This window comes from Biomphalaria glabrata, chromosome 2, assembly GCF_947242115.1.
Source record: "Biomphalaria glabrata chromosome 2, xgBioGlab47.1, whole genome shotgun sequence".
Lineage (NCBI taxonomy): Eukaryota > Metazoa > Mollusca > Gastropoda > Planorbidae > Biomphalaria > Biomphalaria glabrata.
In genome coordinates, this window is record NC_074712.1 from 48,466,397 (window position 1) to 48,518,557 (window position 52,161).

Genomic DNA, 52,161 nt, shown 5'->3' on the forward strand with positions numbered 1-52,161 from the left:
CACTGTTTAAAAAAACACAAAGTAGCCCGGTAATAGGTCTGCGGTACGTGTTTTATAAGATTTTAATAAACATAAAAATCTAAAATTCTCGTTGAGATGCAAAATGAAAGGATATTCTACTATGTGATAGAAAATTTTGCATGGCATGCAGATAGAGAATCGCTCTCAAATAGGTAGGCACGCCTAATGCTAGCATCAATGAAAAGAGAAATTAAAATACTCATATTTCTACTGATGTGCAACACTGCTTAACACTGTATGAAGATAGTCAGATCATGTCATGGAGATCATTTTTATTGACATTATATCACAACTTCTATCAATAAATGAAGTAACATTCAATACACAAATAGTTTTTTTGTTTTAACAATAATATGAACAAAAAAAAAAAGTTCAACTTTATTAATAAAAAGTAAAAAAGTTCCCGTTCAGACCTTGCGATCTATGGGGCAGATGATGTAAAGGTCATCTATTTCTGTGCTGGCCACGTGACACCCTCGTTGACCGTGGACCATAGGAAGAGAAACTTTATTAATACCGGGTACCTTAATTTTTTTTTACAATTAATCTAAGAGAACGTTTATTCTTCATTTATTCTGCAACCTTTGACATTTAAACATGGACACTTTTGAAAACAGGCTTTAGTTCAAAAGGCTAAAATGTCACATGGAAAACATTTTGTATAAAAACCTGTTATTCAATAGGCTTAATTGACTGGTATTTACTTTTTAGGAATTTATTAGATTTGTATGCAAACAGTAATGATACAGTGTAATTTAAATTAACATTTAAAGAATACGCTAATGAACTTTTTTTATTGCTATACACAACAAGCTAAGTAAATTTAACATGAAAAAAAAAATCCACTCTGTTATAAGCAATGCTCATCAACTAAATTGTAATAAGAAATATCAAAAATAAAAGAAGTAAAAATCATTAAAAAACGTGTGGAAATACATACAAATAAAAAATAATTATAAAATTAATTAGCAATTTAATTATGACAATACATTACTTAACAATGCATTGTTGAATTCTCATTTTCTTTAATTTTGATACTGGTCTGTATATCATTCTGCTTAACATATTTTAAAATTATTTTTCTTATTCTTATTTTAATAAATGTTTTCAGGCAACTTTATTTCAATGGCATATAAGAATAGGCTAATTATAAGTAATTAATAACACTATGATAGTTTCTTTTGCTAAAGATGTTTGGATGTTGAGTCTTCAAAACAGGGCTTGCGTTCTTGATGAATTTCATTATGTCAGACAACTCAAAGCACAGTGATAGATCTATAATTAGTGCTGTTAACAGATCTGCAAGGGAACAAACAAGTTGTGTTCATGAATAAGAAGAGTACTAGATCTAGTAGTTTTATAAGAAATGTATCATTTAAAGCTCAGATCTATGCTAATACCCCAATATTTGGAATTTACATTATATATATGTGTGAGTGTGTGTAAATAACTGTACAACACAATGAACAATATATGTGTAATGAGGGAAGACATATTAGAACTGTTTATAAAATAAACAGAAGCGGTGTTGCGCTGAAGTCTGCAAAATGTACATAAATACCAGTATGTTACATTTCTTTAATTCATAACATCAATTTATCAGAATAAGTAACAAACTAGTCAGAGATTAAAATCAATACAGTTAATCGCACACCAAGTATCGAGGGTTTGTTCACTACTCTGCCTGAGTGTCTTTCGTTAGGTGCTGTGGTCCAAAGATGATGAAAAATGTAGTGTGACGGTTCTACAACATCAAGCGCAGTTTAAAATCTTCAATTCAAGATTCTGTGGTTCTGGCTGTTCAGAGATACCATCTGGAAAGTCGTAAGTATTGTCAAATCTGTTTGCTTTCTCAGAAGACACACTGGTGTGTTTTCTGTTTCTTATGTAGAACTTGCCCTGGATGTGGCAAAATATGCAGGTCACAGCTGGGGCTGCGCAGCCACGGGAAATAATGTATTCCTCACTAATTTTCGTACTCGAAGACAAGCCTTATTATTATTATTATTATTATTATGTAGAACTGACTTCCGTTTCTGATTTTAAATGATCTTGGCTTTGTGTTTCAAAAGTGCTTTTACTGATTTTCACTTTAGGTTTCCAACTAAGTAGCATTCTGACTGCTAGTAGTTGATGATAGTTCTTAACTCCTTTCCTCTTGTCCTAATAGTGTTTCTGAGACTTTTTCTCTGGGTCAAAGTGTTTTTTCACCACCTTAAGATCTGGAATCTTAGGCGTGAGAATCTCTTCGTTCGATGCTAGTAGGTTTATATTTCTGGGTCGGCGTCCCAATAGCAGTTGTGCTGACGAAAAAATTAATATTAGTCAGTGGAGTTGTTCTGTTGTCTAATAGCGCTAGAAATCTTTCTTCGCTTTTCCTTTACAGTTTCTTTAGCTCTTTCAGACTCGCCATTTTGAGCTCTGAAAACGAGGACTCGACGTTTCATGCTCTATTTTATATGGCTTACAGAAATTTATGAATTCTCTAGAAGAGAATTGTGGCCCACTATCTGACCCTTTTCTTCTATTTATTTTATGTCATGCGAATGTACACTTCATTGCTTCGATGGTTTTCGGTGTAGTTTCATGTGACAGTTCTCACTTCCCTGTTGGGGCACCAAAGTTCTACATCAATAAACTTTGAGAAGTAGTCAACTTGAAGCACATACTTTTTTCTTCAAAGTTGAACAGATCACATTAAATAATGATTTATGGAAGGTCTGGCTCTTGGTATGTAATTAGCGGTTCTGACACTTGTTGGTTCTGATGTCCAGCACACCTGCTACAATACTTAATTATCACTTTAATGTCTGCATTCATGCCTGACCAAAACATTATGTAGCTCTCTTCTTGCACTTCACTATTCCTAAGTGAGACTTGTGTATCGGCTTTAGCGTGTATGAATGTAAGCTTGGCGGCATGACTATTCTCAGACCTTTGTATATAATTCCATTTGAAGTTGATAACTGGTCTCTTGAATCCCAATATGACCTGACTTCAATAGGAGTTATTTGTTTGTATAGTCTTAAATTTCGCTGCATTTCGAATCACTTACAGAAATAGTTTGCACAGAATTATCTATAAATTTACATTTCTGCGTATCTGGTAAATGTGCATAATAAAATTTATCAGAGATAAACATTTCCTTCATGCCCTTTCTGTAACAAACTTTCAGATCATACCCCTGTTCTCTTATTAGCATCTTCTGTATCCTCATTGGTGCTGACAATAAAGGTTTCTTGAAGATTTGTTCCAGATCATTATAAGCTGCTATTTCTTCACCAAATATGTAGCAGTGAAATTTGCTTGTATTATACACAATTGAAAGCATTTCCTTCTCAATTTGAGCATATCTCGTTTCCACGTCTGTGGGAGCTCTTGATGCGTATCCAATTACACGACCTTCCTGGAGTAATACTGCTCCCAGTCCATCTTTACTTGCATGACATTCTATCTCTTTTTGACATCATAATACTCTAAAACTGTTGGGTTTGTATAAACATGTATCAATTCTTGGAAACTTTTTCTGTTCATGTTTCCATTGAACTTCTACATCATCTGTAAGACGTAGTGGATGAATAGCTCCTTTAAGACGTAGTGGATGAATAGCTCCTTTAAGACGTAGTGGATGAATAGCTCCTTTAAGACGTAGTGGATGAATAGCTCCTTTAAGACGTAGTGGATGAATAGCTCCTTTAAGACGTAGTGGATGAATAGCTCCTTTAAGACGTAGTGGATGAATAGCTCCTTTAATACGTAGTGGATGAATAGCTCCTTTAAGACGTAGTGGATGAATAGCTCCTTTAAGACGTAGTGGATGAATAGCTCCTTTAAGATTTTCCTCCAACTGAATCTTGTATTCTCCTGTTCCAGTTGTTTTTAGCATTTCAGAAAGTTATCTTAGTAACTATGCCTCAAAATGTTTTATTGATTAATGTTTACATTCTCAAAGTTTGCTTTCCCCTCTTGGGTATTACTTTTCAATGGTAGCACCACTACTCCTAAAAACTTAATCGCATGATTGATTTTCCCAAATAAGGAAGTTTTACTTTGTCTTTGAGCTTTTCAAACTCAGACATCAAAAGAATGTTGCACCTTGTACTAGTATCAACTCAAAAAGTAAAAAAGTAACTGTCTTGACAGTCGCTTGTCTTCAAAGACCTTGATGTTCTCAATTTGACCCTAACTGCAGTGCTAATTGGTACATCACTGCGTGTTTATCTTCTTCTACCAGGCTCATGTTGCATCTTTTTCTGCACATTTGAAACTAGTGGTTCCTCTTTTTGCAGAAATAACTCATGGTTCCTATTGAATTTTCTTCTTTCTTTGTTCTTACCGCACTCACTAATAACTTATCTGATTTGATTTGATGTTGTCAGACCTCGTAATAATGTCAAGGTTACCTGTTTCTATGGCCGAGGGTTAATGAGGGTGTCATGTGGCCAGCAAAACGCCCAACCGCATTTCCTTTACCCAACTTACGTCAGGTAGCCATAAGAGTTGGGTGGACTCGGGGACATCTAAAAAAAATCCCGGAATTAAAAATGCCAGTCTTCACTGAGATTTGAACCCAGAACTCTTAATTTGGAAGCAAAGCACTTTACTACTCAGCCATTGTATTGTTGTTTATACTTCTTATAAAATCTATTATTAAGATTATCTACTGCAACATTGGGACATGCAATTAATTCAGGGATATTCATAGAGTTCATGCCCTTGTTGAGGCTTGCTTTTTATTTTGTTGAATTTGATTCACCATTTTCATTCATTGAAAATAATGTATTCTAATTACTCTCATTATATCTATAACATGTGCATATAGAGAGAATGAAATGAAACTACTTTTTTTTTCTCAGACAAAAATGACATAAAATAATATTGCACTACTAGTAACAAGAACATTACTAAATAGACACACACACACACAAAAGACAAATATACATTTTTGTTTACCTCATAATATTTTGATTTATAATTGAATTGCAAGGCGTGGATTTAGGTCCAGGGGGAGGTACAAAAGTCTTTCCAAATTTGTTCACAACATTCACAGGTCGTTTGTACTTGATGCCGTATGGGTCTGCAGAGTGTGAGGGGTAAGGGTCAAATGTGCCAGCTTTCATTCCAGCCAACTGTTCATGAATAAAAATAAATGTTGATAATATATTGCTCATTTCCTTTAACCAGCTGAGTAGGTTTCAAAACAATATTTTTTAACAAAGTTATTTCATTCCACTTGGCCAACAACATGTAAGGAGCTTAGGAGAGAGTTGGAAAGAAATGATAAATGAGCATGCATCACTATAAGAACCATAATCTCCAAATACAAAACAATAAATCTAATAAAATACTCATAAAGACACAAAGATAAAGGCACATTCCTCGTTCCATGATGCTAGGACAAATACTCCTTCTTCCCTAGTGCTATTAGAGCATGGAATGGTTTGCCTGAGCCAGCCAGGAAAACCAATGACTTGGCAGAATTAAAGTCATTGGTTAACAATAGTTAACATGTATGACTAGATGCATGATGCATAGGATGTAATTTTTTTTTTTTTTTTTTTTTGTAGTAACATCTGTATTTTATAAGATAAGAAGATAAGAATATATTATTTCAGTATTTGAAATGAACGCTTAGAGAAAACATACATGCTTTCCAGGATTACTTGGGCGAAATGGAGTTGTTATTGGTTTGGCAGGCAAATCACCTGCCCATTTTCTTGCTGCAGGGGCAGCCACATCTGATCTGTATGGATTACCATTAAAATAATCTGAGGGATGCATATTCAGTCTAAATGCACCTGCTTTTAGTGCAGCTTTGTGTTTTTGAAGTTCTTGCTAGATCATGAAAAAAAAGGCAAATAAAAAATGAAATGTGGCAACCATTTTATGTTAGAAATGTATAAAAATAATAATTAAATAAAAACATAAATAACACTTAGTTGAAAACATGGATTAACTCAGTACAGAAAAAATATAGATAAATTGTATTACTATTTTTTTTGGCTATTAATAATAAACTATCTTTATTTATTCATTTGTTTTTTAATAGAAGAAAAAAGTTATTAACATTAATCTTATGATTAAGCAATTTTATTAAACTATGAAACAAATAATGGGATTCCTTAAAAAATTATCTCCAAATGAAAATTTAATTTAAATATTAACATTAACATACATGCATCTTTTGGGGAAGGACATCTTTTGTAAAAGAGATTATCTCCAGCTTTTTGTGAATATCGTGTGACCTTCATCCAAAAGCATTTAATATAGAAATGGCAAAAACAGGGTAACATTTTTAAAAAGGTTCATTGTCATTGGGTGTCACAGCCTCATTTGAGACTCACTGTCCACTGTCCATGGGGTCATTTTGAATCACCTATCATAAGCGTGCCATTGGCACGGGGAAAAAATCGGGCTGAGCTCACTGGCGGATCCAGGGGGGGGGGGGGCGGTAGGGGCGATCGACCCCCCCACTCGGCCGACCCCCCCCCCCCCGAAGGGGGGGGGGGCGGACGAATTATAGTATAGAATTCACACAATTTGTATGCGAATTTATTACTTATGTTAATAATATATACTAATTATTTATATTTCAACCTATTTTTAGATTATTTCGCCCCCCCCTTCTAGTATTTTGGCCGATTTGGTAGGGTCTGGAGGGGCGATGGCATCAATCCGCCCCCCCCCACCATAAACTTTCGAGTGGGGGGGGGCGGTCCTATTCATTTATAGAAATCGCAGCTTGCTAACAGAATCAATTAAATATGATTAAAACTTGTTATTGGTATTTTAACCGGTCTTTATATAATTTCGTTCACCTGTTGGCCGATTGGAAGGGGAAGAGCGAATACCTCCACCGCCCTTCCTATCTAAACCCTTTGAGTGGGGGGGGGGGGGTGGGCGGTGCTGCTTTTATGGAGAAATCATAGTATGTGAACAAAATTAGTCGAATATCGGACAAATCAATACTTTTTCTTTTTGTATTATAGTAAGAAATTACAAAATTAAAAAATCTGTCACTAATATAATTTATATATGCTATAAAGTAAATTCTTCTATCGAGTCGCCCAACCCCTATTCTTTAATGCAAAATGCTATCAATAGCAGAAATTATAAAAAGGAGCGAGAATTAATAGTTTTCATTTTACCGCCCTTGCCCTTTCCAGACAGAGTTTGTGTAATTTGACATGAATTTATCATAACAATTTTAAGAAAGACTTTGCTTTGGAAAAGTTATAATTCAAACGAAATTTTTCAATATAACAGTCACGGTTGAGATGAGTTCAAAAGCCAGATAATCTTTTCGTAGTCGACTTTTTCCAACCTTTACTCTATCTCATATTTTTCTAGTTAAATAAATTTAGGACTATAACTCATAATGTATGCTAGAATTTTATTGAATATTATTAATCGAATTTTTTTTTTTCGGCCGCGATCCTCAAAACCTTAATCTAAATATGTGGGGTATCTAATCTTTTCAAAGAACAAATCGGTTTTATTTGCAATGTATTAAGGGACTATAAATTCATATTAGAATATTTTTTATCATTATTCAAAAGGCACTTTATAATAGAATGAATAATGAGCTGTAGGGCACGAGAATGCGTTACTGCAGTGAAGAATGCCAGAAAACGCTTTTAGCGTCGAGGCTTCGCCCCGAACCTCACTGATGAATAATAAGCTGTAGATGTCAGGAGAATGCGTTTCTGCAGTGAGAAATGCAAGAAAACGCTTTTGGCGTGGGGGCTTCGCCCCGAACACCACTAATAAGTAATGAGCTGTAGATGTCAGGAGAATGTGTTTCAACCGTGAAAAATTCAAGAAAACGCTTTTGGCGTCGGGGCTTAGCCCCGAACCCCACTGATTAATAATGAGCTGTAGATGTCAGGAGAAGGCGTTTCAGTCGTGAAAAATGCAAGAAAACGCTTTTGGGCGTCGGGGCTTCGCCCCGAACACCACTAATAAGTAATGAGCTGTAGATGTCAGGAGAATGCGTTTCAGCCGTGAAAAATTCAAGAAAACGCTTTTGGCGTCGGGGCTTTGCCCCGAACCCCACTGATAAATAATGAGCTGTACATGTCAGAAGAATGCGTTTCTGCAGTGAAAAATGCAAGAAAACGCTTTTGGCGTCGGGGCTTCGCCCCGAACACCACTAATAAGTAATGAGCTGTAGATGTCAGGAGAATGCGTTTCAGCCGTGAAAAATTCAAGAAAACGCTTTTGGCGTCGGGGCTTCGCCCCGAACCCCACTGATAAATAATGAGCTGTAGATGTCAGAAGAATGCGTTTCTGCAGAGAAAAATGCAAGAAAACGCTTTTGAAAAAGTTTACATTGCTCTCCCAAACCCCCAAGCTTGCAAGAGAAAGACTGTTTTTTTTCTGTTTTTTTCGCCGAAGATTGAGAAACAGTCTTATTTTATTCTCATATATCGAATATATATATATATACTGTACGCACGTTTATGCATAGGGTTAGGGTTTACTGGGCGTTAGGGTTAGGGTTTGGAAAAAAATCGCCCCCCCCCACTCCAAAGTTCTGGATCCGCCAGTGGCTGAGCTGAAACCATGAGGTAGAACGGCAGTTATAACTTGGTCCTCGGAGAGGAAGGACATATATATCATAGTCAAGTTATTTGTTGTAAGGAGTAAATGATTATAAATAAATATCATTGTAAAGTGTACTCAGATGTTGTTCTTGAAGCTATTATTCAATCAAACATTACGCCTTTAAGGCTGAATTACTTGTCAACTATTATCTTTATTCGATAAATTTATTTTCTGCTATTAATTGTGTTACTTAATTAATATCTTTTGTGCTACTCAAGTCAAAAGCTCTACACAGAACCACGACACTCACGTTAGCAAAAAGTAATGTAATGCAGAGAGAGAGAGAGAGAGAGTCTAAGCATTAACATTATAAACGTTTCATTGGGTCGTCAAGTCTCTTTATGTGATTCACAATTTATAAAGATCTAAAGCAAACATAACAAGCACAATGACAAGTTATCTAGGCTACATCCTTAAAAAAAAAATGTGGGCAATTTTAGGATATCTTGAATTTAAAAAAGCTATGGACCTCAAAACTTTCTGATCTACAGATGCAAGCTACACAAATAAACTATGTCCTTTCTGATCTACAGATACAAGCTCTACAAATCAACTATGTCCTTTCTGATCTACAGATAGGCTACAAGCTCTACAAATAAAATATGTCCTTTCTGATCTACAGATACAAGCTCTACAAATAAACTATGTCCTTTCTGATCTACAGATACAAGCTACACAAATAAACTCTGTCCTTTCTGATCTACAGATACAAGCTACACAAATAAACTATGTCCTTTCTGATCTACAGATACAAGCTCTACAAATAAACTATGTCCTTTCTGATCTACAGATACAAGCTCTACAAATAAACTATGCCCCAATAATGTAATAAACATAGTGCATGTAGTAATGTAGGTCCCACTTTCGATGGGCGGGACATGTAGTCCCAGACAATCGCCTTCCCAAACGACTTCTGTACGGGGAGTTGTGTGCAGGAAAGCGCTCCCAGGGAGGTCAATTCAAGCGCTATAAAGACTCTCAAGAGCTCCTTCAAGGAATGCAATTTCGACATTCACAGCTGGGAAGCACTAGCTCTTGATCGCTTCTCATCGTGTGAAGCTGTGAGTCTCGGAGTCTTGAGATTTGAAGCAAGAAGAGTGGCCATGGTGAAAGAGCGCCGAACCAACAAAAGCTGAGAGAAGAAGCAACTGACCAAATCTACCCATGACACGTATGCGGCCGGCTTTTTAAAGCGCGTATTGGACTTTACAGTTATCTTCGAGTCTATAGAAAATGAGAAATGTGCTCATCTTCGATCACGAAGGAGGAGCTATAGTAATGATATAACATCTTTCTGGTCACAGCTAAAATATACACTTATAGGACAGATAATTATAAATACAGATCAAGTAACACTTGAATACCTATGTTGACTGAACTGTTTAATTAGAACAAGCCATATCATGTTTGATGACCTACTCTGCTCAATTATCACAAAAACTTTTTTTTCTACACCAACGTTTAATGTCTAATAGAAATTAAAATTGTCATTGGTGCTTCTGTGTGTGTTGGGTGCTTTGTGGAAATGAGTGGGGTGGGGGGTCCTCTACCTGATGAAGAAAGGCAATGATATTTTATCCTTAAGAGCTTTTACTGAAATGTCTATGTGTTTAAATGGCTATACAAAGGTAATAGTTCTTTACACTGGATAAGTTTAGGAAGACTTTGTTCAGATAAACTAGCAGAAAGGGGTGTCTATCTTAGTCTGTTTCTTAAGAGGATACAGATATTTTGTTCTTAATGACTAGACAAGAATGAATGTATAAGGGGAGAAGGTTAAAGAATTGCACAGTAGTTTAGAGCTCTTATCCTTGAAGCCTGTGGGAGTCAATTTAAGTTAAGGTAGCCATTCTTTTAGGTAACAGATGTATGTTCTGCACTCTATAAGAGTTCACCAGATGTCTCTTTCAAAAGCTGAAAAGTGCATTTTTCTATGCCAATAAGATTATACAGACAGGTAGAAAAAGGCAATTATCCCTTTCAGACCTTGCAATCTATAGGGCAGATGATGTCAAGTTTGTATGTCTGATGGTTATATATAACGATGGTGTCATGTGGCCAGCACAATGACTAACAGCCATTACATTATTCAATTAATGTCAGTTGGACGGACTCAGGGGCATCTTAACAATCCCAAAATTTAACAGACCAGTTTTCACCAAGATTTGAACCCAATAACTTTGATTCAGAAGCCAAGCACTTTACCACTCAGTCACCAAACCCTAGACATGTAAGCTGGGTTTTAAAGAGTTTCTTATTAGTGCACCTCAATTTCACTATCATTCTTTAAGATCAGTGAAACATTATTTCCATTTGTCTATAGTCAACCCCTTGTACAGAACAGGAGTACCAGTGCATTATCAAAGTTATCTACATTAATAGTCATCTAAAGTTAACGTTTTTGACATCTTATTTTATTTTATTAATCATATATTTACTCTACATTTGTTATAGAAAAGCTCCTGTGTTAATTTGGGAAGTTTAAATATTGTAAAATGTACAGCTTGAACTAACCTTGTACATTGAAATGCCTTTGTTATAATCATCTTCACTGTGTGGCGGATATGGATTCAAACAAATATTTGCATAGCTTAACACAAAAGCAAAAAAAAAAAAATATTAAGCCAAAAAAAAAAACACCACACTACAAGAAACAAATATTAGTTTTACTTCAAGCAGTGCCACAAAGAGAATAAAAAAGATGGTGAATTTCATTGCTAATGTATTTCAGGACAATCTGTATTTGTGACTCGAAGCGACTAACACAATTGTGAGAAATAGTTTCATCAATACTAAGACAGAGAAAAAATGGTAGGAAAAGGAAATTGTAAAAAATTTGTATAGCCAATATTTTGATGAAATAAAAATAGGACTAATTTTGTCTAATTTTCAATTTTGGTTCTATAGATGCATAAAGTTAATTGAATCAGACTAAAAGATAGTTATTCTTATCATACCTAGTAATTACAATATAGTCTAGATTGTATTGCATCATGCTTACAATAGTGCTTCACAAGACTTACATAACTGCTAGCTGATATTGTAAGGCTACCTTTTTTTCTTTGCAAATTTTATTATAAAGAAAGTATATTAAACTCCAAATAATAACATGTAAGTAAGTAAGTAAGTAAAGTTCCCTTTCAGACCTTGCAATCTTTGGGGCAGATGATGTAAAGGTCATCTGTTCCTGTTGCCCATGATAATGAGGGTGTCATGTGGCCAGCACAATGACCAACCGTTTTTCTTCCCCAACTAATGTAAAGTACTAATTAATATGTAAGTACACACAATTTTTTTGATTAATATTATTCAATAGCAAAATAGATAAATAAATGCATTCTATACCCATAAATTTTTCAATCAAATCTAGGTGTGTTATTACAAAGCTTATATCAACTCTGTTGATCAATCTGTTTGTTTATCTGTCTGTCTGGTAAAAAGTGTGCACTTGTTATTTCTCCCACACCCATTCCCATATCAAGTTGAAACTTCGCACAATTCATTCTCCGACCAATTTGAAACTTTAAACAATTATTTATTGTACCTAACAAAACATGAATCAATTAAAAAATACCCAATTACTTAATTAATGAATGGTAATTAACTATTTGTTTGATATTGAATAAGGGAAATAGCTTAAATTTTTTGCTTGTTTGATTTAGTGAGAATAGACCCTTGCGCAACAAAGGTTTGTTTAATCCTAATATTCTAAATCAAATTGACACCAAGCACTTGTCACTCTGTGGTTATATATAAATTGCCATTTAAAATTTGATGGTAAACAAAACTATTACATATTTTTTTCATAAGTTTCAAAGCTAAAAGAATATAATTTTATAAACATCAACCTGACTTTTGTGCACTGCAGCAAGAGTTACTAAACATTACATTTAATGCAAAAGATTGCTAAAGGGTTTAGTAACATAAAGGTATGAAAAGAGACAGTGCCACACTATAAATGAAAACACTCCTAATTTTACACAAACACAAACCAAGTATTTTTCTTTATCACTATTAAATGGATCTGGTAAACTATTTGGATATTTTCCCAAAGTAACAGAGACATATCTGAAAATTTACAAGGTATTTCTATAGATAATTCAAACAGGTAAATTTTCAACCACATGTTTACTTAATTTATTAAGTGTTACAACTTAACAATACAAAATGTAATGTAGAAAAAACAAAATGTAAACAATATTTTTTTCAACAAAAATAATTTTTATGATTTATTTCAATTTCAGAGCCATTCCTTCAGAATTGAAGAGTATTACATCCCAGCCAAAACTCCTACAATGTAGTAGTAGATAATGGTGGGCAGGGTTTGAACTCTGTATGATCATAATAATAGTCTCAAATGCATACTAGGCTTAAATGTCTGATGGCCAACAAGATTTATGTTTCTGTTTATTAAATAGTTTAAAAAATTGCTATAGGTTAGCCAGCACAATGACCAATAAGCTTTTTTACAGTGACTTTGAGAATGTTGATCAAGTCAAGGTAAAGTATTTTTCATTCAGAAACCTAGTATTTTTATCTAAGTAATTGATAAAATCTACATATGAAAAACCATGCAATCATTCTGTTGACAATAATAGAACAAAGATTATTTAAAGTTTAAAAATGCATTCATATAACTATTTATAAAAAATTTCTTACCCATATCCGGTTCCTTTTTTTCCTGGGTTGGTCAATATATTTTTTAAAGGCTCTCTTTTACTACCACCACCTGATGTTGCTGGACTTAATGCTGGGACTACTCCACCTAGTGTGCCATAGAATGTTCCAAGCCCATTCCTATTAGAACATATACAATCTTTCACTAGACTTCTCTAAAGTAAAATATCTTAGGAGACAAATAATACTTAGATATTTCTAGTTCACAACACCATAGAACATGTAGAGAACAATCTGTATAAACAAAGTGTTTCTAAATCTAAATTATTTTATACATTCAGATGTTCCTTTAAAAATGAAGATTATTATGTCCTAGCCCAAACCCTTTGAAGGATGGTAGGGGATAGTAGCAGGCAGAATTTAGACTAACATTTTGGAAGCCTGTAGCACAAAATCAAACAACCAAATGTATGCCAACAACAGTGAACTTATATTGAATCAGTGTCAGAACTGTTGTAGAAATGATGAAAAATAATTGTAAGTACAATTTCATTTAATGCAGTCAGCAAGGTATGAATAGGGTAGGGTTCAATCAAAACAATAGAGCTTACAAATTGGCAAAAGAAAAAAATGAATTTCATATGCAAACATTGTGATAATTATTACAATGTTCATTCTTTTTTTGTTTTTTTACTAAAGAAATTGTGTTTGTGCAAAATTTCATGTACTGAAACTGTTTTGTAAACTCTGCTTGAAAAGGCTTATTATATCAATTAAGACTCACATTGTTCTATAACCATTAGTTGGCACAAATGCCTTTGACAAATTTTTTTTGCTTTCAGACATTCTATGTTGTCTTCTTAATTTTACTGGATCAGAATATGACTCCCCTTCAAAAACACGTCCAAAATCTGCAAAATAGCCATCACTCTTAGCAGATTTTTCTTTGGTTCCTCCAGGGATCATCTGTTTGCCTTTGCCAGCTGGCTCATTAAAAACTCCTGCAATTTAAAACAACTGTAAAAACCTCAAAATCTGTGTAAAAAACAACAACTTCAATTTAATACTTAATTAATGATTATTAAAATGTTGATATATTTATGTAGCTGTTTTGAATACTGTATTCTGAAATATATAACTCTAATTAACAGATAATTTTGTGCTGTAATATATTCCATAAGCCATCAAGACTGACCATATGAAAAGCCCTGGTTAGATCAACAAAATCAGTGGTGGTGGGTGGAACCTGGACATTGATCTCGAAAATGGCTCAAAAATTTTCCTAGAAATTTAACAGTTGATGTTATCACTGAGAAAAGAATAACTAGTTCATTGACCATACTGGGAAAACTCGAGTTTGACTTTTATAGTATTTCAAACTAAAAAGAAAATGAAATAAATTTAAATTTGGCAAGAGAATGAGAAAATATTTATCTTGAACAGACTATATGTTTTCAGGTTCAATTGTTTTTTACTCTGACATTCATTAATTATTAAGAGAAAAACAATCACTCGTTAAGTTGTTTAAAGGTGGTATTTTTCCATTTAAAAAAAGTATTTTTAATGTTTTTCTTGTTCTTGTAATTGTTGCAAAACAAACATCATGTCAAATGTACTTCTATCATCTCCAAAGCCACATTGGCTCTCAGATAGCACCTAGTCCACTATAATAGAGTTGGTCAGTTGATCAAGCAGGACCCATGCAAAGATCTTTTCTGCTACTGACAGAAGTATTATGCCTCAATAGTTGAAATGGTTTGATAAAGTTGGGCCATAGGCACATTGAAGCAATAGTTAAAGCAGTCAGACTTGTTACCATTTCTGTATAGGGATTTAAAACAGAAGCTCAAAGGTTAGGTAGAAAAACTCACTTTTCCCATCATAGAGCATAGAATGAACAATTTAAGTCTGTTAGTCTTTCTGTTGTGTCATCATATCCCATTTAAAGATTTATTCCAGAAGGCCATCAAAGCCAGGTGTTTTTTTTTTTAGTTTATTAATTATAATTTTAACTTCCTTAAATGTTGGTGAGTCATTGAGCTCCTCTCTCACAAATAATGGTACAATGGTCTGCTAAAGTTGGGCCATAGGCACATTGAAGCAACTGGTAGAAAGAACTTGTCTCATCAGCCTCAGCATAATCCGGCATGTTTACAGATAGTTAAGTCACCATTTATGTTTTAGAGAGTGTGATACAAAGAATGATCTAGTTGCAGTATCAGTAGGGTTTGCAAGAACAGTGCGAGAGCAGTTGTGCTTTTGCTTTAGTAGCTCTTGAATTACTGCATGGCTCTCATCAAACCAGTCTCACTTGGGTTTACTGCAATAGCCCATGACTTTGGCTTTCACATCCATTTTAGCTGGTTTCAGTTACTTACTGGATCATATTGTATACGAATAGGGTAATTAGACTAAAAAGAAATACTTTTAAAATGTTGTCTGTGCTAGCAGCTTAAAAAATAGAACAAATTAGTACATTATAATACAGATCTACATTGGCTATATATAGACTCTATTACCTACCCTGCCCTGGTGTTTTATAAGGATCTCCAACTGTCACATAATCCATTTCTTTAAACAATCCCACCCTCTCCATGTCAGATTTTCCACCTTTTTCTCCCATTTTCTACTTTATTTTGAATCTTTCAGAAGTTTTGCTTTAAGTAGACAATAGCCTTAAAGCTGAAAGACAAATTATAAATTAATTATTGAATAAAATCAAACATTTCAACAGTAAATAGGCCTACAAACAACACAAACAAAATGTTATCACTGTACAGGTTAAGAGAGCTGCCTGATTATAAATATGCTCTCCAGACTGTCAACTCAATGGTCCTATGCTCAAATCCTGCCTACTGCTATATCCTCTTGCTTCCTGCAGTAGGTTTGGGATGCAATGTATAAATCTGAAGGAAGTTGTGAAACAAGTCTTACAAGTCAGCAGTAAAAAGACTGATCACTAGATTATAAATCTAGAATTCTCACTCACAAGTGGGGTTTGGGGACTATTGTCTATATTAATTAAATTTAGTATTAATAAGCTTCAAGTATTCTGGATCTACGTCATACTGGAACTTATACATTATTACATGACTGTTGCAGCAGTATTATAATACACTTTTTATTCTTGTTAAGTCATAAATGACATAAATATCTTATCTAGATGAGAGAAATAAAGTTTTAATTTTAATTTCATGGTTTAAAAAAGTGAACAAATAAACACTATATAGATCTAGATCTAGCTGTTTGGCTTTCTCAGACTTTCTGTTATCACTGTTATGTTTCTTAGTTCTAGAGTCTAGAAAAGACTAGATCTATCTAGATTCTAGACTAGAGTTAGTTTATAGAGTCTCTAGAGTCTAGAGTTATCTAAGAGTAAGAGTATCAAGTGAAACGTTGGCTTTGCTGAAAATGTGTAACTTTTTATTCTTAAGTCATAAATATCTTATCTAGATGAGAGAAATAAAGTTTTAATTTTAATTACATGGTTTTAAAAAAGTGAACAATTAAAGACTATATAGTATATAGCTGTTTTGTCTTTCTGTTATGTTTTTGAATCAAGAAGCAATGGTGTCTGACATTTTGTTTAAATAATCTCTATGACGATAAAACAAAAATTCGGAGTGGGTTCCGTGGTTTTTACAAAATGTTAACAGGAAAACAACAAGATTCGAATCATTGTAGAATGTAAGCTCGACGATTAACATTTATCTCTTATATATATTTATGGTATACTTATTATATAGAGATCTACATTATTATAAATATAGATATAGAGATAGATCTAAGTAAGACGTCTTGAGTCTTTTCTGTTATTAGATCTTGATCTAGGGCTTTCGAGGCATGGATTATATTCTAGATATCTACTAATCTAGACCTAGAGAGTAGATTTGACTAGATCCAGTGTAATCACTAGATCAGATCTATCTAGTTAGTTAAGTTAGTCACTACAATCAGAGTCTAGTACAATAAATTAAAATCTTGATTCTTGATCTAGTCTACTCAAGACACTCAAGTCTACTGTTTTCCTAGAGTAGAGGCCTAGTGACCAGTCACTTTTACTTTAATCTTTAGTTTTGGAACACTTCATGACTTTGACTTTAGTGATGTAAAGTTAAAGGAAAGGAAATTCAAATAGATTCTAGCTAGAATAGTTTGGCCTGCATCTCTTGCCCCCCCCCCTCCAGTGACACCACTGGTTGCAACCTCAACCTGCATATTTATAGACAAATTGTTGTCCTCTAAGGTTGTCTTTATTATTAAGTTTTATTTTGGTTGTCTGTACCTGTTTTTGGCATAGGCTTCTCTTTGGGCCTAAGTAAGAACTCTCCAGCTTTCTGTTTTAGAGGCCATCTGCTTTCCTCAATGTCATTGAGGTCAAGAATGGACTTGCGTTGATCATAATCCCATAATGCTATGGGTCCTCCTTGAAGCTTTCCAAAAAAAGATTGTATTTGACTTGTTGACATCCTAGCTCATAATGGAGAATCAACGCAGCTTTCAAATGGTAGAACTAGATCTAGGTTGAATAGAAATGGTTTACTCAATTTTTTTATTTTTTAGGATCAGCCTTTTTTCCCATCATTGAGCTAGAAGATCTAGATCCTACTGTAGATCTAGATGGCGACAGAACAGTAATTTTCATCTAGCTAGATCTAAGTCAAATTATGCAATTTTATGTTTGTATTTAACTTTATTCTAACTATCTTAAACATTTAATGTTGTACTTCTAGCTGAAATGTACTGCCCTACCTCTTACAAGATTTGTGTGCATACAAGTAGTTGACGGTGAAAATGGCAACATCAGAGCTCCAAAATACGTTTAAAATATTGATAGCTTCTGACATCCATCTAGGATATATGGAAAGTGACCCAATTAGAGGTAATGATTCCCTAAACACATTCGAAGAGATTCTTCAGATTGCTAGAGAAAAAAATGTTGACTTCATTTTACATGGTGGAGATCTATTTCATGAAAACAAACCATCCAGACCCACTCTCCACGGATGCTTAGCTCTGCTTCGTGAATACTGCATGGGGGATAAACCTGTGAACTTTGAATATTTGAGTGATCAGTCAGTAGACTTCAAACATTGTAAGTTTCCTAATGTTAACTATGAAGAGCCCAACTTCAATATTTCAATACCTATGTTTTCAATACATGGCAACCATGATGATCCAACTGGGCCAGGAAATTTGTGTTCTCTAGATCTGCTTCATACCGCAGGCTTTGTGAACTATTTCGGCAAAGCAACGTCATTAGATAAAATACAAATATCTCCATTGCTTCTGCAGAAGGGAGAGACAAAACTTGCACTGTACGGTCTTGGTTCTGTCAGAGATGAACGTTTACACAGAATGTTTGTTAAAAAGGTAAGCTTTATATTTATGTGTATGTATATATGTATATAAATTCTCCAACATGAAAAAAAAAAATTGTTGTTAAAGTTTGCATTGTTTCATTATCTGTCAGACTTTATTGTTAACAAAAAACTATTAGGAATCAGAAATGTAATCTTTTGAAATTTTAAGTCAGATTACTGAATTAAAGATTTTAAAATATTTATCATTTTTATTTAATACTTCATTAAAGCTCAGGCTATTGTAAAAAAAAAACAACAGGTCTATGTTATAGTTATAGCTTAGAATATTGGTAAGCTTATATTTTTTTAAAATGCATTGAAAAAAAAAAAAAGAAAAAAAAATGTGTTTTTATCATAATCAAGGTAAATTTTGAACAATTGATTCTTGAATGTTTTAATTCATGTGGTTTATCTCAGTTGTATTGGTACTGAATTCCTTGTGGTGCACCCTAGAATACACTTTCCAAAAGGGAATTGTTAAAATGCAGGCAGTTTTATTGGAAGTGCAAAAAAAAAAAAAAAAGAAGGGGGTGTGGTTAAGCTTAAATATTATATGAGCATTATAATTTGCAGCTTGTAATAAGAAGATGATCCCAGGCCAAAAAATATCTTAGATTCTATTATATATAAAAAAAGAACTAAAAAGCAAGAGTAAATAAGATTATTTATTAGGTGGAGAAAAATATACTCAAATTTATGGGCCAATTCAATTTATTGTAACAGGTAACAGAATTTGCTGGAGACATTTTATTTTACTATTGTTAGAAATAAGAACAAAATAAGGTGGCCTCTGTGGCAAAACAAATAATATGTTAATATAGCCTTAGAACAAATCAATGGGCCAGTGGGTCAAACTAGTTAATAATTTAAGAGACCTGAGTCTCTGGGTTTTTCTAAAATAAAAATGTTTTCTCTATAAACTGTTGAAAACAACAGAACATAATGTCTTATTTTAAACATCAATGTGGGTAAAGTATTCTATTAAATGTTGTATACATTTCATCCCCACCCTTGGCATTATAAAATATATCATATTCTTGTAAAAGAAAATTTCATGTCTCTTTTGTTTTTTTTTAAGGATGTATCTATGCTGAGGCCTAAAGAGCATCCAGACGGATGGTTTAATGTGTTTGTGTTACATCAAAATCGAGCCAAACATTCTGCCACTAGTTACATCCCGGAACAATTCCTTGAAGATTTTCTTGATCTTGTGGTCTGGGGTCATGAGCATGAGTGCCGTTTAAATGTGAGTGGGGAGAAAGTGGAATGGAATCCAACACAACAGTTTTATGTGTGTCAACCAGGCAGCAGCATTGCTACATCTTTGAGTGAAGGTAATTTTTTTTTTTAATTCAAATTTTTTAAAGAGGTTTACAAGATGTTTTTAGTTTTTGGTAAATTAACCTGTCATTAAATAATAAGTGTGAAGTTTTTTTAAAAATTGTATTAAACAATAAACATTATTGGCTCATCAGAACTCTGCCCTCAAAACTATATCTATCAATAATGTACATGTTATTTTCCTTTTCATCAAACAAAATAATTAATTACCAATAATTAGTTGACTGAGTATTTTTGTTTATTAATTCATGTTTTGTTAGGTACAATAAATAATTGTTTAAAGTATCAACTTGTTCAGAGAATTTGTGAGGAAGAAATAGCGTTAACACTCATTTAAGGGGACTAAACCCAACAAATTTAACCATATCTGTGAATACTGAAGTATTAGTTTAGCTTGTTGGTATCTAACAAAATAATTTATTGCCAGTAATTGATCGTCTAATTGGAGAAATAATGTGTACACTTTTTTTTACCAGACAGACAGAGTGAGTTGATATAAGCTTTGTAAATATACAAAGATGCTTTTGTAACATTACTCTTTAATTAATGCCTAAGTTACACAAAGAGGACATGAGCTAGAGATTTTTCTGAGTTTAACTGATTCAACTGTGGCAGTCTTTTACTGTTTCAAGTTTAATAAGCTTACTCCTTTAGTTTTTCTAAACCTATGCAGTTCTGATCATTTTAGTCTTCAGTTTTCTTAGAAAGCTTAATTGTAAATCTTTCTCTGCAATGTCTGTAATTGATCAAACATCTGCATGTTCTAATGTTCTTGTTAACAACAAAGAATGGCTGTAAAAAGTTGTTTTTTTTTTTCCACTACTTGTTTATTTGTTTGTTTGTTTTTTAAACCAGGGGAAACAGTTTCAAAACATGTCGGTATCTTAGAGATCAACGGAAAAAACTTTCGCATGAATTCTGTTCAGCTCAAGTCAGTAAGACAGTTCTACATGGAAGATGTGGTGCTTGGGAAACATCTTAAGTCTACTGAACCCAATGCACAAAAAAAAGCTGAGGTATTTTGTCTACAGAAAATTGAAGACATGATTTCAAAAGCAGGTAAAGAGAGTTTATAACTGTATTTTTTTATTTTGTAACCAATAAAAAAGAGAGGCACAAAAGTAAAAATCAAAATTAAAAAAAAGTACTTAAAAAACAAGAAAACATTAAAAAATACTTTTTTTAAATAAGCAAAGCTTATATTAAGTGTAATTGTATCAATTAGTTTGGATCAGTCATGACTTATGACTGACGTATACATAATAAATCTGTGCAATTTTTGTTTGTTTAGCTTTTAGCTTTCAAATTGTGGTATGATCCTATCACTTGCCTGGACCAGTTGGTAAAGGGCAGGGGGAAGAAAGTGGTATACTTTTTTTAAATAAGCAAAGCTTATATTAAGTGTAATTGTATCAATTAGTTTTGAATCAGTCATGACTTATGACTGACGTATACATAATAAATCTGTGCAATTTTTGTTTGTTTAACTTTTAGCTTTCAAATTGTGGTATGATCCTATCACTTGCCTGGACCAGTTGGTAAAGGGCAGGGGGAAGAAAGTGGTATACTTTTTTTAAATAAGCAAAGCTTATATTAAGTGTAATTGTATCAATTAGTTTGGATCAGTCATGACTTATGACTGACGTATACATAATAAATCTGTGCAATTTTTGTTTGTTTAGCTTTTAGCTTTCAAATTGTGGTATGATCCTATCACTTGCCTGGACCAGTTGGTAAAGGGCAGGGGGAAGAAAGTGGTATCTTAGTGAATATTTACATGATTGTTTTTTAAATGCATACAAAAATGGTCACTAAGTGTTCAAGAGTCCTCAAGTGGACTAATTTAACTTATATCACCACATCTGTCAAGTACATTTCTTTCCTTTTGTTTAAGATACCAAACAAAATAATTAAAAACCAAAAGTTAATTAACTAATTGGTAATTTAAAAAAATGGATTCTTGTGTTGTCTGGTAAAATAAATAATTGTGCACAATTTCAGCTTAATCCGAGATTAGGTGTGGGAGAAGTAATGTCTAGTAACTTTTGACCAGACAGACAGAGTGAGTTGATATAAGCTTTTTAAAAAAAAAGCTTACATGAGGGAAAGTCATATCTGTCAATATTATAATATTTATTTATTTCCTTTTTTCTATATCAAACAAAATTAATTAATCATTGCTAATTAATTAATTAACTGGTACATTTTTAGATTGATTCATATTTTCTAGGGAGAATAAATAATTGTGCAAAGTTTCAACTTGATCTGAGATTGGGAAGTGGACAAAATAATGTACCTGAAGGACAGTCTGACAGAATGACTTGATATGAGCTTTGTTAAAAAAAAAAAAAAAAAAAATGGAAAATTTATTACACAATTTTTTTTTTTTTATTTATGTAGAAGAAGAGCATACTGGTAGTGCTAAGCAACCCAAGCAACCACTAGTGCGATTGAGAGTTGATTACAGTGGGTTCGATCCTTTCAGTTCACAAAGGTAAAAGAAATTCAATTTTTTCTTGTTTTCTGAAGTGAGATCAATGCAAACTAGCAACATAAAGACTGAATGTTTACTCCAGTGAATGATACTATATTGAAAACAGTCTTTTCTTTTAAACTTTTACATAAGTTATATAATGGGGTTCCCAAGTAACCTAATAGCATTTTAATAAATGGTCTTACGTTTCTCTTAAGGATTAAATTATTTAAATCTTAATGATAGTTGTTAGGATTAAATTATCTAACTCTTAGTGATGGTTATTAGGATTAAATTATTTAAATCTTAATGATAGTTATTTCTTGCATTTATTTCCAACATTTAATTTGAAGGTTTGGACAGAAGTTTGTTGATCGAGTAGCAAATCCAAAGAGTATGATTCATTTTCACAGACAAAGAATTGAAAGATCAACATTTAAAGATGGTAGGCATTACACAATTATCTATGCATCAAGATTCTCCAGACATGTGAAGTAGATTTTAGATTAAGTTACTGGATTAAGTTAAATTTACTTCTTAAGACACAATTTTAAATAAAATTTGTTTGACTTATAATTATTTTCAAAAGTGAAAATCTACCGAGCTAAGATTTTTCTGTCTAAATTTTATGTTTATTGTACTATTTGTAGTGCATACAAGTATTTTAGTCACTTAAAAGAACTGAAAGAATTTACTAATGAAAAATTGAAAGGACAAAGAAACTGATTATTGAGTAAAAAAACAACAACTCATATATTTAAAGTTGATTCTAATTTCTGGAGGTGTGGTGGTTGAGCTTCTGAACCTGGGTCCCGGTGTGAAGAATGGAATTTTTAATTTCATGATCTTTGGGCACCTCTTGAGTTCATCCAGCTCTAATAGATACCTGACATTAGTTGGAGAAAGTAAAGGTGGTTGGTAGTTGTGCTGGCCACGTGACACCTCCTTAACAGTTGGCCACAGAAACAGATGACCTTTACATCATCTGCCCTATAGATCGCAAGGTCTAAAAGGGGAACTTTATTTTTTTTTTCAGTGTCCTTTTATTTTAAAATCATAATTATTTTTTTTAGTATTTTAATTCAAGATAATTGTATTTTTCTTATTGATTTGATAGAATGGGTAATTTTTTTTAGAATGCATCTTCAAAATATTAATTTATTAGAACTCCTCTAAGTGTGTGGAGTTTTAGGAAAAGACTGCCATTTTAAATGGACACTTGACTCTAATAGCATACAATTAGAATGAGCACTTGATCCTAAGACCTAACTTTAAAGAGTAACATATGGCATGGTAATTCTATTTAAGATGATTGATCAGAATTTTATATTCTAGATATAAATTAGGTAATGGTATGACTAGTACTTATCACTGATTTCTTGTTAACATTCATATTAATTATAAGCTAAGAAAAAAGAATCTCTTTTCTAAAGATCCTGATGTGGTTGCAAGACTCAAGACAATTCCTCTTGACAGTACACGTGTAGAAGACATGGTGTCTAAAATTGTTTCAGAGGATAGGGTCAGTTGACAGCTAATTTATGAATTCTTTGAAGATCAATAAATGTTATTAGTTACTATGTTTTGTTTAATGTCACATTTATGATTTCCGCTTAGAAAGTTGAATCATAGTTCTGTTTTCTTGCTCCACAATACTCAGCTATATTAGTTTTATCAGGGGTGGGTCAACTACTGTCCAAAGGTCATGTGCAGCTGCCAAAGTATATTATATGTCTTGCCAACATATGCAAGTTTCAGCTTTATTTGTTAATTTGTATTTATCAGCATTTTTGTTATTTTATTGCAATTTTATGATTTAAAATCATGGTTGCTACATGTCATTGTCATGCAAGTTTTCAATTTGAATCATCATAGGGTTTTAGGGGGATAAGTATTAGCTGTTTTTTTAAATAAATAAAACTTGGCAATATTGTTTGAAACCTTACACTCAACTGAATAGACATTGATTTGAAGATTTTTTTATGTTTAATAAAACATTATCAAGCAAAAACAGTGGCAAGGTGTGTCTCTTTACAATAGGCCTGTTAAGTAGTATAGATTCTAGTCTGACTACAATGGGAGAAAAAATCACCAAATCATCCATGGCAGTTCTTGTATTGTCTTACAAGAGTAGACAGTACAGGAAAAAATTTATAACACACAAAAAAAACTTAGTCAAAATGATCACATGATAGTAGAATCACAATCCAAATATATAGAACTGGAGATTAAAAAGTATGTGCTATGTTGATCTTGCTAGACTCAAACCACAAGTTTGGGAAAACCAGAAACTTACCACAAAAACTAAAATGCCTTTCTGTAATGTATGTGTTTTAAGCACTCACCAGCAAGTCATATATTACTTATGCCATAAAAAGCAAAAATGTTATTCATTTCACTTGCACTGTCTCTGATGTATCCTGAAAATCACATGGCATAAATAAATGTGTAAAGCTGAGATACTTGCTTAAACAGGTCTTACCAGCATTTTACACTCCTCAGACAATGCCACATGTGCTGGGATTGGCCATCTCTGCCGGATAGAGGATAAATTATCCTTTAAGTCCATGAGTGCAATAAAAACCAGTCACCCTCACCTCAATATGTGGATGTAATTAAACAAAATCTCAAAGCAGTAGATATTCTATGTTGACTATTGTGGAGACATAGCACTAGACCTCACTATCTGTAGAGAGATAGTGACAAAGAAAGCTAAGGACAGTGAAAAGGACCTCTACTCTGGAAGTAAAGCAAATGAAATGAAAAATGGCCAGTTCCTACCAATGCAAATGCCACTTTTACCTGTGTTGTATGTGGACAGGAATATCTCACCAGAGTAGTGCTCTTCAGTCACATGAAAAAGTTTTCTATGAGATGAATCTTAGTCCTTTTATGATTGAAGGAGACCAGAATATCAACCCTATTCCATATACTGTCCACCTACTTTTGGACCACCCTTTCTAGATATAAATTATTATCACGATATGTTTCTTTTTTTTTTTTCTCAATATTTTTTAAATCTTGCTTTCAGCTGATAACAAAACATGTTTCTATCTCTTCAGTATCAGTTAAAGCTCCTGACAGAAAAAGGAATGGGAGAAGCAGTGAAGGAATATGTTGACAAAGATGAAAAAGGTGCCATCGGTGAATTGGTCAAGTATCAGCAAAAAAACTGTCATTCAATGGATACCAGCTCACATACAACTAGCAGGAAATGAGAAGGCTGACACACTCGCCAAGAGTGGGAGAACAAACTCACAAGTAAACTCTGCTCTCTATCCAGAAGAAATGAAGAAATTATTTGTAGATAAAATAAATGAGAAATGGACGAGCTCCCATCCAAATCACAAGAAAGATGATGCTTACTATAAGCTATCCCGACAAGACCAGCGTCTAATCTTTCGACTCAGGACCGGACACAACAGAATGCGACAACACATGTTCCGGAAGCTCAAAATTGGAACCAGTGAAATCTGCCCATGTGGAGTATCACCAGAAAATGCCGACCACGTCCTCCAAAACTGCTCTCTCTACCAAGAGGCCCGTATAAGACATTGGCCCCAAATCACCCCAATAGAAAGAAAACTATATGGAGAGCTCCCTGATTTGGAAACCACTGCGCAGTTCATCTCATGTATTGGTCTAGTCATATGAACACTCCAACATAACAATGAGAACGATGAAGAAGAAGAAGAAGAAGTCACATGAAAAAGTTTTCTATGAGATGAATCTTAGTCCTTTTATGATTGAAGGAGACCAGAATATCAACCCTATTCCATATACTGTCCACCTACTTTTGGACCACCCTTTCTAGATATAAATTATTATCAAGATATGTTTCTTTTTTTTTTTTCTCAATATTTTTTAAATCTTGCTTTCAGCTGATAACAAAACATGTTTCTATCTCTTCAGTATCAGTTAAAGCTCCTGACAGAAAAAGGAATGGGAGAAGCAGTGAAGGAATATGTTGACAAAGATGAAAAAGGTGCCATCGGTGAATTGGTCAAGTATCAGCTAAAAAAGACTCAGGTACAGCCATCTGTGGTCTCCTATGCACATAATACCTTCAATCACTACTGTATATTTGAATACTATGTTTTCAGATTTGTTTTCTTGTTGTTTTTTTTTCAAAAAGTGTATTTTATTTTTAGGTCCACTATTAATCATGCAAAAACTTTTATTTTCTATCTCTATATCAATTCAGTTTTCTACTTTTCTTTAGCATTAATATTTGTAGCTTCTCAAATTTTAAAACATATACAATTAAACATATTTTAAAGGAAGTTTTGTTTCTTTCTTAGTGTTGTTAATTCAAGTTTATTTCTCAGATACAGAAATATTCATGCCTTTTTTTTTTAAAATAATTTTTAGTTGTACCAACGGAGCATTTAATTTTCTGTTAGGGTTACTTACACAAGCGCAACACTTCAGAAGACCAGATTGTTGAGGATGTATTTCGTTATAAAGAGGAGAGAAAAAAAACTTCAGGAGAAGTGGAGGAGGAGGTGAAAGCTGCTCTTAAGGAAGCCCAGGCCAAGCGAGAGTCACAGCCCAATGGAGATGCTGATGTCACTATGACTTCTGATGATGACATGGACCTGGCAGAGGGAAGTGATACTTCACAAGTACTTGTTGCAAGGGGAAGGGGAAGAGGAACCAGAGGTCGTGGGAGAGGTCGAGGAAAAGATTTAGATGACGATAGAGGTAACAAGTCTTAGATAAAAGGATCCTATTATTCTCATTGACTTAAATTTTCAAAAAATGATAACTTAAATTTTTTTTCAGCCAAGTTGGATGATAGTGCCACATTTGGGATTGTTAAAATTTGTTTTCATTCAAAGTAATATCACTTTTTGTTTTCTCTGTCATCTTCACAAGGGCTTTAGTTTTCCAACTTCACTGTTTTTGTTTTTGTTTGCAATAGAGAAATTGAAAGTCTTGACATTATTTCCATACGATAGGTTGTAAGGCTTCTATTCTTACTAGAAAGTTAGTAATCTAAATCTGTTTACTTTTTTTTTCTGGAAGATATGCTCCTTTTTCAATTATGTAAATAAAAAATTACAATTATTTAAGTGACTAGAATTTTTTAAACTCATTTAAGTACTATAGTTGTATGTGTCACTAAGTACCAACTTGGTACTCTACTTAATTTTGCTGTTCATTCATATACTAAGGTATACAGCATCTCATTTTCTGTGTTCATGAAGTTAGGGCAAGGGTTAGGCCTGTCTACTTGGTTTTAGAATTTCTGTTTCTAAACATGCTAGTTTTACCTACATCACATTCACATACAATTTCAGATATTAACTTTGCTTTTTTTAAAATCAGATTTGATTATCACCTCAAAGTCAAGCAGCAGAGGAAGAGGGTCTCGTGGTGGTCGAGGTTCCAGAGGGTCAAAAGCACCTGTAGCTGCTGAAAGAGGAAGTATCACATCTTTTCTTAAGCCCTCCAGTTCAAGACAGTCAATGTGAGTAATAGAATAAACTTGTAAGAGCTGCTAGCAATTGAAAGGCACATTGAGCATTTTTGCACATTTAGTGGACTAGTAGATTTAGAACTAGACCTTGCTGCTCATTTTGTAGTGCTTTATTAAATTTTACCTTCAAGACCTGATGATTTATATGACTGGTTAGGTGAAATAAACCAGATTCTGTGGCCACAAATAGGCCATATGTATCAAATGTCTCATCAATGTAGCAAATGTCTCATCAATGATCATCAGTTTTTACATTCCCTCACAGGTGTTGGGTACTGGCACTTATTAAAGTTGAGATACATTCCTAAATATGAAATTAAAATCTATGTTATCTTCTAGGACTCAACCTTAAAATCAACTTCATTCAAATTTGTATTGACATTAATTTTGTAAAAATAAATGGAGTCACTTTTATTAGATCATTTTATCATATATTTCCTTACTGCTAATTGAAACAAGGTTTTTCCCTTGGTTAGAGTATTTAGGCTTAAAGTTCTAATATCCCAATGCCACCGTTAAGACATTTTTAAACAGCAATAATGTTGATTTGGGAGTTTGTATTTTAAGTGTCATGTTGCAAGTACAACATTTTCTCTCTCTACTTGAACATTGAATGGGTTGTGAAATGTTAACACTCAGCTGTACCTTTAGTAAAGAGTTTGAGATTATACTTCTTTTGTTTGTATTTAGCAGAAGAGACTCAGAAGAGGATTCTATAATCCTTGATGACAGTGATGAAGAGGAAATGTCCAACTCTAGCAGACATTCTAAAACATCAAAAGCAACTTCTAGAAAAAGAGGAATTTCATACTTTGAAGATTCGGATGAGGAGGAAAGTCTTACAAAAAGAAAAAAATAAAAATTTGGTACAAAATGACGGCACCATTCCCAGAAAATTTAGATGAAAATTGAGACATAAGACAACAGTTTGTATTTTAAATTAAAATTTTGTTGACTTATTTAAAAAATGCTTTTAGTCTGTTAGTAATGCTTTTCTGTATTAATCTTATAATATTTAGGAACTTTTTTTTTTTTTTTCTAAATGTTTATGTATGCATATTTATAAAATACAAATTGATTAAACCTTTATATTTAAAAACATGCTTTAAATTGATTTATAATTTAAATAGTTTTGAAACCTAATTGATATTATGAATAACTCCATTTAAAAACACTATTACTCTGAGCTAAAAATTACTGTTAGCAGAGGAACTCTGTCTTTCAAATTTAGCCAATGATGACCAATAGTAAAAGCAGTCGAAATGTAATCAGGAACAAATGTAACCCAAAACAAATACATATTTTTGGAAAAGTAGTGGAATGGATTTAAATTTTAAGAAAGTGGTTGTGAAATTATGATGGGATAAGTTTTCTTTCTTAGTACCAGTAAATGAATAGTTTTGACACTAATTAGAAAGTGAAAAAAAAAACAACATTAAATGAATATTGTTTATGTAGAAAAGCTTATTATTATGAATGAAAAGACATTGTTCAACTTAGCATACAATAATTTTGTTCTATTAGTCCTACCTAGAATTATGAATGAAAAGACATTGTTCAACTAAGCATACAATAATTTTGTTCTATTAGTCCTACCTAGAATTATGAATGAAAAGACATTGTTAAACTTAGCATACAGTAATTTTGTTCTATTAGTCCTACCTAGAATTATGAATGAAAAGACATTGTTCAACTAAGCATACAATAATTTTGTTCTATTAGTCCTACCTAGAATTATGAATGAAAAGACATTGTTCAACTTAGCATACAATAATTTTGTTCTAGTAGTCCTACAAAAAGACATTGTTCAACTTAGCATACAATAATTTTGTTCCAAGAGACCTGCTCATTATTAGTGGGAATGACTTAAAAGTTTTTAATGTATACCTATTGATTTTATTGCATTGTTTCTTGTTTTTGTTTTTAGTATATTTCAATGTCCCTGTTAAATTTTTTGTTTGAATTTCATTATAGTTCATTAAAATGAGATCATTTTGAAATTTTTAAAAATATTTCTAACACAAATAGAAGTTGTATATATGAAACTTCCCAGTATATTTAAAAGTCCATAATCATTCAAAATGATTTGTTGTGTTTTATAAGGCAAACCTAGTTTTATTAATGTGATTTCTTTATATTGTCATAAGTTCCACCATCTTTGCTAACCCTAGTTCTCAGATCAATGCAGTGAGGATGTTCTACCCTTGCAATATATTATTATATGTTATTGATCCTCATTACTTCTCTTTTCTTTTTTGTTGATTAGATTTCTGGTTTTCTTCTTAAACTTTAGACAGTTTCAAATTATGTGGAGTCTTGTAAAACATTTGAATGGTGCAATAGGCACTAATATAATGCTTTTTGGCATAATGTATAATACAACAGTTGCTTAACTAATGCCATGAGCTGAGAGAAAAGTCTTAATTACTTCCTTCTTGGAATGGATCAACTTTATATTTAAATGTGTATGTTTACTTTAGCTTTGACATTTTTAACTAATTTCTAAACATGGTCTTCAATATAGATTAGAAAATGTATAAATTTTGAATACCAATATGCAGTTCTGACTGTCAGTGCATTTATATTTTTAAAAATATCTATACTTTTTATTTGTATATAGTCAAGTAAAGTTCCCCTTTAAGACCTTGCAATCTATTGGGCAGATGATGTTAAGGTCGTCTGTTTCTTTGGCTAACGGTTAATGAGCATGGTGTCATGTGGCCAGCACACTGACCAACCTCCTTTACTCTTAAGTCAGGTACCCATTACAGTCGGGTGGACTCAGGGGCGCCCTAAAAATCCTGAAATTTAAAATCCCAATCTTCACCAAGATTCAAACCCAGGACTCCAGGTTCGGAAGTCAAGTGTTTAACCACTCTACCACTGCGCCCCCATGAATTAGTATAGCATTCAATAAATTTAGTTTTATATTAAATAAAGAAACGTTACAAAAATTAAGTTTACTTGTTTACAAAAAATTGTGTTCTGTTAGTGTGAAAGTGGTTTTGGCATCATGTAGAAAATTGCTATAAAACAAGACATCTTTATAACATGATTTTTTAAATTTTAGTACTAATATTTTGAATGGCATTGAAATAATATACATTTTATTATACATGCATAGGTATGTTTAATATTTATAGTTGACTATAAAGTTCCTTATATTCATTCATGGTAATATAATTTGTGATTGTAACATATGGGTCAAGTTTTAAAAGTACTTTATATTCAGGGTCTGATTTGAGGGTCTGTAGGCCCTGGGAAAACAAGGAGCAGAGGCTCTAATTATTTTCTGAATAAAAGAACCATATTTTTTTCCTAAGACTGCTTTATTGATCCTTATGGAAATTTGTTGTGATTACAAGGACTCTTTTCTCATATAAAGACAACACAACAGAAACATACACATAAATCCAAAAGCAAATTAAAATTATTTCAACTAAGAATGAGGTAATTTGTAAAAGTAAATACAATTTATCAACAAGTAACTGTCGTTGATAATTTCACTGAAATCTAGCTCCCAGAGTAAATCAATTTCAATACTATCTATGGTTAGCTATGATAGCCGTTGTTTTCTCATCTGTTGATTTAATTTTAGACATGTTTTATAATGTCTTCCCTTTTCATTGTTCTTGTTATCTATTAACCATTTGCCCATCAATTAAAAACAATTATTTTTACGCCAGATTTCTGTAGTATTGTTTGATTAGGAAATAAACTCATTACTATTGTACTTAGCACACGCAGCATCCGGTGGTACAATCTCATTTTTTGTGAAAAACACTAAATTTCAAGAAACTATTTAAAACAAAATCCTAGCCTCCACTGAGACTTCCACCCCTACATGATTCTTAGATCACACGTTCCACAAACTAATCTTAGAGATGTTTTGAAGTACAGAAGATTAAATCAGTTTGTGAAATAGATCAAGGGGAAATAACCTCCATTTGCTTTTACAACCTCCACTTTCTATCAGATTTTTCGAAGCCTTGAATGAAAATGTTTTTATTATCCGTGACTGAAAGTAAAGTCATCATCTTTAACCTCTGCTAGTACATTACACTTTTATGTGAGCAAGAGGTGCAGCTTCTTTATTTCAACTATTCATAAAGACTTAGGCCAAAGTCAGTAATTTCTGCCAATGTCTTACAAAATTTGAGATAATTAACACCCAGATTTTTTAAATTTTTGTTTGCCCACAGAACTTTTGTCCACACGTTTGTCCACTGTGTGTCTTTTAATTTCATTTTTTGACAGAAAATTCATTTCATAAGATTTTTTCATTGTTACAAACACTTGAGGCTGATCATTTAGCACTGAGTTGTACATGACACATAAGGCAGCATTTTAGTTCGCTCTATAAATTTTCATGTTTTTAGGTTGATTGAACATGGCTCTGTGAAGAGAGACAATCTGGACTAGCTGGAATTTTAAACTCATTTGTTCATCATAATATTTGCTTTTTATGTCAGACAAAAAATGTATGTAATATTGTTTAAACTTCATTTAAAAAAAAAATATGTAAGTAATTAAACTTTTTCTTGATCAGCCGTTGTGTTCTGGTTACATTTAATATTACCTGAATATTCTAATAACATTTTAGATAGTAACAGACAGTCACTACTGTTATAACGCAAAAAAATAGATCTATTTTCGCTAAACAGAATAAGTCAAGGCGGGACAGATGTCGATCATGTCCCATTATATCATGGGACGTATTAAGAGCAAGCTTTAATTTTTTTATTTTTTTTTTTAGGAATATTGCTTGGCAGCCTTGCTGATTTTAGCAAAATATTTGTTCAACAAAGTGGCAATTTTCTTCTTCGATGAGATGGTTACCCCACTGGGTGAAGATAATGGAATTGCTGTTTTAGTACGCCCAGCATTTTCGAGATTTCTCATAAGACTCCAGGCCTTAGAGCCATCCCTTAGGTTTAACCTTGCACAGGTGTTGGTCCAACGTTCTCATTTTCCCCTGTTAACAGACGTTTTGACTAGTAGGCTGAGTCTGTTGTATTTCTGCCTGAGTGTTGGATTGTTTGGGCTCTCTTGGTATGCCCTTTTCCGAGCCGTAACAAGTTAGATTTCAGCTGTCCAAAAGTTCTGGAATTTTTTTACACGGGTAAGTCCGAGGAATAAACTTTTTAGCCATTCCCAGGATAGCTGCTGTTATTTGAAGGTATGCAAGGTCGGCAGAGCAAGACTCTACATGGATTTTTTCAAGGGCATTGTCGACAGCTGTCTCATATCCTTCCCAATTAGCTTTAGCATAGCACCACTTTCGTGGCTGTTTAGTGGTCTTGGTTAGAGATGGAAATCAAACCCAATTTTTAAAGTTCGGGTTCGGTTCGGTTCTGTCAGATTTAAGTTCGGGGTTTGGTTCGGCTCGATGACGAGTAGGCCCTATAGTTCGGGTTCGGTTCGTTCAGGTCTAAAGTTCGGGTTCGGTTCGATGTTATGAAATTAGGTAATAGCAAATTTATGTACATGTAATAATGTTTAATTCAATTATTATTTACATAAAACAGCGATGTGAAACCTTATTTGGCCGGTGGGCCATTTTAATTTCAAACACTCGTGTCGCGGGCCACATAACAGAAAAGATACAAGAAACATTAAATAAAAAAACAAAGCACTTTTATTAGAAACCCGTGGATAAAATAAAAAAAAAGTTTCCCTTTCAGACCTTACGATCTATAGGGCAGATGAGGTAAAGGTCATCTATGTCTCTGGTCCATGGTTAACGAGGGTGTCATGTAACCATCACAATGACCAACCGCCTTTACTTTTCCCCCACTAACGTCAATTATCCATTCTAGCTTAGAGGACTCAGAGTTGATCTTAAGATCCCGAAATTAAAAATATCAGTATTTACTGGGATTCAAACCTGGGACCCCCTCGGATCGCAAGCCAAGCGCTTTACCACTCAGCCACCGCCGCCTCCCAGGTGAATATAATATTGACACTAATTCATGGGATGTAGGAAGTTTATCCAAAACCAACTTCTGAAGATCCCACTGCACCAAGTTGAAGCACTGAATATAGCTATGGCCTACTTGTCTGTGGGGCGATTACGCCATATTGGTTAAACCATTTCCTCCTGCTAATTGAGCTACAATTTCGTTTAGAAAGTGCTTAAGTCAGCCTGATTCAACTTCTTGCCACAGAGGTTCCGTTTTACTTGACAATTTTTCTGACAGTTTGCTATGTCATACAGACATATACCTACTTCTGGCGGTATCAGTAGTCACTCCCACTAATTTCTCCTAAAGGAAAGAAGCTTCCTTCTCCATGATGTCTGAAACTTCTTTGAACAAATCTTTGCCAGAGGTGGTCCCAATGCATGTTCCTCTTAGCAGATATCTTTTCTGTGATTCAAAAATCTGCTTTTCGTACAGCCAATAATTAGCAGGAGTTGAGCACTATCAGATATGTCGGCACAAATGGTTAACATTTCCACCTTTGATGCTCTCTCTCTTAGTTTTTAATTGAGATTTCTATTTGTCATGTGAATAAGGGTGGTGACTTCAAATGCAATCTTATTTTCATGACACATTTCTTCCATCAATAATAGTAACCCCCCTTTAAAGCATTCCCTGCAGTCGTAAAAAAAAAGCTTTCACGACTTCAAATGTGACCAACTCTGTACCAAGCCCTTATAGCCGTCTCATTTTCTTGTCCCTTCTTGGTAAACATTCTCGTCAATCCTCTTATCTCTATGCGTTTCTTAGCAATCTTTTCTTGGTGGCTCAAACTAAGAATGCCGCAATATTTGTTTATGTTTTTGATTTCATGATGCTGTTTAAAGCTACGTTCTTTAAAAACTTCCACAAACATCTCTTATACCAATAAAAATATTCGATTATTTTCATGCTCCATAAAAAGCAAATTTAAGATGTGTCCAACTTTTCCTGGTAGTTTCTACATTCAGAGTCTACTTTTCGTTCCTCGACTCTCCCATTTCATTAACACACAAATATTAAATATTACGGTAGGCATAGGCTACCATTTGAGGTGAATCTTAGAAAAAAATATTGCAAAATCTTTTATTCATTTCGGTCAAGGTAAAGACAGTTTGTTCAGTTCGGTCAAGGTAAAGACAGTTTGTTCAGTTCGGTCAAGGTAAAGACAGTTCGTTCAGTTCGGTCAAGGTAAAGACAGTTTATTCAGTTCGGTCAAGGTAAAGAAAGTTTGTTCAGTTCGGTCAAGGTAAAGACAGTTTGTTCAGTTCGAGTTGGGTTGGGTTCGTTTCCCATCTCTATAGTCTTGGTGCTGATTTTAGAAAGAATGGCAGTCAGTAATATTGGAAGGTGGTCACTACCAATATCGCCTAGTACTTGATAAGTTATGACAGATTCCAAGTTAGCAGGACTAAAGAAAGATCTGGTCGTGATAGTGAAAAATTTCTAGCATGCAGAAGAGTAGGAGGAGAGTGGTAACTGGAGTAAGTTCACCCCCTTGCTCTCGGAACGGGCTAACGTTGTGGGAGCTCCAACTTTCCTAGCAGACTCTCACGCTCTCCTGGTGCAGTGCTCTACTGGTGAGATTTGGGTAAAATGCTAACCTCTAACTGACATATCTCCTGCACGTTCGTCTGGTGTAGAGACTGTGCCTGTCGGGGTCTATAGCTTTTGCTGAACTGATCAGCCGCCGCCCTGGGGACTAGTGAAGGGTCAAGCCATTAAAATCTGAGGGCTCTAAACTGGTGGTTAAAAAAAGTCTCCTGCCTCACTCCACTTCCCCAATAAGCAGAACTACTAGGCCTACATGGAATATTGTCGTAATGTTATGTATTTATAAGTAATTTTACAGTGCAGTCCAATGATTTAAAACTGTTATAGGCCTAATTGAAAACTGTATGATAGCTACCATGGGCGTGGCCAGGATTTTTTTTCGGGGGGGGGGGGTTGAGGGGGGATTTTTTTCTCCCCCCCCCGCCCCCCCCCCCCCCCGCGAAAAAAAAGTATTTATGTGTGTGTGTGTGTGTACATAATCTTTATTACATTCTGACCCTTCATTCTTTCGCTTTCGGAAGACGTTAATTGTGCCCTAGAATAGGTTCTTCCATGAGTTAGTAGAAAAATTCCCCGCCATTACTATCAAGGGAGTCTGGGGGAGCGCTAGGAGCTCCCCCAGCGCGGGGCGAAGCCCCGCCGCCAAGAACTATTTCTGATATTGAAAACCAACAAAATGCATATTCTGAGGTATCTACAGTGCATTTTCCTGCTATTAAAAAGTTCTATTTTAAAAACCTAATGTGCTATTCTTACTGACTTAGACCCTCCCGCGCCGTTCGGCGCATTAGCTGTTAAGCTGTTTCCATAAAATTGTAGATTCCCCGCCATTACTAGCAAGGGGGTCTGGATGAGCGCAAGGAGCTCCCCCAGCGCAGGGCGAAGCCCCGTCGCCAATCGCTATTTCTGGTATTGAAAGCCAACAAAATGCATATTCTGAGGTATCTACACTGCATTTTCCTGCTATTAAAAAGTTTTATTTCAAAAACCTAATGTGATATTCTTACTGACTTAGATCTTCCCGCGCCGTTCGGAGCATTTGACGTCAAGCTGTTTCCATAAAAATCTGTCACTGGTAATGTCTGAAGCCTCTTCCCACCTGCCATGAGGACCTCCATGAATGAGTGGCGTCAAGTTGTACTAGGATATCATTGCAACTCTTCTTATGCGTAATTCATTTTGTTGAACATGTCCCGCAAACCTCATGTGTCGCTCTCTCACAATCTTACTAAGGGGTCAACTCCCAGTTCGGCATAGGATTTCCTTGATTTAGACCCGATCTCTATAACTGACTCCTAAAATCTGTCTTAGCCATCTTTGTTGAGCCATATTTAGTGTTTTTCAATTTCGGCAGATGACTATTCACTGCAGTTTATTAATAGAGCCCTGCCACTGGTAAAAATGTGTAACCTCTCTTGAATACGCTCTTGGAATTAAGTGACTGTAGTTTGCTTTAGATTTTATATCGAAAAGAGAAGTTTTATCGTCAAAATAATCTGTTGGGGGTTTTCCACCTCAAAATGCTCTGTAGGGGGATCTTAAACTCGAAACCATCTGGAGGGGTTTTAAACTTTAAAAAAAGGCCATCTGTAGAAGAGGGGTTTAAACTCAAAATCCCCGATTGGATTGGCTACGCTCAAATAATTTCAGTGTGTAATTTCCTTTTTTTTTATATTGAAGAGGGGGGTTATCGTAAATTTTAGATGGGGTTTTAAAATCAAAATCTTCCTTAACTGTGCTCTTGGAATTAGGGCATTTTCGTTTGCATTTTTTTTTTGTTTTCTTTTGTAGTAGAGGGGGAGTTAACTGCAAAAACCCCAGGTAGAGGGTTTAAAAGTCAAAACCCCTGGTAGGTTTTTTTTTAACTCGAAACCCTCTGGTAGGGGTTTTAAACTCGAACCCCCCTGGTAGGGGTTTTTATACTCTAACCCCCCCTGGTAGGGGGTTTTAAACTCGAATCAAAACCCCTTTGGTTGTGCTGGGGCAAGTGATGGTTTAGTATTAAAATCTCAACTAAAATAAACAAAATCAAATCAAAAAATCAGTCACTAAATTCCGACTCCCGGGGTGGGGGGCGATTTCATTTCGGGGGGGGGGGGGTTGAACCCCAAACCCCTCCCCCCCTGGCTACGCCCATGATAGCAACTATAGGTAAAAGTACCTTTAGAGGCAGCAAATTGATCTAACAAATATTAAACTAATGGCTTCAATGGAAAATTACGATCTGCATTCATATGTTTGGTTTAATCCACATGTGCGACAGAAAACTGTGATCGACATTTCTAGTAGGCCACTAGATACTAGGCCTATATATTTTATATTGTACAAATTTTAGTTTCAGAAAACAATAACGAAACTTGTACCCAAAGTTATTGTTGAAGTACACTAGGTTTTAAATAAATTTCGTAATTTTATTTTTTTCGCTGTTTATTTTTCTTTTTTTATTTGGGGCAACCAAATTAACTTCGACTATAATATTGCCTCCAATTATCCAAGACCGGCACTGATTATTCAAAGTTGCACAGTTTTTAGCTGTAAGATAGATCTAAATTTAAAATTTTAAATGATTAGATCTATTTATAAAAGAACGTGGCCGAACTCTTTTTTATGAGAAATAACACAAAACCATTATCAACAAATATGGCGTCCAATTCAGGTACAAAGCTGTTTTATTTACATTTTTGTTAACGTGTATATATAATAAGTCTACATATTAGAGTAGATTAGACACTAAACCTATAAAACATCGAAACCTAAATAGTTAGACCCTAGGCTAGCTCTGTATATTTTCTTTTAGAATTTTGTCATTTATTATTTTAGAGATCTAGACTCTATTTCTAGACTACTATTTTAACTATTTACTATTATTAGTATTATTTAGTACTATCAGTATCAGTATCAATACTATCATGAGTATCTTTTCTTTAATCTACTATTTAAAACTATCTAATCACTAAATGATAAATGAGTAATCTAGTCTAGTCTAGGACTACTCTTTCTCTTACTAATTACTACTTAGTAACTTAGCTTACTAAGATTAAGACTAAGTGTCTAAGACTGCTTTATTGATCCTTACGCCACTTACGGAAATTTTGTTGTGATTACAATACTCAATACAGTAATACAGTCAGTGAATACAAGGACTCTTTTCTCATATAAATAAAGACAACACAACAGAAAAATACACATAAATACAACAGACACAACATAAGAGTTCATTCAGCGACTTAGTCTAACAGTACTAACACTTAGTAACTTAGTATAAATCTATAACTATAAATTATAAAAGATAGAGATCAGATTATCATCATCATAGTCATAGTCGATGATTGATATTGATACTGATAGAGATCTACTCCTAGTGACCTAGTCTGACTAGTCAGTCTTCTATATTAATTCTTAGTCTTAACTCTAATAATAAATATAATATAACTTTTAGTCTTATACTATAGACTAATAGACTATTAGTAATATAGTCTATAATATAGTGACTTAGTCACACTTAGTGCATCTAGTCTACTTAGGCTCAGGACTTACATAGATCTAGCTCTCTACCTGCTGCACTTGGCCTTATCTTAGCAGCTACTATCATGATGATGATTCATTGATTTGATTCATATGCCTCATAATATGTGTACTATTTCTAGATCTAAAATACTAGAAGAAGTAGAAGAGTAGATCTCTAGATCTCATCTACTGATCTAGCCTTAGAAACAGTAATCTAGGCTAGATCTAGATCCAATTTCTTACATCTAGATTTTCTAGATTAATTAATAATAGTCCTAGATTAAGATCAGATCTTTAGAATCTCTAGTACCTGTCTAATCTATCTATATATCTATCATCTAGCTACTAAAGACTAGACAACTACTAGTTAGTAGATTAATATGTCAAATTTCCAAGCGTATCACCACTGCTGACTATCAATACCAAAACCCCTAGTCTACTGGACCTGTGTGATGAGCAAATATTCTGCTATGCAGTAGTGAAACATGGTCAACTACTCTTGACAGAAAAAAAAGATGAATTTGAATATCTTCCATCTCCAGTGTGTAAAGGCGCTTGGGTCCTGGGTTCAAATTTGGGTGAAGACTGGGATTTTTAGGGCCCCTTGAGTCTACCGAACTCTAATGGTTACTTGACTTAAGTTTGGGAAAGTAAAGGCGGTTGATTGTTGTGCTGGCCACATGACATTCTGCTCATAAACTGTTGGCTAAAGAAATAGATGACCTTAACATCATCTACCCCTTTACTTAACTTTACAACACTTAAGGCAGATTTTTTAAATGAAGGTGGTAAGATAAAATAATCAGTGCTGTGAAGAGGAGGGTGCCAGGCTGTCATTGCAGTAGATGCCTTGGCTGGCTTGGTCAATTTCATAGAATGCCACAAGGTCAACTCCCACAAAATATTCTGTATTGTGATCTAATAGAAGGCAGGAAAGCAGCTGGTAGCCCACTTTTAAAGTAGTATACTGATATATACAAACGCAACATGAAGCTCTTTGAAATTGACACTAACAATTGTGAAAAAGGGGCACTGGATAGATCCACATGGAGAGCAGCATAAAGGAAGGGTCCTGGATTGCATTTGACATACACACCAGAAGAAGAACAAAGGGTAAAAGTGCAACAGTGCCTAGTGATTACAGATGCCCCACCTGTGACCATAGCTGTTTATCAAGGATTGCAAAGGGAAAAGATTGTCTCTCAAGATGTAAAATGCCACAGAAACTGTGCTATAATGTCATTTATTCCTTAATAAGATCTAGATTTGGTGGTCATTGTAAAAAAAAAAACAAGTTCCACAGCAAAACAAATTTACCCTTGAATGACAACTAGATTGGGATCTAGTAGATTTCTAGTCCATAATGACAATATTTTATTTGTATGGTGTTTTTTGTTTTGTTTTGATTTATATTCAGCTTATGTTATTACTAATAGTTTATTGAGTTGTTGTTTTTTTACATAACTTTTATTAGATTTGCCGCTGGAAGGCTCTTCGGTTGATCCAAAGATTGAAGACAAACACACATCAGTCATAGAGTCAAAAGAAAAAAATTGCACAGAATCCGCTGCCTCAGATCCTTTATGCACAGAAGCACAGATACAGTCAATTTTAGCTGCCGCTGGCCAAGGTGCTGGAGATGAAGAAGAAGATGAACCTACTGGTAAGTTCATTTTCTCAGGCCAAATCACTAAACAATTCACTTGATTAAAAAATTCAATTTGGAGAAAGTGATTGAATTGGTTTTTAAATGTAAATAAGTAAAAAGTTGTTGAAAAGATTTGTACAATTTAATATCAAAATTTGGACTTTACAATATAACAAAAAGTAATTTTTCACATTCTTCACCTAGTGTTTGTCCAAGTCATATTATTATTTGAAAAGAAAAGCAGATTAAATGTTCATACTGTGACATCTAATTGCTCTGTTCAATACTCATGAAAATTTATTAACCTGAAGACCGAGTAAATCATTGATAATCATAATGACCAAGTCTATATAAATTCTCGACCTGTATAGCGTCATTTATGCACTACGCAAGACAGCAGGGTTTCTGTCCAGGGCTTTTGCAAGAGAGGATTTGAGCCTCTCAAGCCCTCACTCTAGTGGAGTTTGATGATGATGATGATGATGATGATGATATAAATTCTTAAATTTAGGGATGACCAAGCTGAGCAAATCATTGAGATTATGGTGGTATTGATAAAAAAATGTACATGACTGCTGCCACAAAAACTACACATTAAATATCATTTCCTGTACTAAGTTTTCAAAGCTGTAAGATCTATTAGTTTCTACAAAGCTTAAAAAGCTTTGGTTTAAGTCACATTGGAATCAGATTTAATTCATGGGTAGAAAGAACACACAATGGAAAGCTACATTCAGCTGAAAAATAATTTTCTATTCCTCAATAAACATTCAGTTTTTATTTTTCTAGGGTTATAAAACCCATAAATTTTTCTTTTGTCTTACCAAGATGATGATTTTATTGTATTAATACTAAAATATTTTTTTTCCCCCACAGATTCAGAGAAATTGGATTTTTATGTGATATTTAAAAAAGAAAAATATGATGTTTCATTTCCAGCTGATCACACTGTATCAAAGTTGAAATCTCATATAGAAAAACTGACAGGTTTGTTCAAAGAATTGATGTTTTTTTAAATTTAAAATTATAATTAACAAAATACTGGCCTTAGTCTATGTCTGTTTTCAAATGTGCCTTGAACCTGCGGTAAATTGACATTACTACATAAATAAAATTACTTATTAGACCAAAATAAGTCAAACTACATCCATTGATTAGAACTATCAACGTTTCAATATACTGACTGTAGATTGAACCTTTAATTGGCATCCTTTTTAAAAAAAAAAAATAGAAATATTAAATGAATTTTTAGTTTCTTTTACCCTATAACCTCTTTGATAAAATAGAGCTGACTAAAAGATTAAAAAAAAGAATTTAATTTGATAAAACTAAATACTGCTGGATGCTTATGATTAGCTTTTTTACAATGGACATTTGTATCTTCAGGTGTTCCTGCAACTTTACAGAAAATTATGTACAAAGGTAAGTCAGTGTTATTACCCTCGGACTGTAACAGTGCCTATACCTGTACAATTTTATTCACCACCAGTTTAGTGTACAATGTGGCTGGTATTGTATAACTGAAATGTACATTTATTTTTAAGGCAACAGTCATATCAACATTAAAACTAGGATGATTGTGACTTTCAATAAATATAATAGATAACTCTGTACAACTTAATTATATATTCAAATTGCATTTCAATTCCATATGCCTGTTCTTCTTCTTCTTCATTCTCATTTTACATGTTGGAAGGTTCAGTGTGTTTAAATGATTTTAAAATTTTCCTCATGTAGGTTTAGCTAAAGATGAAATGACACTACGGGAGTTAAAAGTGGTCAAGGGAGCCAAATTAATGGTTGTTGGTTCCACTTTAACAGATGTACTTTCTGTCAGTGCTCCATCAACAAAAGAGTTGCAGGCAGAGGAAAAGGCAACTGCAAAAGTAGCGAAGGAACCACTCTCTGAACAAAAGGTTGGTTCTGAGCTAATTTGAACTATTGATGGCTACTTATCTTGGGACTGGATAGATGTTATATTTGTTTATGCATAAACTGTCTTAAGTTATTGTTTTTTCCTGGATGATTTGAGATAATATTTTCCAGAATAATTTAAAGATGTAAAGCTCATCTCTCTCCTTGATTGTTGGTTATCTAGGGTATAGTGCAGTAGCTAATGTCAGATTCCTCCTAGTCTTTTTGAGTTGGATGGACTAAAAATCCATAAGTTCAGAATTGAATCTTGAACTTGTGACCTTTCATTTTGTAAAATAAGTTCTTTATCATTCAGCCACCAGGCTGATGCAAAAATAACTCAGGTGATTATATATTTTCCCTGCCTCATTGTTGATGTCCTTTGAAAAATGTCCACGAAGAGGATATGGATATGTCAACAGGAATAACAAATATGATTCACTACTTGAAGTCAATGTTAAAGGACTTTTGAAAAAGCTTTGTTATAGAGTGAACTATGGCATCTAAAAAGGATATTGATTAGCTTTATATTTTGAAGCCATTTCAAACTTACATTTTAAAAAATATCTTTTAGGTATGCAAAGCAATCATTTTTTTCACTATTTTAAAAATTTATCCAGGTTATTTTAAAATAAAAGTTTACTCCTTGGTATAGGTTCAAGAACACTATTACCTCATCCAGAATGTTCACCTTTTCTTTTTAGGAAAACTTTGAAAGTAAAATATTTATGAATTATATTTCATCTTACCAAGCCGTGAAATTTCTGTACCAGTCAGTCATTACATTTATTTTATTTCATTACAGCAACACAGAAAAGTTTTAGATAAATATGGGAAGCCTGACGATGTACCAGTTGGTATAAGAAACCATTCAGAAAGACTTCCTCCTGTTCCATTATCTGGTATGTACAACAAAGCAGGTGGAAAAGTCAGACTTACTTTCAAAATGGAAGCAGATCAGCTGTGGTTAGGAACCAAAGGTAATATCCTGTTAAAATATCTTTTCCTAAATATTTAGTTGCTCATAATAGTAAGTTTAAAAGATGTTCTCTGTCCATTGTTGTGTTGTAAAATGGGTCATGATACAGAAAGAGAAAGACTGTTTTTCCTGCACATTAATTTTCGATGTTTCGAGTCTTTACAAAGAAGAGTAATTAGTTCAGGGGAGAAAATTAAAAACTAAATTATAACCTTGCTAGAGAATTGTCCAACTTTGTAGTTCTTACTTAAAAATGTTTATCAAGAGTAAAAGTTTGTTTTACTTGATCCATTAGTTTGAAACTTCATTGTGAATCTATTTCTGTAGATTTATTATTAACAGTAATTTTGTAACATGTATTTTTACTTTGAAGTTGTTTGTGCTTTACCTATTTCATGTTTCATTATTATTATTATTATTGTATTATATTATAATAAATTCAATATTGCAGAAAGAACAGATAAAATTCCCATGCAATCTATAAAAGCTGTAGTCTCCGAGCCAATTAAAGATCATGAAGAATATCATATCATGGTAAGTAAAGATTAACTTTTTAGTTGCCAGAGTTAGCAGTTAAAAGTTAGAGGTAAATAAAATAACATCCCCCCTCCTTTTTTTTTTTTTGCTTGAAACAGGGATTAGTTTTGTTATGTCATAACCTACTTCCCAGAGAAAAAATATGGCAAAAAGTGGGGTGGTGGTGGGGGGTGCAAGTTATTTATTTGTATTGAAAAATTTTTTAATTAGACTTTTATTCTAACAAAACCTAATTTCAGCCTTTTTTTTTAAAATTGTTCTTGATGTAATTATTTCTGATAAGTCATGGAAGTTAATTTTTAACAGTATCCAATTGTTACAAAACTTATAACAACTCAATCTGTCTGTCTGGAATCTTGTATAAATATATTTCTCCCACTTCCCACAATTATTCATTGTGGATGACAACACATGAATTAATCCAAAAAAAAAGTAACCCATTGCTTAATCAATTAGTTGTAATTTAGTTTTTTTTAAATAAAGAAATCTACTAAGGTAAGGGAAGATAAGCCTTGTGTAGAGAATTAGGTAGTTTGCTTAAAATGTTAAAATATTTACTTTTCTAGACTTTCAGTAGTAAAAAAATCCAGTGGGGAATTGGAACCAAAGTGTCACTATACCTGTGGGTAAGGATTTTACCCAACAGTCAGACATGGACTGGAACCTGTTCACCTCAAGTCTTGTCTGAGGGTTCCACAATGACAGCAACCATTGGCATTTTTTGGATTGTACCATTTATGTGTCGCACTGCCTCTGGATCTGAGCCTCCCATATAAGTGGCTGAAGATTGCGCTATTTCTTCATATTCCTTTGCTGTAACTGCCACAATGCAGTAGAAAGATTGGCACACCAGCCTGCCCATTATTGGTGATTCTCCTATTGAAAGGCAATGCAGACTAATTGGATTGTGTTCTCATTCCTGATTTAATTTGGAGAAGATAAAAGAACAAAAAGCTCCATCTGGGTAACACAATGGAGGCTGTGTATCCTACCCCCTATTGGCTTCTCTAGGTTCTACCACTAGAGATTTCCACCAAGGCACCACAATGCTATGGGGGCTGGAATCCTTGGTTTTATAAGTACTTGAATTGCTAAGCAGCTAATACCTCAGCATTCCATCCATCATGAAGGCTTGAGACCCCGAATTCAATTTCAGACTTGAGCAACTGTTTTTATTTAAATAGCCATAACTGAGCATTTTATAAGCTTGAAAGTTGCACTAACCAAAAACAATTAATACAAATATTTCCAATCACACTAATTCATTACATGATAGATTCCAAACTAAATGATGTCACTCAATATAAGCTATGCTTTTTTTTTTTAAAGTTATTTATTTTTATTTTACTTGTATATTATGGGAAGCTTGATCGAGAGGCTAAGTGCGATTGAACTTGGCTTGTCTTGGCTACCTGGAAGGGGGCTCGAGGTTCGACACCAGACTCGGGCAGAGTTGCGTTTACTGAGCGCCTAAAGGCAGCACGGAAAACCAACTCCTAGATACCCCCTCCCCCCCACTGGTCCTCAAATGAGATTGGACCAAAAGCGCTCTGAGCATGAAAGTAGCGCTATATAAAAGCTATAATAATAATAATAATAAAAAATATATGGCTCATGGGATCAATGATTTATTATTTATTTTAATGTAGGGTTATTTATATTTTTTGAATATGCAAATTTTAATTATGAACCATCTATTTATATATAAATATATATATCATATTATATTTTTTTAGCCTATGACCAAGTCTATTCTGAATGTACAATTACATATTTTTTCTGTTCAACACAATTACTTAATATTTTTGTTTCTTTTTAAATGTAAATTTGACATGTTCTTAAGACTTATGACTTACGTATCATTCTGGGGCTATTTTCAGTATTATTGATTCTTTTACATTTTCTGAATGTTCTATTCATTCTTTCTAACATTATGTCTGTTTTTTCTCCCTATTTGTCTGCAGGGTATACAGCTTGGCCCAACAGAGGCTTCACGTTACTGGGTCTACTGGGTACCTGCACAGTATGTTGAAGCTATTAAAGAGGCTATCCTGGGCAAGTGGCAATTCTTTTAATTTTTGTGCAGCATCCTTGAGGTTATTTTGGACTTAAAATCTGACTGTATTTATGTATAACTGTTTTGTCATGAGAGTAGTGATATACCTGAAGAAAATGGACATTTATTGATTAATGCCATACCAGGACTTGTGTTTTAATTATTCTTTTGCTTTTTTTTTTTTTTTTTTTAACTTGAAACAGTAGCAAATATGAATGATGTTGTACTTCATTTCCAGTTGTATTTCATTTTTCTATTTAAACCTATTGTTTCCCTTATAACTTTTAGAAACTATATTTGTACATTTGAAACAAAATAATTATATAATAAGGATAAAAAACTTTTGATTAAAGGCTATAGTAAATATAAATGGCACAGAAATATTTTTTTAAGATTTTCAAATATATTCATTTTTTTTTTCTAAGCCCTAGTAAAATCAACAAATTTGCTTAACCTCAAATAGTTCTGGAACTTAACATTGAAACTTTTGACCTAGAGATTCTTAAAATTCATCTTGCTACCTTTAAAAATGTTTCAAAGCATTTATATTCTTAAGAAATTCAAAATAAATGATAACCCTAACATTAGTTCTCTCATTGCTATAAAAAAAAAAAAAATCTGGCATTGCACATATGCACATAACTAGTCTGTATACTTCTGTGGCAATATAAACTTTACTTTTCAAAATTGTTCTGTAGAAACAATGATTTGGCTGGTAAATGTCTGAAATAAACACTGCTTTCACCTTTTTATCACCAACGAAAAGGGAATTGAATTTTTTGTAATGGAAAACATCTGAAGAGTTAATATCTAATTTTTTTTTCTTACATAAATCTAGGTCATTTCTATAGATACCCATCTATCAGTATTTTCTTTTGGTAGGAAAAAAAATTATTATTATTTTTTTTTGTACACTTTTTTTTTCGGCTACAATTTACTTTCTGAAAACTAGATCTTTCATTTGTATTTTTGGTTTACCACATAAATCGTTTACACTTTTTATAACAGATTTTAATTGGATATAGATCTACATTCATTTTAATACAAAAGCCAATGTATTTTATTTCTATTATTATTCTTAAAAGAAAAAAAGCTCATACCTATATTAAATTCACTTTCCGTTTCTTTCCAAACACAAAGACAGATATTTCAATCTATTTTTGTTTGATTGAATCAAACAGTTCAATCCTTTGCCAAAGCTTTATACCACATCATTCTTTTATACATTTTTAATTGCAGGTCTCGAATGTTTTGTTGTTTCTAGAAATGCTTTGTGAAACCAATGTTGTTTTTTTTTGGAACTTGATACAGTAATATTATTTAAAGACTTTAATTGATTTTGTCTTAAACTACTGTGAAGACTTGTCTTAATTAAAATGTTTATATGTTAGAGTTAATAACATTTGAATAAACAATACAAAATTTTTGTTGAAGACATGTGAAACAAACAAGTACAAATCAATTTCATAATTCCTTTACTAGCATTCTTTTTACTGGGCAATCAGCTTATATTTCACAAGCACCCCCCCCCCCCACCCCTACAAAAAATTAACCTTTCTTTCTATCACTTAAAAGTCCACCCTGTTAATTTTGGTGATGTAGAGTTTGCATGTTTTAGTCATTGAGTCCTGTTCAACAAATTTCTTTTTCCAAATTAAACCCCTTCCCTTTCAGTTCATGCCATTACTTTTCTTCTCCCTTTAAATAATGTTTCTCTATTGACCTGAAGCAGTATTAGCCATTCATGTATAGAGAAATAATGTAAGCTTGAAATTCCTATTGTTTGCATATATACTTTTCCACATGACATTTTTTGGCAGTTGAGAGTCATGCGTTTCTTACAAGCTAGTCTCCTACCAACATTGGTACCAATGGACCAGATTGTGTGATATGATGGAGTCCTTGCCAGTTTTGTTATCCATCTTCAGAAGAGCTTTCCTCTAGATTCTGTTATCTATAGTCTCTTGTTCCCCAGTTGGTAATGTCTAGAGTTTCTCTTTGCTCTGACCACACACAATAGGCAATAGAATCAGTTCCAGGTTCACAGGATTTCCAAAGGAAAAAAAACAATTTTCTCTGTCTGTTCCTGTTAATGTAAAAACATTTTAAAATTTCAAATAAAAGAAAATGTTTTTACATGCAGGAATTTAATTTCAGTATTTTGTTTTGCAACTTTTGAACGAACTCCAAATCCAATTGGCAACAGATTTTTGTTGGAGTGAAAGTCAGTTGTGTGACCTTATGAAGCCCATTTTTTTAAGTCTCTGAAACAGGGGTTTCATTCAGGAAAGGCTTAATACACCCAGCACTTAGTGATATTTCTAATAACATTACATTAATTGAGGCATTTAATCATCTTTTTTTACTCTATGTTAGCTATTTTAATTAATTTGTCTAAAATGACTCTCAAAAACATGTCCCAATATTTCAACTACCGTTACTGTATTACTTGTGAAGTCTGCAGTTTTTTTTTGTTTCCAATAACTTTATAATGTGTCTCTTCTGTTACCATTTTGTTATCAAAGACTAGGTAGTCCAGTCTATCAAAGACTAGGTAGTCCCAGTCTATCAAAGACTAGGTAGTCCCAGTTGTTCTTTCTTTTTATGTTGCTTCAGCTTGGTACTTGGCCTGTTTTTCTTGTCCTATGAAACGATTGTTTAAATTGAAGCCAATATGTTTATCTGCTAAACATTGAGTGTCTGAAAACAAAATGACAGTATCGGCTTGTAACTGTGATGCAAGGAAGTCTGTTGTGACTAATAATGCTTTTATATTATGATAGACATTTGGCCACAATGTTTGCATTTGCAATGTTTTTATGAAGATTAAAACGAAATGAACAGTTACGTTTGTTTTTCTAAGTGTTTTTTATGAAACTTATTGTGTTCATTTTTGTTGAACAATGATTGATATAATTTATGTCAATGTCATAATAATAATAATGATTTTATTTTGAAAGCTATGTTAACAAACATAATGTATGTTCAAGGCGCTTTAATAACAGAACAGTTAAAAAACAAAAACAAAAACAATGACGAACTAATCGAAAAAAAAAAGATAATGTTCTTGAATGTTGTGAAGCATGTTTGTCAGAGATCAATGGGGAGCGAGTTCCAAACGTTTGGTCCGTGCACACTGAAAAGTTTAGCAAATCGTAACTTTGAGGGAGAAACGTGGCATCACTAGATGTTTTGAGTTAATGTATCACTTCGATGGACACTTTTGATTATTTGACCCTACTAACATCATTAGTAGGGTTCGTTAGGTGGTAAAGCGCTTGGCTTCCGAACTGAGATTTTTAGTCCAGCCAACTCTAATAGGGAAAGTAAAGGTTACTGGTCGTTGTGCTGGTCAAAGGACACCATCTCTTATCGACGGCCATAGAAACAGATTACCTCTACATCATCTGCCCCATGGATCGTAAGGTCTGAAAAGGGTAGTTTACTTGTTTTACTTTGACATCCTTAGCAAAATCACTAAATTTAGAAACACTTTCACGACAGAAAAATAAACAAGGTTACAAAAGGAAACACAAACTCAAAATCGGCCCCAGAAGTGGTCCGCTCAGGCAGGTAAAAAGGCAGCTTTCAATAGTGTCAGAAAGAATATCAGAAACAATGAAGTACGAACTATCAAAAACTACAACCAAATCTCCGTCGATACAAAAAGAAGACACGTGCTCGTGTCGAAAAGTGTTGTTAATACTGTTGTATTGTTAGTTACCACAGGATACGGAGATTTATTACAGTTTGTATTATTACATTGTTAATATTCCTATGTATTCAATGAACTGATAGTTATGAAGACATAGTTAAATCCGAAGTGTCGACAAAGACCGCATCACGAATGAAGAGATTAGAAACAGGATTAATACAGCAATTGGACCCCACGATGACCTGCTAACCACTGTCAAAAAAACGTAAACTCAAACTCCATGGCTACATCCCAAGGTCCTCAGGGCTCGCCTTCTAACCTTTTTATACTGACATGAATTTATCATAGTGATCCAAAGAATGATTTTGTTTTGGAAATTTCATAAGAATTATTGAAAGTATATATAGAACGAATGAGATTAGATTTGAACCATAATAATATTTTTTCCATTCGCTTTATCTCAAGCTTTTCTCAATCTCAGATTTAATCTATTGTAACAATGAACTGTGGGCATAATACTTTCAGCTCCTGGCAAAACTTCTTAAAATACACACACTTAAGGCTAATACAGGGGCGTAACTAGGGATTTGGGGGCCCGGGGGGATTGACCTCTTTGGGGGCCCCTTGCATTTTGACATTCGACATATGACATGAGATAATGTACGCAAAAATATATAAGCCCCAAATCAAATTGGTTCAGTATATCAGTAAACTTAACAAAAAGTAATCATCAAGACTCTTTTAATGAATAATACCGTTGTTTATTAGTTAAATAATGCACAAGTGACAAATCTCAATTGATATCGCTTCACGTCGTGCATTCTGTGCAGCAAAGACATCTATAACATCAACTACATTGATACTTTGAGCACACGTCATTCCTATATGAAGCCTGTTTCCTCAATATGTCTATTGGTAATTGTATTACTGGTTTGTTGATGAAAAGTGCTCGTGCATCAATGACATCATTGAAAAAGCGATTTTCCATTTATTTCATCATACAAACAGGAAAAATAGCACAGTTTGTCATAAGCGTGTCTTCATCTAACAGCTGTCTTGGTTCAAGAAGAAACCCAAAGGTATCCATGTTCTTTCCAGCCTTTGGAATCTGCCCTTCATCTCCATATGAAATCTGTCCAGCACTTCTGTCGCAACACGTTTGAATTGCAGTTCTATTGACAGTCCTACATTAGAACTCAACTTTCCATCAAGTCTTTTCTTTTTTCTGATTGTTTTGATTACTGAGAGTCCATAGTATTCACTACCTTCTTTTGCTTTTTCGATGGATTGGGTTTTTGTCAGTTTCTCATCATTTTGCAGAAAGCATGAAAGGGTAGGCCAGCTAATTTCTTTAGCAGCTTCCCGTATGTGCAGTCCAGACTTTTGTAGTTTCTTCTGAACTATATTAATTGGGTGCAAGAGCTTTGACCAGAATTCCAGATAGGCAAAACATTCTTAATTTTCCACTGCATGAAGAAGATTCTGTGCTAATATTATAATGGTATTACGTCATTGTTGGTTGTCTATGTTTTGTGCGAAAGCAAAAGGATTCAGAGCATACAAAAGTGGGAAAGATCCATATCTCGTTATGCTCGAGTATAGAAATACTCCGATAAGTGGACTGCCGTATTCACCATCACAACTGCTGACGAGTAGAAGACTCAGGGAATCATTCCAACTGATCCCAAACTATTGAAACCATCGGTAGCTGAAAATGCAGAGACATTACTCAACGAACGACAGATGAAAAGCAAAGTGAAATACGATGCAAAAGCAAGACTACCTAAAGATTATTCTGTCGGAGAGTTCGTCTAGGTCAACCATGACAGAAAGCAGTTGTCATAAAAAAAAACATTCAGCCCCCAGATCTTACATCATAAAGACAAACGATGGAAAAACATACAGAAGAAATCAACGCTTTTTGAATAAGAGTTTCGATGAAGACATCTCTGGGTACTATGATACCGATGAAGACAATGAACTGCAAACTGTTGGAACAAACGAAACAGACAGTTATAGACCAACGTCTAGAGAACTTGTGCCAGTCAAGACAACCAGAAGTGGACGAATTGTTAAAGTTCCTAGTAGACAGGGCCGGCCTTAGGCCACTGCAGCCTATGCGGTCGCAGTGGGCCCCGCGCTTTCATAGGCCCCGCGCTAATTCTAAGTGTACATTATTAAATTAAACCATTATAACGTATATAAAATAACAGGGTTTTCGCGACCTCCTGATTTTCCAGGGCCTCCAGGAAATCTCATGAAAAGGCAAAATATACGATAAAGTCCTGAACTTTTTTTGAATTTATTCAAATCTCCTAAAAAAAAGACGAAATTGAAATTTTGGGGTGCCAATAAATAAAAGTGACATTGCGAGCTTTCCTTTGATAAAAATTTATTGCAAAGACGAAAGTAGGCCTATTTTCTAATTAAAAAAAAATAATTTTGAC

At 33.7% G+C, this 52,161-nt stretch overlaps 3 protein-coding genes across 4 annotated transcripts; 2 read left to right on the forward strand and 1 right to left on the reverse strand.

Annotated features, from left to right (window-relative positions):
* Window positions 1-273: 273 nt before the first annotated feature.
* LOC106078477 (UPF0602 protein C4orf47 homolog) lies at window positions 274-16,861 on the reverse strand. 2 transcript variants are annotated; one of them, XM_013239354.2, is made up of 8 exons: window positions 16,730-16,861; window positions 15,769-15,927; window positions 14,030-14,246; window positions 13,288-13,425; window positions 11,143-11,218; window positions 5,668-5,856; window positions 4,975-5,150; window positions 274-1,320 (listed from the first exon to the last, which is right to left on the reverse strand). In XM_013239354.2, exons 2-8 carry the CDS (start codon window positions 15,866-15,868, stop codon window positions 1,278-1,280), a joined length of 939 nt encoding a protein of 312 aa, XP_013094808.1. In that variant the 5' UTR covers window positions 15,869-15,927; window positions 16,730-16,861; the 3' UTR covers window positions 274-1,277. The 2 variants fall into 2 exon arrangements, with proteins under 2 accessions (XP_013094808.1, XP_013094809.1); XM_013239355.2 differs by lacking the exon at window positions 11,143-11,218 and adding an exon at window positions 12,621-12,696.
* Window positions 16,862-17,626: 765 nt separating this feature from the next.
* Window positions 17,627-32,452, forward strand: LOC106078482 (double-strand break repair protein MRE11-like). Its single transcript, XM_056021211.1, has 12 exons — window positions 17,627-17,752; window positions 17,979-18,618; window positions 19,687-19,942; window positions 20,805-21,008; window positions 22,350-22,443; window positions 22,776-22,867; window positions 23,856-23,944; window positions 25,485-25,596; window positions 26,324-26,451; window positions 26,826-27,126; window positions 27,754-27,895; window positions 28,595-32,452. The coding sequence occupies exons 2-12, from the start codon at window positions 18,040-18,042 to the stop codon at window positions 28,761-28,763; spliced, it is 2,166 nt and encodes a 721-aa protein (XP_055877186.1). The 5' UTR covers window positions 17,627-17,752; window positions 17,979-18,039; the 3' UTR covers window positions 28,764-32,452.
* Window positions 32,453-37,943: 5,491 nt separating this feature from the next.
* LOC106078481 (ubiquitin domain-containing protein UBFD1-like) lies at window positions 37,944-48,906 on the forward strand. Its single transcript, XM_013239359.2, has 8 exons — window positions 37,944-38,074; window positions 40,400-40,588; window positions 41,450-41,560; window positions 41,960-41,995; window positions 42,311-42,489; window positions 43,293-43,467; window positions 43,918-44,000; window positions 45,968-48,906. Exons 1-8 carry the CDS (start codon window positions 38,026-38,028, stop codon window positions 46,076-46,078), a joined length of 933 nt encoding a protein of 310 aa, XP_013094813.2. The 5' UTR covers window positions 37,944-38,025; the 3' UTR covers window positions 46,079-48,906.
* Window positions 48,907-52,161: the final 3,255 nt, after the last annotated feature.

Excerpts from the sequence above, each read along its gene's own strand:
- LOC106078477 (XM_013239354.2), bottom strand. The coding sequence starts at position 15,868 with ATGGGAGAAAAAGGTGGAAAATCTGACATGGAGAGGGTGGGATTGTTT. Across the intron at positions 5,857-11,142 it reads AAGGCATTTCAATGTACAAG|CAAGAACTTCAAAAACACAA; the intron begins GTTAGTTCAAGC and ends TTCATGATCTAG. Across the intron at positions 5,151-5,667 it reads CAAGTAATCCTGGAAAGCAT|TTGGCTGGAATGAAAGCTGG; the intron begins GTATGTTTTCTC and ends ATTCATGAACAG.
- LOC106078482 (XM_056021211.1), top strand. The coding sequence starts at position 18,040 with ATGGCAACATCAGAGCTCCAAAATACGTTTAAAATATTGATAGCTTCT. Across the intron at positions 25,597-26,323 it reads CAAGTATCAGCAAAAAAACT|TATCTCTTCAGTATCAGTTA; the intron begins GTCATTCAATGG and ends AAAACATGTTTC. Across the intron at positions 26,452-26,825 it reads ATCAGCTAAAAAAGACTCAG|GGTTACTTACACAAGCGCAA; the intron begins GTACAGCCATCT and ends ATTTTCTGTTAG.
- LOC106078481 (XM_013239359.2), top strand. The coding sequence starts at position 38,026 with ATGAGAAATAACACAAAACCATTATCAACAAATATGGCGTCCAATTCA. Across the intron at positions 41,561-41,959 it reads TCATATAGAAAAACTGACAG|GTGTTCCTGCAACTTTACAG; the intron begins GTTTGTTCAAAG and ends TTGTATCTTCAG. Across the intron at positions 43,468-43,917 it reads GCTGTGGTTAGGAACCAAAG|AAAGAACAGATAAAATTCCC; the intron begins GTAATATCCTGT and ends TCAATATTGCAG.